Source organism: Pelobates fuscus, chromosome 1, assembly GCF_036172605.1.
Source record: "Pelobates fuscus isolate aPelFus1 chromosome 1, aPelFus1.pri, whole genome shotgun sequence".
Classification (NCBI taxonomy): Eukaryota; Metazoa; Chordata; class Amphibia; order Anura; family Pelobatidae; genus Pelobates; species Pelobates fuscus.
In genome coordinates, this window is record NC_086317.1 from 3,032,530 (window position 1) to 3,104,618 (window position 72,089).

The 72,089-nt window shown below is 45.1% G+C and overlaps 1 protein-coding gene across 1 annotated transcript; it reads right to left on the reverse strand.

Moving 5' to 3' along the window:
- Nucleotides 1–34,250: 34,250 nt before the first annotated feature.
- Nucleotides 34,251–60,553, reverse strand: POGLUT1 (protein O-glucosyltransferase 1). The gene is made up of 11 exons (XM_063445788.1): nt 60,361–60,553; nt 58,060–58,150; nt 57,550–57,693; nt 54,779–54,914; nt 50,047–50,168; nt 41,323–41,382; nt 40,045–40,144; nt 39,676–39,734; nt 39,118–39,285; nt 35,493–35,549; nt 34,251–34,689 (listed from the first exon to the last, which is right to left on the reverse strand). The coding sequence occupies exons 1-11, from the start codon at nt 60,422–60,424 to the stop codon at nt 34,533–34,535; spliced, it is 1,158 nt and encodes a 385-aa protein (XP_063301858.1). The 5' UTR covers nt 60,425–60,553; the 3' UTR covers nt 34,251–34,532.
- Between the last annotated feature and the right edge of the window lie 11,536 nt (nt 60,554–72,089).

Genomic DNA, 72,089 nt, shown 5'->3' on the forward strand with positions numbered 1-72,089 from the left:
CAAGGGAATGAAAACAGACGAATTGCCTGTGTTATAGAGCCTGGAGAGGGTTTAAATGAATTCCCTTGTTTGTGGGGTTCTTTCTACCGAACGGCGGGTCATTCGGTAGTTTCCATACGAATTTCTGGAAGTATGGAGGTCTCAGCGGTGTTTGCCTAGTCAAGTGTCCGATTTTAGTTCCAGACACTCGACGGCAAAACACCGCTGTTCGGTAGTTTAAGATGGCCGCCGCCACGTGTTTGTTTCCCGAATGGCGGCCACCCAGAGGACAAAGAATACATTACACTGATTGCCAATTACCTGTTTGCAACATTGTTGCAAACGGTAATTGGAGGCACACTTATTCCTGGGTGGTCTGGTTGTTCGGTAGTTTCCTACATACAAGGAATGGAGTGATTCTACCGAACAATCAGATGAATGCTGTACATATATATATAACCCAGGTTAACTGCATACAAAAATACATACATGACATTAAAGTATTAAAGGCAGGATTACTGTACTACGCTCCACAGTCTTAAAGGTACAGTAGTCCCAAAAGTCCCAATATGTCCATCGCTGCTTTTAAAGGGCCAGTAGCAGCAATATGAATTATTACATGCCCAAATATAGTGTTTATAGAGCAATATGTCCATGGGCCGTAGTCGCAGGGCAGGAGGCTAGCAGCCAGGCCTCTCCAGTTCACAGTGGCGAAGCTGGTTTCGCCACATACGTCCTCCGGACTTAAGGGGTTAACTACCATTTGTTTTAGATTTTTACATCCTCTATACACTATCGTCGGCTTGGGAGGTAAAATCTGTTTTAAAATGGGGTCTTCTTGTAGGATTGGCCAGTATTTTTTAACAATTTTTCTTATTTTGGCATTGTTTCCGCTGTGGTTGCATATAAAGGGAATTTTTATTTTGCTTTCATTATCTGCATAATTTTTCTTTTTTATATTTCCTTTTGATTTGATAAGTTCCTGTCTTCTAATTTTTCTAACTTCTTCCATACATGTCATTAATTCAATTTCACTATAACCTTTCTCTATAAATTGCTTTTTGATTTTTTCTGCTTGTAGTATGTAGTCTTCCTCTTTTGTGCAGTTTCTTCTAATTCTTAGAAATTTACTTTTTGGGGCGTTGGACAACCACGGGGTGTAGTGGCAGCTCTTTTTTTCGATGTAGCTATTAGCGTCTACGTCTTTTTAAAATAATTCCTTGTATGTATAGTTAAATCTGAGATGAAAATCTCCAGATCTAAAAAATTAATCTGGCTCTTGCTGTATGTAGATGTTAAAACAATCCCCCACTCATTATTGTTTAAAACCTTTAAAACATCATTTAATTGTATTTCTCCTTCTGTCCATATGAAAAAAATATCATCAATGTATCGGCGATAGGACACCAAGTTCGCAACTTGGGTATTTTGTGTGACAACCTTCTCTTCCCAATACGCCATGAACAAGTTGGCGTAGCTTGGAGCGAACTTGGTGCCCATCGCCGTACCTGTGATTTGTAAAAAAAAAAATGAATCCTTAAACCAGAAATAATTATTGGTTAAAATTAAAGAGATGCCTTCTAAAATAAAATCTGTCTGTCTATCCTTAAAATCTGCTTTTTTAAAAAAATATTGTACTGCCTCTATTCCCAACTGGTGGGGTATGATACTGTATAAGGAGCTCACATCGCTTGTGACTAAAAAATAGTTGTCGTTCCATTGGGTGTCATTTAAAATTTGCAACATATGTATAGTGTCCTTGAGATATGATGGATTTTTTATAACTATCGGTTGTAATAATTTATCTATATATTCTGAGACTCTTGAGGATACGGAATCTATACCCGAAATGATCGGTCTTCCTGGGGGATTCTTTATGTTTTTGTGGACTTTTGGTAGATAATAAAAAACTGGGGTTTTCGGATATGGAATAGATAAATATTTATTTTCGTCTTCTGTTAAAATTCCTAGCGTGACGCCTTTTTCAATATATCTTTCAAATTTCTCTTGTATGTCTATACTCGGATTTGTATTTATCTTTTTGTATGTCTTTTCATCTAATAAAATCCTTTCTGCTTCTTGTACGTAGTCGTCGGTTTTCAATACTACAACCCCCCCCTTTAATAATTATTTTTTTTTATCTTTTTTCATATTGTTTATAGCTTTGAATTCTGTCGAAGATAGATTTTTTTTGAAATTTATTCAATTTTGTAATCTTTTGTCCTTCCCTTATTAGCATTTTTTCATTTCATCTGAGATCATGAACCTTGGGAAAAAATTGAGATTTTTGTTTTAATTCTGTTTGTACGAATTCTGATTCTTTTTCTACAATACTATTTGGTTGTTTATTAAAAAAGAACTTTTTAAGGCTTAAATGTCTAATAAATTTATTAACGTCTATAAAAAATTAAAATCGTTAAAATCTGATGTGGGGGCAAATTTTAAACCTTTATTTATAATATTTATCTGTTCATTTTTTTAGTGGAGATCCTGTTAAATTAAAAATTCCATCCATATTTAGTTCCTCCCCCTTTTTTCTCTGCTCCGTAGTTCTTCCTCTTCTTCCTCCTCTATTTCTCCTTCCGATAGTCTTGATCTTTTCCCTGGTGATTCGCCTGTCTGTTGAAACCGTTTCCGATGGTGTTGGATTGGGTCCTGCCGAAAAAATGTGTCCTGGTCTTGGGTTTCCAGGATTTGGAATCAATTTGTTAGTGGAATTTTGTTAGGATTAGTGGGGTAGGAGTATTTCTTTCCTGTTTTTAAAGCCTGTTTGTACTCTATTTGTTGGTAGTTTCTCCTTGGGTTTCTTACCAATTCACTATATGTTCTATGGTCATGCTGGTTGTTCCTTGTTGGTCTCTCCGTCCTAGGGTCTCTAGGTCTCTCTTCTCTAAAATCCCTATTTCTGTTATTGGTTATTTGTCTATTAAAATCTTTATTCCTAAAATTATGTCGTGGTTCATAAAAGTTCTGTCTCTGTCTTTCTTTGTCGTGGTTAGTATGTTTAAAGGGTAGTTTCTGGGTTCTGTTATCTTTATGATTATTTCTTACGTTCCCTGTTTTATAGTCATTTATGTCTCTTATATATTTCTTTTTCTTGATCTCTATGACATCTTTTTCTACTTTTTCAACTTTTTTGGGTTATTTCTTTAACTGTTGCGTTAAAGGACCACTCTAGTGCCAGGAAAACATACTTGTTTTCCTGGCACTAGAGTACCCTGAGGGTGCCCCCACCCTCAGGGACCCCCTCCCGCCGGGCTCTGGAGAGAGGAAGGGGTTAAACTTACCTCTTTTTCCAGCGCTGGGCGGGGAGCTTTCCTCCTCCTCTCCATCTTGATCGCGACGTCATCGGCTGAATGCGCATGCGCGGCAGGAGCCGCGCTCGCATTCAGCCGGTCGCATAGGAAAGCATTTACAATGCTTTCCTATGGACGCTTGCGTGCTCTCACTGTGATTTTCACAGTGAGAAGCACGCAAGCGCCTCTAGCGGCTGTCAATGAGACAGCCACTAGAGGATTTGGAGGCTGGATTAACCCTCATTATAAACATAGCAGTTTCTCTGAAACTGCTATGTTTATAAAAAAAAGGGTTAATCCTAGAGGTACCTGGCACCCAGACCACTTCATTAAGCTGAAGTCGTCTGGGTGCCTAGAGTGGTCCTTTAAAGATTTCTGGACTCGTGGTATTACTTAACTTATCTTTCCATTTTTTAATATCATTATCAATGTTTTGCAGATGTTCTTCTCGTCTAGATACTATGTATCCCATAGCACTAAACGAGAATCCATCCAACATTTTGTTCCATCCTTCCATAAAATAGGGGTCTTCACTATCAAAGGCTGGATCTTTATAAAATCTTAACCCTCTAGGGGTTATTTTTTCCCTTACATATTCCCATTTTGCCTTCATTTCCTTAATTAGTGATCTTTCTAAGTTTCTGCTACACATAGTATTATCTTCATATGTTTCTTTTAATGGAGTACTTTCATTGTTGCTAAAGACTGAGTCTATATTGGCGGTCAAATAGTTTCTATTTTCTATTAAAGCCATAGGTAGTCACTCTAGTGCAATACCAGGGGATAAGGGGTGATCTAATACAAAGAAACACTCCTAACAATATGCAAAACAAATATAGGTGGTATGCACAGATAGTGATACAAGTGGATTGCTCTAAAACACCCGTGTAGGATCCCCTATACCAACACTGTAAAATACATACAGAACAAGCACAATGGATGGAGCAATATGTGTCCTCTCTTCTCAACTTGGAATTCTGTGGAGACAGAGGGGTACACACAATAGTGCAGATGGCTATAGACAGATGTAACTAGGTAATAGATGGAAACACTCACAAACTTAGAGCCAATTGGACCTGGCTCTGGTATCAAGGCCTCAGGATCTTTTAGGGGTGATCCAAATCCCTCTGTGGGTGTTCTGGATGTCCAAGGGTACTTTCGTATTCCACCATAAGCAGCAAGGGATTCAATTTGATTAAGAGTAAAATATAATTTATTGGTACATTACAAATAAAATATATATAAGAAAGATAAGTATAAAATAATAGCCAAAACGCGTTTCGCCTCTATGGCTTCCTCAGTTGGCTGTGTGTTAGTCTCTAAGTCCTTCTGTGTCTTTAAACGCTGGTTTCGCAGCCTTTTTTAGCATGGAACGCACCTTGCGTTCCATCTTCCGATCGTTGGTTACTTCCGGGTTCTGAACATGTGGTCAATCACGTGGGGCAGTCCTTTCGTGTGTGGAACGCATCTTGCGTTCCATTACCTGATCCGTGTTCACTTCCTGGTTCCGGTCATGTGTATCGTCACGTGGGCAGTGTTTTGTGAGCGTAATATCTATTTCACATTGCAGGACACTCTTTTGGTGGATATTTCCTCTCGGGCTAATTCTTAAATGAAAAGCTTACTAACATATTTTTGTGGTAATCACTGCCTACTATTTGCAAGTATAGATATCAATATAACTGGGTACACAATAAAGCAAATATGTTGCTAACAGACTGTTAAAGGTGACATAACTCATATCCTTAAAAGAATGACAATTAGAATGGCCAAGTACTTAAAATGACAGTGTATAATCCTAGACATAACCCAATATCTTCAAATAAATAATTTGGTATGGAATTTTTTTGGCTCAAAAGGCTGTATTATACAGAGCTTCAAATTAAACAAAGGAAAGAGAAGAAGAAGAAAGTTGTGTTAATTGACCATATAAAGCAGAGTTTTAACATAAAGATATATACACATCTCAACCTTGTTTCTTCATGGTTTTATAAAGTGGCAGTGTGCAATTACTCTTAATGGAGACTTAACCAATAAGTACCTTAATAATTGTGTACTTAAAGTGACAGTGCTTCTATGATATTATAAAAGATAATATTGTGACTTGGTTGACATATTAATCTCTTAATAGTTGAAGACAGATTCTAATATGCATTTATTAAGAGATTAATATGTCAAACACGTTTTGGCTATTATTTTATACTTATCTTTCTTATATATATTTTATTTGTAATGTACCAATAAATTATATTTTACTCTTAATCAAATTGAATCCCTTGCTGCTTATGGTGGAATACGAAAGTACCCTTGGACATCCAGAACACCCACAGAGGGATTTGGATCACCCCTAAAAGATCCTGAGGCCTTGATACCAGAGCCAGGTCCAATTGGCTCTAAGTTTGTGAGTGTTTCCATCTATTACCTAGTTACATCTGTCTATAGCCATCTGCACTATTGTGTGTACCCCTCTGTCTCCACAGAATTCCAAGTTGAGAAGAGAGGACACATATTGCTCCATCCATTGTGCTTGTTTTGTATGTATTTTACAGTGTTGGTATAGGGGATCCTACACGGGTGTTTTAGAGCAATCCACTTATATCACTATCTGTGCATACCACCTATATTTGTTAAGTTCGTGAGTTATGACTGTGCCGAACGATGCTGCGTTCGTATGAAGATAAACGAAGGGACGGAAGTTTAGAGGTCTCAGCGGTGTTCGTGTAAAACCGGTGACTGAAAACAGTTCCATGTGGTCGACGACAAAACTCCCCTGGGCGTTCGGCAGTTTAAGATGGCCGCCGCCATGTGTTTATTTATACGAACGACAACCACCCAGCCGCTTGTCAATTAAGCTGCGGTTAACCACAGCTTCTGGGAGGCTAACAAGCGGCACACTTCACATGCAGGGTGGTCGGTCGTTCAGCATTTTGTTCAGTGATTGAGGGGTGAAAAAAGTTAACAAGGCTGAATGGGCCACACATGACTGTTCTGGGGAATCTTATAGTTCGTACAGTAGTTCGGCATACGAAAGATATAGTGAATTACTTTGTGGTTTAGTTAGATGAGATGAACAGACACATTGTAACAACACGGCAGACAGAGGGTACTTGTAACAGTGGGTTTTTAATGATTTTTTGAAGGAGTGGAGACTGGGTGAGCATCTAACGGAGGAGGGAAGAGAGTTCCACAGGAACGGTGCAGCCCTGGAGAAGTCTTGAAGGCGAGCATCAGAGGTGGGAGTATGGACAGAAGATAGACGTAAGTCTTCAAAAGAGCGCAAGGGCCTAGACGGGACATACTTGTGTATTAGTGAGGATAGATAGGTGGGAGCAGCATTATGTAGAGATTTGAAAGCGAGAACCAGAATTTTAAATTGAGCGCTATATCTTACAAGAAGCCAATGTAGGGACTGACAGAAGAGTGAGGCGTGGGAGGTGCAGGCGGACAGGAAGATGAGCTTCGCTGCCGCATTCATTATGGACTGTAACGGCACATAAGACCACTGAGATGCAGATTACAGTAGTCAAGGCGAGAAAGGACAATGGAATGGACCAGCACCTTAGTCGCATCTGGCGTTAAATATGGTCAGATGCGCGCAATATTTTTGAGATGGAAACGACAGGATTTGGTGATAGACCGAACATGAGGCTTGAAGGAAAGATCGGAGTCAAAGAGCACACCTAGCCTGCGTGGTGGAGCTGATGGTAGCACCGAGACAGACACAGGAGTAGCAACGCTTGAGGGAGGAAAGACTAGAATTTCAGTTTTGGTCAAGTTGAGTTTAAGGAAGTGGGCAGCCATCCACTTAGAAATAGCAGAGAGGCAGTCAGAGACACTAGTCAAGAGGGACAGGGATAGATCAGGAGAGGACAGGTAGATTTGAGTGTAATCCGCATAGAAATGATATTGGAAACCAAGGGAGCATGTATAGATAGAGAACAGTAGGGGACAAAGGACTGAACCTTAGGGGACACTAACAGAGAGGAGTTGGGGAAGAAGCAGAACCAGAGAAAGAAACAATGTAAGAGCACTGGGAGAGGTAGGAGGAGCACCAAGAGAGAGCAATATCTTGTAGACCAATATTGCGGAGGATGAGAAGAAGCTGTTGATGATCAACAGTGTCAAAAGCCAAAGACAGGTCAAGGAGAATTAGGATAGAATAGTTGTGGCGAAACCGACCTCACCACGTGTCCTTGGAGGGGGCTGCTTGCCCGCCTCTTGCCTTCTGACTATGGTCCGGGAAGATGTGGCCCTTTAATTACAAGATTTGGGCATAATGGATTTTTGGTGTGCTGCTGCTGGCCCTTTAACTCCCAAAGAAAGGGTTTGTACTTTGAAATTGGCACTTCAAATGCCGTTGAAGTGCCGAAGTAGTCGAAGTGGGCGCCATTCGACAAACGGAACACGTGGCGGCGGCCATCTTGGTTCATTCCATGCGGTCAGCGGTATGTGTAGCCAAATTCGTGGAACTGAAATCGACTACACAGTTCCGCGAACACCGCTGAGCCTTACCTTCTCCCACGGTGATTTTGCAGCCGCAGAGACTAAGACCCGTACGAAGATTCGAACGCTCGTTCGAATGGCACTTAGTCATTTTTTCAGCCTGAAATAGACCGACCGCACAGCCCAAATCTATGGAACTGTTTTGGGCATGAAAATTTGCTTGCGGTCGGTCCTAAAGGACTTCCATATAACTTTTTAACCCCTGAACTGATTGCCCTGATTTTTGAGTATGTGTTTATTTCTCGCATGCTGATTATGAAAATTTATGTTTTATGTTTGTGGCATGTATATTTTAGAAGTTATAAATATTGTGTAAAAACTGTATTCCTCTGCCGGTGATAATGAGATTACCCATTGTGTTCAGTAATCATATCACAGGCAGAGGGGAGGATTTTGTGTTGGAGTGTCTGTGTGTATTGTACGGATTGATTGGTTGTTCTGTAATACTCTGTGGGCTGTACTGTGGTTGTGGATTGGGAATAAAAGAGGCTGTATGTGCCAGGACAGTCAGATTCTGCTTAACCCTCAAACCGAAGTGTCGTCTCGTTATTGGGGGAATTGGATTGTATGCTGACTGCCAGGAGTGTAACCCTTTTGTATGGTTTTCCTGTTCGTCTGTTTCCAGGATTCGTAGAGTTTGCAGTTCGGGAGATTGGTGCTTACAGTAGCTGTCGGTGCATCTGGAAAGGGGAATATCGCCTAAACGGTTTTTAACCTCTAGTGAGCAAAACGGTCCTTTACAATTGGTGGCAAGCGACGGGATCATTCCCACAGCCCAGAAGGACAGCTACAAGGTAACACCATTCCCTAGATTTACAAATTGAGGGCAACGTTAGTACCCGTACAGCGACCCTATCTACAAAAGGAACCAACTTCAGCAGAGCAAGCATGGCGTCTGACTACACTCAGGAGGAGTTTGACAGAGAGGTTAATGAGGTGCTGTCTGTCTATGGACCCCACCCCCCGGAGAGAGCCATGCAGCTCGCCAGGAAACTAGTAGGAGAGTACCTGCAATTCCTAGCAGATTTGGCCAAAAAGGAGTTACAGGGAGCTGAAGGTGTCGTCCTTCCTCCCCAGCGGCAGTGTGTGTCCCAGGGAGCTGAAGGTGCCGTCCTTCCTCCCCAGCGGCAGTGTGTATCCCAGGGAGCTGAAGGTGTCGTCCTTCCTCCCCAGCGGCAGTGTGTATCCCAGGGAGCTGAAGGTGCCGTCCTTCCTCCCAGCGGCAGTCTGTATCCCAAGGAGCAGAAGGTGCTGTCCTTCCTCCCAGCGGCAGTGTGTACCCCAGGGAGCAGAAGGTGCCGTCCTTCCTCCCCAGCGGCAGTGTGTATCCCAGGGAGCTGAAGGTGCCGTCCTTCCTCCCAGCGGCAGTGTGTACCCCAGGGAGAAGAAGGTGCCGTCCTTCCTCCCCAGCGGCAGTGTGAGTCCCAGGGAGCTGAAGGTGCCGTCCTTCCTCCCCAGCGGCAGTGTGTACCCCAGGGAGCAGAAGGTGCCGTTCTTTCCTCCCCAGCGGCAGTTTGTATCCCAGGGAGCTGAAGGTGCCGTCCTTCCTCCCCAGCGGCAGTGTGTACCCTAGGGAGCAGAAAGTGCCGTCCTTCCTCCCCAGTGGCAGTGTGAGTCCCAGGGAGCCGAAGGTGTCGTCCTTCCTCCCCAGCGGCAGTGTGTATCCCAGGGAGCCGAAGGTGCCGTCCTTCCTCCCCAGCGGCAGAGTGTCCTGCAGGGAGCAGAGACCGTCGGTCTTGCACCCCAGCCACGGGACAAAATATTGAAAGGGGAGACAGTCGGTCCCCCCCTCCACCAGCAGAGAGAGTGTCAGGGAGAGGAACCTGCTACCCCCTCTCCCCAGCGGCAGAAAGTGTTCCAGGGAGAGGAGTCGGTGACCACCTCACCCCAGCGGCAGCTTATTTCCCAAAGGGGAGACCCTAGTCTCCCAGATGGGGCAGGTGAGGCAGTCAGTCTCGCCCCCCAGCAGCAGGACAATATATTGAAAGGGGAGACCGCCTGTCGTGCCCTCCAGCAGCAGTACTGGGTCCAGAGAGAGGAGCCTACTAACTCCTCTTCACAGCTGGACTCCAACCAGTCTACTCCAGCTGAAACGCTGGCATCAGGGCAGAGTACCGCTGGTCTCTGCCCCCTCAGCAACCCACAGATCCGAAGTACCCGTAACCCACAAAGCCGTGATGGAACCCCTGGACAAAGACTGGCTGCACGTTTACCCAGGTGCAGTAACTCTTTATTGTGGGTGGGCTGTACTGCTGATTGTGTTCTGTGGGTGGGTTGCTGGACTAACCAGGGCACTGACCGACAGGAGGTCAGATACCCTGTTAGTCTGGGGGGTAAAGGGGAGAAGTGTGGTGAAAGCGACCTCGCCACGTGTCCTTGGAGGGGGCTGCTTGCCCGCCTCTTGCCTTCTGACTATGGCCCGGGAAGATGTGGCCCTTTAATTACAAGATTTGGGCATAATGGATTTTTGGTGTGATGCTGCTGGCCCTTTAACTCCCAAAGAAAGGGTTTGTACTTTTAAATTGGCACTTCGAATGCCGTCGAAGTGCCGAAGTAGTCGAAGTGGCCGCCATTCGACAAACGAACACGTGGCGGCGGCCATCTTGGTTCATTCCATGTGGTCTGCGGTATGTGTAGCCAAATTCATGGAACTGAAATCGGCTACACAGTTCCGCGAACACCGCTGAGCCTTACCTTCTCCCACGTTGATTTTGCAGCCGCAGAGACTAAGACCCATTCGAAGATTCGAACGCTCGTTCGAATGGCACTTAGTCATTTTTTCAGCCTGAAATAGACCGACCGCACAGCCCAAATCTATGGAACTGTTTTGGGCATGAAAATTTGCTTGCGGTCGGTCCTAAAGGACTTCCATATAACTTTTTAACCCCTGAACCGATTGCCCTGATTTTTGAATAAGTGTTTATTTCTCGCATGCTGATTATGAAAATGTATGTTTTATGTTTGTGGCATGTATATTTTAGAAGTTATAAATATTGTGTAAAAACTGTATTCCTCTGCCGGTGATAATGAGATTAGCCATTGTGTTCAGTAATCACATCACAGGCAGAGGGGAGGATTTTGTGTGGGAGGGTCTGTGTGTATTGTACGGATTGATTGGTTGTTCTGTAATACCCTGTGGGCTGTACTGTGGTTGTGGATTGGGAATAAAAGAGGCTGTATGTGCCAGGACAGTCAGATTCTGCTTAACCCTCAAACCAAAGTGTCGTCTCGTTATTGGGGGAATTGGATTGTATGCTGACTGCCAGGAGTGTAACCCTTTCGTATGGTTTTCCTGTTCGGCTGTTTCCAGGATTCGTAGAGTTTGCAGTTCGGGAGATTGGTGCTTACAGTAGCTGCCTGTGCATCTGGAAAGGGGAATATCGCCTAAACGGTTTTTAACCTCTGGTGAGCAAAACGGTCCATTACAGTAGTGACCACAAGATTTTGCAGGGATTAGATCATTGGATACTTTGGTCAGTGCAGTTTCCACAGAGTGCTTAGCACGGAAACCAGACTGAAGCGGATCTAGCAGAGAGTTAGACTTGAGGAAGTCTGTCAGTCTTGCATACACAACTCTTTCAAAGATCTTGGATACAAAAGGCAGTAGCGAGATAGGACAGTAATTGGATGGGGAGTTTGAGAATTTAATGAGAGGTGGAGAAAGAGAAGAAGGCAAAGTACGGATGAGATGCGAGGGAATTGGATCTAGGGAGCAGGTGGTGGGGCGGGAGGACTGGAGCAGAGCAGAAACCTCTTCCACTGTAGCGGGTGCAAATGAACATAGAACAGCAGAGTGAGTGATGTTAGGGGAAGTATTGTAAGAGGAAGAAGAAAGATGAGAGATCTCTTCCCTGATTGTAAATATCTTGTCAGTGAAGTGAGTTGCAAAGTCTGAGGCGGTCAAGTTAGAAGGTGGAGGAGGAACAATAGGGCGAAGAAAATAGTTAAATTTTAAATGTGTGAAATAGTCGTTTGGGTTCGCGGGAGAGTGTGGTTATGAGGGTATTGAAGTAATTAACTTTTGCAGAGGAAAGATCCAAGCTGTATGAGCGCAGCATAAATTTATAGTGGAGAAAGTCAGATGCACAGCGAGACTTTCTCCAACAGCGTTCAGCAGTTCTGGAGCATTTTTGGAGGTATCGAGTGAGCTTGGTGTGCCAGGGTTGTTGTTGGGGGCGCCTGCTGAATTTAAATGTACAAGGTGTCATGATGTCTAGTTGAGAGGAGAGGGTGGAATTTTAGAGGGAGGTTGCAGAACTAGGTCAGGTGAGGTTTGAGACAGGTAAAAGAAGAGTTTGGAGATTAGTGGAGAAATGCTCTAGGGTCCTGACATTGGAGGTTTCTGTGAGATTGATGTTTAGACGGTGGTGGGGAGGGTGGTAGATGATGGCAATTCTTAAAAGAGTGGGTTTAAATAGGCAGATAGTGTCAACTTCAAAGGAAGAAAAGGATAGGGCAGGTGGAGTTATGATTGGTTGAAAGGTACATTGAGTCTGGTAACTGGCCTGGTACTGGCCTGGTAACATTGGGAAATTTCTAGGCACCCTAGTCCTCCATCCTGCCTAGACCTCACCAAGACTTTCATGTTAACCCTTGCTTTCTTGCCTCCCCATACAAACTTAAAAAAAGATGAATGTAGTAATAGTAACGACAGCCAATTTTCTGGGAAATAGAAACATAGAATGTGACAGCAGATAAGAACCATTCGGCCCATCTAGTCTGCCCAATTTTCTAAATACTTTCATTAGTCCCTGGCCTTATCTTATAGTTAGGATAGCCTTATGCCTATCCCACGCATGCTTAAACTCCTTTACTGTGTTAACCTCTACCACTTCAGCTGGAAGGCTATCCCATGCATCCACTACCCTCTCAGTAAAGTAATACTTCCTGATATTATTTTTAAACCTTTGTCCCTCTAATTTAAGACTATGTCCTCTTGTTGTGGTAGTTTTTCTTCTTTTAAATATAGTCTCCTCCTTTACTGTGTTGATTCCCTTTATGTATTTAAATGTTTCTATCATATCCCCCCCTGTCTCGTCTTTCCTCCAAGCTATACATGTTTGTGGCGAAAGCGGCCTCGCCACTGGTTTTTGGAGGGGACTGATTGCCAGCCTCGTGCCTTGGGACTATGACCCCTGGGAGATTGGGCACTTTAACCCCTTAAGGACACATGACGTGTGACATGTCATGATTCCCTTTTATTCCAGAAGTTTGGTCCTTAAGGGGTTAAAAACAGTCTTGGGGCTTATGGACTTCTATTGGACTCTGTAGGGCCCTTGCTAAACTTTAACCCCATGGCGATTTTATTCTGTTCGTGGGATCTAAGCGCTGTTCGAATATATTGAGCGCTCAGATCCAAGCTATCTGGGGATATGTGGGTGTTCTGTTCAGTATGATAGGAATTATGTATTTTTGTGTATTTTTGCTGTTGTTGTGAATAGAGATATTTTCTGTATGCTGGAGATAATTGGCTTACCACAACCAAGCCATGCTTGCAGTTAGTCAAAAAGGGACTTCCAACTAACTTTTGAACAACTGGACCAATTTGTATGATTTTGACATATGTTTGTATTTGGAGTATGCTGATTCTGAAAATGTAAATGTATGTGAATGTGATGTATACTTTAAAAGTTATGAATATTGTGTAAAATTTTGTATTTCCTGCCTGTGATAATTACGTTAGCCCATTGTGTTCAGTAATTACATCACAGGTAGAGGGGAGGATTCTGTGTGTAATTGCTGGGAGTGTCTGAGTGTATTGTATGTATTGATTGGCTGTTCTGCAAAACCCTGTGGGCGGTACTATGTGTGTAAAATGTGCATAAAAGCTGAGTGTTGGATTAAAGCTTCAGTTCTACTTCACCCTCAATTTAGAGTGCCGTCTCTTATTGGGGGAATCTGCTACAAGGGATTGCTATGCTAGTCATACTCTCTTGCTATATCACTACTAAGCTCTTGTAAGAGCTTGTTCCAGTCTTGCTCTCTGAAGGAGTCTACGGTGGTTATGGTGTCGGCTGGAGTGTTTGGAGCCCTCAGGAAGCGCTAGGAGCATCCTTCAACGGAGGTACCCAGTCGGGGAGCCAGGTGATCCGTTACAATGTTAAGGTCCTTTAACCTTTCCTGGTAAGTTTTATCCTGCAATCCATGAACCAGTTTAGTAGCCCTTCTCTGAACTCTTTCTAAAGTATCAATATCCTTCTGGAGATACGGTCTACAGTACTGCGTACAATACTCCAAGTGAGGTCTCACCAGTGTTCTGTACGATGGCATGAGCACTTCCCTCTTTCTACTGCTAATACCTCTACCTATACAACCAAGCATTCTGCTAGCAACCAAGCATTTCCTGCTGCTCTATTACATTATCTGCCTACCTTTAAGTCATCTGAAATAATCACCCCCTAAATCCCTTTCCTCAGATGTTGAGGTTAGGACTCTATCAAATATTTTGTATTCTGTAATTGGGTTTTTATGTCCAAGATGCATTATCTTGCAATTATCCACATTGAATGTCAGTTGCCACAACTCTGACCATTTTTCTAGTTTACCTAAATAATTTGCCATTTGGCTTATCCCTCCTGGAACATCAACCCTGTTACATATCTTAGTATCATCATCAAAAAGACAAACCTTACCATCAAGACCTTCTGCAATATCACTAATAAAAATATTAAAGAGAATGGTTCCAAGTACAGATCCCTGAGGTACCCAACCGGTAACTAGACCTTGCTTCGAATATACTCTATTGACTACTAGACATGTGCAATTCGTTTCGGTCCAAATATGAATTCGGACGAATTTCGGGCAATTCGGACATTCGGGTACTTCCGAATGTCCAAATTGCCAAGGTCCCGAAGTTCCAAAATGACGGAATTTCCGAAGTGTCGAAGTGCCGAAAGTTGCCGAAGTTCCGAAGCACAGTATTGCCTAAGTACTAATATACTTACCCAGTGAAAGAAGAATAATGTTACATTGTATACAATTTTAAATAAAAAGTATACAAACATAGCCAGGATTCAGCTGTAAGCATTTGCAACACTTACAACAATCAAGTAACATACATTCATATAAAATGTAAGTTACTTGGCCAGTCAATGTAATGACAGGAATTAATAAGTAGATAACTCACCTAATTCCCACGGTATTAGGGAGCTATCTACTAAAAGGCTGAAAGACCTAAATTGGTCTTTCAGCCAAAATTACTAATACTAAGTAAAGATTACTTAGTATTAGTAAATTATGCCCCTACTTGCTATACCGCGAGTAGGGGCATGTGTATTAAACAGTGAGCAGCCTGTGGCTGCTCACTGTTAAAAAATAAATTAAAAAAATTGCCCCCCCCTCCGAGCGGCGGGTGAGGCCCTAATGTAAAATAATGGGGGGGACCTATTATCCTCCCCCCTGAGCGGTGGGTGGGGGCCCTACAGTAAAATAAGGGGGGGACCTAATGTCTTCACGATATTTCACGAAAACTTAAGCGTGATCATCGCACTATTAAGAGATTTGTGGCTGATTCAGAGCACAGACGGGTTCGTGCAGATAAAGGCACATTGAGGAAGATTTCTGCCAGATCCATGCATCGGATCAAGAGAGCAGCTGCTAAAATACCATTACATAGCAGCAAACAGATATTTGAAGCTGCTGGTGCCTCTGGAGTCCCACGGACATCAAGGTGTAGAGTTTTCCAACTGTGCATAAACCTTCTATTCAGCCACCACTAACCAATGCTCACAAGCAGAAACAGCTGCATTGGGCAGAAAAATACATGGTCCAGATAGATGGATTAGTGGATGGTTGGTGGACAGTCACCCTGTTCCAACAAGGCTGCAATGTCAGCAAGGTGGTGGTGGAGTCATGTTTTGGGCCGCAATCATGGGAAGAGAGCTGGTCGGTGTAAAGATGACCTCTGCAATGTATGAGTTTCTGATTGACCACTTTCTTCCCTGGTACAGAACGAAGAACTATGCTTTCCGTAATAAAATCATCTTCATGCATGACAATGCACCATCTCATGCTGCAAAGAATACCTCTGCATCAATGGCTGCTATGGGGATAAAAGGAGAGAAAGTCATGGTGTGGCTTCCGTCCTCTTCTGACCTCAATCCTATTAAGAACCTTTGGAGCATCCTCAAGCAAAATATCTATCCTTACATGCTCCCTGTAGTTATGTTATGTTTGCTATGTTTCTTGTTATTATTTACTATTGTGCACGGATATTGTCAGTTTCCCATTACTAATTCAGCTCTGGTAAGCATTTAATATTCACTACGTATATTGCATTACCATCATATATCGCATATGTCTTATTCTATCACTCATGGACTTGGTACTGTTCTGAGGCAGTCATCACGTTCACATTTGTTACCATGTGTTATGGCCAATCAGTATTCTTGCTCCCATGATAGGTATATTACTTATTTGGCAGACGACCACCTATTCGCTAAACCTTTTTGTAACACGCCACACTCCTATGTTCAGTATATGTATCGTCATGTTCCCTGGGACAAACCCTAGTGTACCAGGCTTTACCATACCATCATATGTAAGGTTATTTACTCATCGCTGCTATATTCTACTCAAGCATGTTCATCTTCCTAACCGACCCTTGCTATTCAGGCATAGTATCACCAAACCTACAGCAACTCCACTCTAACTGTTCTATATTACATCAGCCAACGCTGGCACGCAATTCCTCCACCAGGCCGTACACAGGCCCACGCCCGGGGATCCTTAATTCCCCACACATACACCCCACTTCCCATGGTGGCATGACCATAATTAAATATTCTAAGTCCTACCGGGATAGCTCAAAACTGCCCTCATAGCTTGATATTCCATACCCCCCTATATGTATTTTAGCCACAGAAGTCACAGGACCAATTAGTGGTCACTCATGATTCTGCCTATCCCCCATTATTGTTGCCGTATTGGTTAAACACTCCCCAGTGTCTCTGGTAGTGGCCTAGGATCCTCACCCTATTCACTTATAGGGATATTTGATTTATGTCCTATGAATCTTGTACCCACCATCGTAGGGTCAGGATTCTAACAACTATGTCCTCAGGTTACCAATTCATAGACCAGCCTCAAGAACAACCACCCTGATTATACAGGCGTATTTCGTTCACAGTAAGTCAAGCCCAATTCCAGTTCCAACTTGCCTCCAACCATCATTTCCCTTTAGGTTCTCCAATATATCATTCCTCTGGCAAGGAAACCACATTCTACCCCAAGATAGGTATGTTTACCCACCTCGCTACTATCCATCACCCGTCCCATTCACGGATCCAGTATGTCAATTGGCAGCCTGGTTCCCAGCTATGCCAGTAACTAGCCTCATCATTATCAATTCCGTGAGGCCAACACCCATCTTCATCCGCATATGGAGGTATACGCCCCTCGGCCCAACACATAGCTAACGCCTCACATCAACCTCTCCAGGTTACGAGTTAGGGCCTCACCCAGCATGGCCTCTTATATTGACTCTTTTTACAGTCCCCGAGAGGCCATCGTTCTTGCCACACCTTTCAGTGGCCCCTGCCCACAAGGCCAAATCACATGAAACAAACAGTCAAACAGTTGATATCCACTCTACTTGCCTCCATACATAACCTCAACGATGGACTACAGGGATTGGAATCTCCACAGGCACTGACGCACATCCCAGCCACAGGACTCCCAAATCCCTCTCATGGTTATGTTATCCTTTCAAATCCCGCCCCTAGCACATCGGTTTACATTATTACTCCCTCGTACTTTGTGTCCGTGACCATACGCAAAGACATCTGGAAAGGTTAATTTTAGTCTCATTACTGATTGCCTCCCACGATGTCTTAGAGTACAAGTCTTACTACTACGATGATCTGTACGTCGTTCTATACACCAGAATCCCAGACTCAATCAGAAACTCACTATCCCAGAATTCATCCTAGCCTTCAGACTTTCGTGACTGAAGTGGCTCCACTTCTCCTCGCCATAGAGAAGGTTTGCATCGACAACTTGGATTCTACCTCTAAGCACACCCTTTCCGTCACTCAGTCGACTTCTACATCAAGGTTTCCACACACCAGTCCCACACAGGTCTTGTCACACTCCTTTCAGGTATTCACGAGTGTCAGAACCTTCAGTCCGCATTAATAGACCCTGCAACACAATCACGTTGCTTAAGAAGGTATTTAACAACCATATTAATTACCCACCCCTAGCCTCAACTCATTGATTTTCTCTAAGGAATTATCCCAGCACTATGCCAAAGGGGTTGACTGGAGCTTGGGTGGGCAAAACAGACATTTCCTATGCCTCCAAGCTTCTACCTATTCAGCCATCCCGAGGGCATGTTCGTGGCATTTTATGGAGGGATTGTCATGACTTTCCCCCACGTGTAACTTTTAGAGCAAAGAGTAACCCCAAGCTGTTTGTCTTATTTGCTAACACACTTGACTGCAGTCACCCGTTATCTTAGATAACTTCCTCGTGATAGAACGCCCCCTCACTCCGCTCTGGTTAGTATTCACAAGACAATGGCACTTTTCCTCACTATGGGTTCCACTTTCACAAACTGACCTTCTTAGGCATTCATCTTGACACTAATACACTAAAGAACATGTCCACCTACAAAGAAGGTACAGGGCATCCGAGTCCTGGGAACCTTTCCTTCTGAAGAACACGCGGGAGAGGATGGATCTACAGTCCTACTGGGCACATTGAAGTTCACCATAAAAATTGTTCTACACATTTATTTCCCGACCGCTGAGTCTTCTTCCCACCGACAGTTGCATTCTGGCACTAGTTGTAAGCAGACCTACACATATGGCTCCGGTTCATACCACACTGGAATGGGAGGCCAGGTTATTCCCGCCATTTCTCATTTTCCCAGTTACATGGATCAATGTGTCCGCACACACTGATTTCCCAGCCAATTTGGTTCTGAGATGCCTGGCCAGTTGAGACTCTTGGGGAAAAAAAAAAAAAACCCTTTCCATTCCTCGTCAACATTTCTTTGGAATCTACCCCATAGTGGCTGCCTACAAGGCCTGGGGAGGTATGAGTGGATAGGGGAACCTTTCAAGTGCTTCTCTGACAATAAAGCAGCTGGCTATACCCACATTCCATGGCCTAATCCTGCACTAACTCGCCTCATGGCATTTGGCAGATTTCTGGATTGAGCTGCCCTCTCTGATTATACAGCACAAGCATACAATAGAGATTTCACCTTTACAACAAGTTTACCATCGATTACCATAATACCGATATTTGTTCACTAGTCACCATTGTGACAGTCCTCTCCTTTTTGCCCACACAATTTAAAAAATCTCTCTTAACACTACAAAACGTACCTGGCTGGAATACAACACCATATCTTAAGTGCCTATCCTAGTAACAAACAGTTCACATCCTCTTACCATATGTAATACGTAGGGACATAAGGACTATCCTATGGACAATAAGGTGCCGGTCAAAATGTCAGACCTTTACAGGTTATTGTGGGGATATTTATGGGATAATAATTGTAACAGTTTGAGAATTTCCCACTATTTAAATTCTCAGATCCCTAAGAACGTTAATCGTGTTAAATGAAATTTATATCATATAATTAATATCACAAATTGTTATAAAAATATAATTTTTATTTTTAACAATTTAAATTAATAATGATGAGTAACATGCGTGACAATAATCAATGGAATTTGAGTATAACAATATGCAATACAATATGGTAATTTAAAACAACATTTCCTAATGACTAAGACGTAGTTTAAAATCTACACATTAGGTGTCAAGATTGATTTACGACCCTTTCACAGAGACAAAGAATGTGAAGTTTCAGTGCAGCATGAGATCGTAAAGAAACTTTCAGCTGGCAGTTTAGAAATAACCCTTTCAATGCTGGCTAGACCTCTTCTAGGGATTTAAGATCTACTCCTATGTAATATTAAATAAAAATAATATTTAAATAGTCATAGTCTTTAATCATTTCCTTGATTCATCCAATTAAGAGAAAATCTACATGTTTAATAAGCTGATATTTTATTAATTTGTCTAAACAGATATTTAATCTTATTTATAGCAAATCAACACAGCTGGATAATATCACGATATTCTAATATGTGATTAATCACATAAATACATTATTATTGTTTTTATCTGCAGAATAAAAAGCTTAATTATGTATTTCTTATTTAGCTAAGATTTCTAAATCGAAATCTGATCGTGAATTATTCAGTCATATATCATGCTATTAATTTTAATTAATTAATTAAATGCTAGTATATTTACCAGTTATGTAGATATTTTCTCATCAGATATTCCCAGGTAGCTAAGTGTCATGGGTCTCTTTCTCTGAGCCTGCTCTCTGCATCTCTCCGAATTTGAATCTGCATCCCCATCTGACTCTCAATCTGACTTTCAATCTCACTTCCCAAACTTTCCTTTGTCTTACTTTTTAAAGGAAAATTTTGCTCAGTACGTCAGTGGTTTATGGCCAATCAAAACACTGTAGGCGTGGTTATCTTCTAATCATAAATTTATTATTTGAACTCAAGGGGGCAGTCTTGTCCCACTAAGCATACCTATCCAGGAAAGAGTTAACTTTTCCTGGTGGCTATTTTTGATGTCATTTACGTTCTTGAGTTTTCTTCAGACTATGCGTCTCCATTTTCTGTAATAATTCCTAATATGACAGCTTGTGAACCAAGTTTCAACTTAGACTATAATGGGACGTTGTTAGGTATAGAAAGTAAAATGTAATTATTTAATCTTCTCTGTCACCTATGTCTGGGTTTAGAATTTATTCTATTCCATTAGTACCTAGACAGTCTATCCATCCCGCGTTCTCAATGTCTTATCTCTAGGTTGCTTATCTTACACATTCCATTCAGCTCGGGCAAAGCGGTCAGTTTTAGAGAAAGGATAGAAATTTTGTGTCTCTTTGTTAACTTGAAGATACAAAATGGAGTCTTGTCTGTTCATTTTGATTTCAGAACATACACTTTGTATTTCTATCATAGCACAAAATGTCTGCCGATATAAATACCCTGACATAACCCCCCTTTAGTGGATATCATAGCCAAGTAATTTAGCTAATGAGTAGGCACTATGGAAGTCACAAGACATATTGTGTAATCACATCATTTCTAACATAGGCCCTTGCATGGAATGAACATGTTCGTATGTTTTTGTACCTGTAAGTGTTTTGAACTTTACGCTTAGTACAATCAACCATAATATCATTATTATCATAATACACCCAATAACAATTTTAACATGGGTGAACCAGTCAACACGATCAATAAGGTCAGTATCTAGCTCAGAGTATTTAAATGTGTCCACAGAAATGTTATCTTTCTTTATTGACATTTGGATAGTGTGGTTGGGCTTATGGTCCAGCAAGAACTTAAGATTAGGATCTAAAGGGATATCTAGATTCAGGAAGGGATCCACCATCTCAATAGCACTTTCGAGGACGTCAGTGTACACTGGGTATAGCGTAACGTCACCGATGGTGATACGAGAGTCGTGGGGTACCTTGATCAGTGATACAGGTGCTGGTAAGGCAATTACTTTATTAGTCACCTGGTCCCTGCGAAAAACACTCATGTTTTTAAGACACGTGCTTACCAACCATTTATCTTTTAGTAAGATAGCATGCACTAACGCATTACTGTCGGTTTTTGACATAGTCACTTGACATGTTTCAGAGCCATGTTTAAGGTACTCGATTCCACACAAAGCATTGGTAGAATCGTACACAAAAGGTTTTCCATCACATTGGAAATTATTGTCTTTGAATTTCTCACAGTCATTCAAAATGGGTATTGAATACCAATCTGGTATCCACGGTTGAAAAGCCAAAACGTCTGGGGTGTGGACTTTTACATGGATATTTTCCTTCCATGTACCAACGTTGTAAATTGTTTTCATTTGAAAAATGTTTTTGGGAGTTACATATGGTATGGCCAATAAAAAGCAAATCTCCATACGTTCCGGATCAATTAAGAGAGGTATAGCGCTCCCCATCTCAAAGGCCAGGTTTAATTGCATAGGCTCAATTGTTTCTCCATCCACATTGGCAAGCATCGCATGAATAATATCCTTGGATACAAAATACAGAGGTATGCGTCCCCCTGCCAATTCGATCATTCCAGTTTGTACTTCGTCGAGAAAAGCAAGTGTGTGGAACAATATCGGGTCATGCAGAAATAAAAGTTCACGCTTAAATAAGTCATGACTTTGGTGCAACTCAGTGGATTTGGCAATTAACTCCGAATGCAAATTTGTTGTAACAACTGTGTCTTCCACAATAGTTAACACGTCTTGGAGAAGTGTTCTTTGCTGTTTTATCACCTGATGAATGTCGTTAATGTGTTGCTTTAGCGCATAGATTTCCATATCCAGCTTTTGGACAGTAATAGAGTTGGCTGCAGACATTCCGGTTGCGACAACTGCTCCGACAGTGGCACAAACTAATGCAACAATTATAGCGGTGAGGAACCTTTTGGGTCGGTTGCTCATCGAAATAGAACTGGATACAAATGGTTTCCGGGCTTGCTCCAAGATGTTTCGCACACGGTCCTGTGCTCTTTGGAGGTGCATCTGGTACCAAGTCTGTAACTCAGGAAGCTGCATCGATGAAATGTTGTACGCCTTCTCGATGGAAATCTTGGGGTCCAAGCTGACGAACACACGTCGGGTAAGGATCCTCTTCTCTGTCAAGATGAACCCTGGTGTCTCTTGAATCAGGATGCCGGAGGATGGTCCCATCTCTGCGATCGGGTCGGTCCGTAGCTCTTGGCACAGGAGCAGTACGATCCATAAACACGCCACATCCTTCTTGGACATCTTTCGACAGTCACGGATCAGGAACTCGTTTCAGACTTATCTACTAATGATTCAAGGTTTGTTAAGTATACAAACTTATAACAGTATGGCATCACTTGGCCTAGGACAACACATTATTACGATTCATCAACATATGTATTCTCTCTAATTCTATTTTTATAACTTCATCCCTCACTACATTTATTACTGACGCCTCAGCAATATGCCTATAGCAGTTAAACAAGCTAGTAACCTGCTTAAAAATGTAGTTATTGGATGGCAAGGAAATGGTTAATGACATGAACGTACATGAGATCATGGCACATCACAACATTTCACATCATACAATACCACGTGAATCAAGCATTCATCCAGGTTAGTCGTTCACCCTTCTGCATCCGAATCCACACCTATAATCCTTAATTGAGATTTAGGATGACAAGCACGCAACTGGTTAATGTGAACCCACTTTTCAATAAAATCACCATTCTTAGGAATTTTTATCTTGTACGCTACTGGGGAAATGTTGTCAATGATGACATATGGCCCTTTCCAAGAAGGTAAAAATTTATTTTCCTTGACTTGATTTTGCGCAAAATTATACAGATAGACTTGATCTGTTATTTCATATTCCTTTTTCGTGGTTTTTAAATCGTAATAGGTCTTAACCCCTGTCGCTGCTTTTTCTAGATTCTTTTGGGCAAAAGCAAACGCATGCTGTAAATGCTTGCGCAAATCTTCGATATACTGATGCGTAGTGGCAGCATTGATCAAATTATGATCTGAAGTACGATATAGTAAATGCTGTGGTAAAACCATCTTTCTTCCTGTCATCAATTCAAAAGGTGACAATTTGGTAGCAGTGCTAGGTGTAGCTCTAATCGCCATTAAAACTAGGGGCAATTTAATGTCCCAGTCTTTACCAGACTCCTTAACGTACTTTTTCAGTATAACGATAGACTGGTTATATCGCTCTACCCCCCCGCTAGACGCAGCGCGGTATGCAATATGTAGCTTTCGTTTTAACACCTAGAATATTCCACATATTAGCCATTACTTCACTGGTAAAATGACTACCTCTGTCTGACTCAATTCTTTGAGGCAGACCGAACCTGGAAAAGACATGGTTAATCAACAAAGTGGCGCACACGGTACTCGTGTTCTCTTTCCAAGGCAAACATTCTATCCACTTTGTGTACATACATGTAACGGTTAACATGTATTTGTTACCTCTTGAAGATCTTGTTACAGGACCTATAAAGTCAATTTGGATATCAGACCAGGGTAATGACACCCCCCTCTTCTGAAGTGGTGCACGATGGGTTGGACCATGGGGTTGATATTGCGGACAAATCAAGCATCCCTGACAGTATGTCTTAACATCTCTTAACATGTGTGGCCAATATGCATAATCACGCAATATCTCATATGTGATCTTATCACCACGATGCCCAGATGTAGGTGCATCATGTGCGTGTTGGAGCATTAACCCTTGGTATACAGTTGGGACTACCCATTGTTGAATACCATGTTTAGAAGTTCTGACCAGCAACCCGTCCATGATACTAAATTGGACTTTATATCTCATCAAGATTCTTAAATCTTCATTATTTTTGCAATCCTCATCTGTGATGGGATTGGCAGTAGGGTCTTCTATATGTTTATAGAATATACCAATGACAGGATCGTTCTTCTGACTGGTAATCAGGTCCTCACTAGGAGCTTCTTGACTCCATTGCACGACATTTAAGTCGGCATTATCTCTAGCCTGTCGTCTAGTTATGGCTTCAACGTGAATTGAACCCATGAGATCATCAATGTTTAGGGTTTCACCATTGATGGCTGCTTGTTTTGCCAGTGAATCGGCTAAGTCATTACCATCCTTGTCAATACCTTCTATTTTAGAATGGCCTTTGGTTTTCTTCCAATATATGGTTAAACCATGTTCCTTAACCAACTCATCTATTTTACAAAACAATTTCCCATGTTTAACAGGTTTGTTATTGCTTTTCAGCATTTGGTTACGTTTCCAGCTAGGCAGATATTCAACGAAACTATTGCGAACATAGTTGGAATCAGTTATGATAACAAATTCTTTGATACCATATTCTATTGCCATTTGAATGGTCTTATATACTGCACAGAGTTCGGCTATCTGACTGCTTTTGGGACCAATGCTGTATCCTATAGATACATTGGGATAATCACCTATCCAGGCGATTCCGATACCTGCAACTAACTTCCGTTCAGCACCAGTGACGTGGTGATATGAACAACCATCAATGTATACCCACGGTAGTGGTCGACAGTATTCCTCGTCATAAACTTTATAAGGGGATAGCAATTGCTCTTCTAGGAAGTCATCTCCGGTGTCATTATCATCCAGAGATGGAGCAGTACAATCATGTAATTCTGCTAAACCTTGGGCAACTGGGCTTCTCTTATTATGTTTATAACGGACTTCTAACGGCCATACCTGTTAGAGAGATTACCGTCTCTAATTCTTTCACTCTGCAGATACTGTAGAGGTTGGTGAGCTGTTTCTACAATTATTTTCTCACCTTGGATATAGCTACGAAAATTTTGTAGTGCCCAGACAGTCGACAATAACGCCTTCTCACACGTGTTGAATTTAACTTCAACAGGTGGCAAAGTCTTGCTAGCATATGCAATAACTTTGTTTAAATTGTCCTGCTTCTGATACAGAACAGCACTTATGCTTAAATCAGTATATTCTGTCTCCAGATAGAAGGGTTTACCCCCCTCTGGGTATGCTAAACAGGGTGCCTGAGTGAGCTTCCTCCTCAGTTCACTTACCGCTAGGTCCTGAGGCTCCCCCCAGTTCCAGGTAGTTTCCTTTTTAAGCAGGTGTAAGAGTGGTTTCGTTATTTCTGCATAGTTATCTATAAACTTACGGGAGTAATTAGTCATACCAAGGAACGATCTTAATTCCCTGATGTTTGAAGGTGTTTTAACCTTTAGTACGGTTTCAACCTTCTTCCTCTGGGGATTTAATCCTTCAGAGGTTACCTCATGTCCGAGGAAATTGACATGGGTGCGACACCATTGCGCCTTATGTAAAGACAGTTTAATCCCCGCCTCTCTTAACTGAGTGAGAACATGTCTAATCTCTATGATATGCTTATCAAAGGAAGTGCTTTTCAGCAAGACATCGTCGACACATGATAACGTTCCTCTCTCGAGTGCATCAGGCATAGCTTTATGCATGAACACAGCGAATTCATGACCAGAGTTTATGTAACCGAAAGGCATGCGGGTCCAGGTATACTGCTGCTTTCCAAATGTGAAGGCCAATTTGTATTGGTCTTCATTATGGACTGGTACAGTCCAATATCCCTGCGCACAGTCAATGGCAGTGAATATTTTGGATCCCTGCATTTGTACCAAACATTGGTCTATGTATGGCACTGGCCAACCAGACATATAGACGCGTTTATTTAGCTGTCGTAAGTCAGCGCATAGACGCCATTGTCCATTAGGTTTCAGAATCCCCAAGATCGGATTATTATACGAACTGTGCACTGGACGTATAATTCCCCTTTCCTTTAGATTCTGAATGATGTCTTGTAGACCATCGTATGACGCTAATGGGAGTCTATATTGTTTGATAAATACAGGTGGTAAATTTGGATCAGTTTGTATTCTGGCTACGTGGAGGTTAGTTAACCCACAGTCGTAGGAATCTTTGGCAAAAATATCTTGGAATTCCAAAAGGATTTCCTTTAGCTGCTGTCGCTCAGCATCGTTGGAGCAACCGTCAGCTAAAGATATTTGCTCTTCTAGCCTTTCCTGAAATCCTGGAAAGATTTCGGGCTGGCCTATCTCATAAGCTTCTTCAAGCCTAGAAGTTAGGTCAGTTCGGTGTTGACTTACCTTTTCTCTTTGGTCGTGATACTCTTGTGATTCCTGCTCATTGAGCGGATGATCGAAGGTGATTGATGCTTCTTCGATTTTACACGAGCCGTCTTCGACATTGAAGGGATATACAGATAGGATAGTGAATAATCCTTCTGGGGAGGAATGGAATATTTGATCGACAATTTCGTCCTCAGTTAAGTATTCTTCAGGGATGAGGCCTATAATTTGGTTTTGGAAACCAAATGTATAGTACTCAGCATCCAATGCTAGACCTAATAATGTTCCTTTTGGTAAAGTAACACTATTGGGTGTAACATTGTTAACCATTATACAGGTGGGATTCTTACCAATACTTACCATTGGTGTATGCGTTACCACCATCCCTAATTGTTGTATCCTGTTGGATAAACAGATTAGGGCATCAGAGTTTTCTAATCTCTGACGCTCCTTGACCTGTAGGGGTAAAAGAAAGTTACTTGTCCCTTGTGGAATGGTTATGTCATCGGGTACTTGGATACTTACCGCATATGGGAGTATTTGTCCTGATTTCAGTGCATTTTCCTCATGTAGGTATCCACAAGGATTACCTTTTAACCTTGTCCACAAGTTGGAATTTATTAGGTCAAGGTGTATGGCAAAGCGATGTATGACATCATTGCCGATATAAACCTGATAGCGAGGTTCGTCTATCACTAGGAATAAATGTTTAACTGTCTTATTTCCGATGGAAATAGATAGTAAACATTTTGCTACCACATTATGACTCTCTGATTCGCCATCCAGGTTCTGGATCCACCTGTCATGTGGGGAAGCGTACCTGATCATTTTAGGATTAGCGATCTGCTTTAACAGACTTCTGCTAATATAGCTGTTCTCAGTCTGTAAGACAAGCTTTGCATTCCTATTTCTTCCTAAGTAATTTATCTGAATAGGAAAGAATAAGTTGTCATTAACCTTTTCAATTCTGGCAAGGAATTGAGCATGACCTGCCAGATCTACAGATTCAACATAGTCCCTGTGGAGAGAAATGGTTAAAACATCACCTTCCAGAGAGACATTCTGGATCCTCTCTGGAGCAATTTTTACGGAATGCTCATCTACAGGTGCGATTGCATCATTCACCTGCAGGATAGTCACGTCAGGTGACTGACTATTCCTAAAATGTACCTCTATCGAGTCAGGTCTTTCTTCTATTACATGGCAGTTACGATCAGATTGTACATGTGATTTCTCATAGGTTAAAGGAACCTTAGCTTGTGACCATACAATTCCATTCACACAGTCAATAATTGTGTTAAGTCTTCTGAGTATGTCTATACCCAGAATCAGTCGGTTATAGGGGAGATCTACCACTATCACCGGGTGTCTAAAGGTTTTGTTACCTATTTTAAACTTTAACCAGGTATTGCCAATAAGATGAAGTGCATTTCCTCCAACGCTCAACAGAGCATTGGGGAAATCTCTTAGCTTCGGCTTATCCGTTGCTAAGTCCATTACCTGCTGGAAGTAGGTATTGGATAAGATAGTGGCTTGTGAACCAGTATCTATTAACCCTTTGAAAGGCTGGGGTAGCGAATCCTGTATTTCTACAGACATGTAGTACCTTCCTTCATGTTCTTCTAATTCACATAAGAATTTAGAGTGTGTCAACATATTACTTGTTTTCCATACATTACCGGTCACAGCAGTAGTTTCTACCTGTACTGAGGAATGCTCAGTCTTACCCACAGGCCCATCCTTTTTAGGATTATCTTGAACTGTCAAGCGGGAACTAGTGGTCGGCATCTCATCAGTTAACCCTTTCAGGTCTGGATCCTGGAAACTAGTGGTTGCTGGGGCTATTTTAGCCTTTGGCTGAAATGAAAAAACAGAGGAACACGTTGCGCCTCCTTCACCCGGAAGTGAAGTGACGGAATAGGCAATAGGTTTCCTAACACAACTATTGTTTATTTGACTGTTAGTACCTGGAAAGGAAACAGGGTTAGGCATTACATCTATTGACAACCTATCCTGTTTAGTCAGTAGTCAGTTTAGACTGTAGCTATATTTGCTGCGGCACTTGTTGTTGCTGTTGCAATTGCACAGGTGTCTCTGTAATTTGAGCTGTCCCTAAAAAAGGATTGATAGCAAAGGCTTGGTTAATCTTTGTTATTTGCTCCATTAATTTGCCCATCTGGTCTGTCAATTGACCAACCTGATGACGCAAATTATTTCCCCCATTGCCGTTTTGTCTTTGCCCATTAGAATTTGGCTGGGATGGCTGAGACTGTTGGGAGTTATTGGAAGCAGATTGGTTGTTTCTGTTTCCATATCTCCTATTTCCCTGAGGATTCCTTCTCCATTGGGAATTGCCTTGGTTTTTTTTAACCCAGGGGCGTTTATTCCCATTGGAATTGGATTTTTCAGAGTTATTGTCAGAGGAGTTTGCAGAATTGCTTCTGGCGTTTTCCTGTTTCTGAGGCTTTGGTGTTTTCAAAACCTCAGAATAGGTCCTCTTTTTCTGTTGGGTTTCTAAACCTAACTGAATTGTAGTCTCTGACACCATTTTATCACCAGGTTTCTTAACCTTTGGCTGATTTTCGTCATGTGCATGGTGTATGGTATACAATTTCATGCACTGACTGACTAGCCATTCTAACGGTAACTTACAGTCATAATCTCTTGCGAGATTCATTTGTATACTTACCGGCATGGCATGAAAATACAGATCTTTGAAGTCTGTGCTTTCATACCTGGGTTTTCTTTGGGCCACGGAGTATGCATTCTTAAGAATTACTAAGAATTCTCTGGGGCTTTGATCTGGACGGCACTTTAAGTTATAAAGCGCCTTCTTTGCAGAAGCAACGGTTTTATACTTACCATATTCCATGATTATTTCATATTTCATCTTGGACCAGGACATTAACTGCATAGCTTGAAGACTTTCAAGATGAACACGGCACATTGAATCAAAGGTCCATGTAATGAACCATTTCTTATGAATGTCATCATACATGCCCAATGAATTCATTGCTCTATCATAATTTTCCAGATGTTCAGATATGTTTCCTGAACCTCTAGAAAATTGTGGGACAGTCTCTCTAAGGAACTTAACAACCTTTGGCGATTCATAAACAGGCGTCGTTGATTTACGATTTCTGTTTGTTTCCCTGCGATGTGGTAAACGTCTATGCGATCTGTCTGCTGAAGAGGAATTAGATCCGTACAACAGTGCAGATGGCATATCAGTCACATGGCCTTCAGAGTGGACAGTGCAATCACTTTCACTCCCATCACTCTGAGCTTCTTGTTCACTGTCACAATTCTGATCAGCATCAGAATCCTGCCAGTGTACAGAACCATGTCTGTTTTCATTCCTATCACCTTGAACTGGACTCTCCCTCTCAAGTTTGGCCAAGACAGCTTTTTCAAACTGTTCTGCCCAAGATTGCCAAGGTTGTTTGGCAATGCCAGGAGATGGAGAATTCTGTTTCACAGGTGATATTCCTGAATTACTCACCTCATTCCTTACAGTTTTATGAAAACCTGGTCTGGTGTGGGAAAATCATGACAAGGAGGGGATTTATAGATAGTCTTTTCTTTCATTTTTGTGCAACTTTTTGGCACAGAATGATGGCTATCAAACTCACTGCCTGATTCCTGGCTCTCCTTTTCATACTCATCCAATTGTGTTTTAAGCTGATTTATTTCCTGTGCACATTTATCCATCAAGGCTTTCATTTCTTTTTCATGATCAGCCTGACGAGGGTTATGCTCAGCAAGTAAATCTTGGTATTTCCCATCTTGAATGCCAAATTGTTCACTGTACGTGTCCAGTTTGGTATTCAATACCTTGTTTTCATCTAACGCCTTAAGAAGTGCTGTCATAAAGAAAGGCCAAGAGTGTATTATGTACCCCATCTTTTTCTCTATGTTCTTTTGTTCAGCAATTACTTTAAGTTGTTTCAGTATGTGTTCATCAGTTATCATCGTGCATTTAGCATCCCATTCAATACTTTTTAACCAAACATCATAGCTTAAATCATTTTTCATATGTTTATGAATATTGATTAGAGCATTTTTTCTTAGGTCTTCAATTATTTCACAATTATCTGTTACAGATTTATCACTGTCCATTTTTTATACAATGATTTAATCTCAATACAAAACTCTTTTCTATATTAAGATTAATATTGTATGAATTACACAAATATTATTGTATATGGAATATAATTTCAACTTAAACGATCTCAGCGACAGTGCCTCCAATTTGTGGGGATATTTATGGGATAATAATTGTAAACAGAGAGAATTGCCCACGATTTCAATTCTCAGATCCCTAAGAACGTTAATCGTGTTAAATGAAATTTATATCATATAATTAATATCACAAATTGTTATAAAAATATAATTTTTATTTTTAACAATTTAAATTAATAATGATGAGTAACATGCGTGACAATAATCAATGGAATTTGAGTATAACAATATGCAATACAATATGGTAATTTAAAACAACATTTCCTAATGACTAAGACATAGTTTAAAATCTACACATTAGGTGTCAAGATTGATTTACGACCCTTTCACAGAGACAAAGAATGTGAAGTTTCAGCATGCATGCAGCATGAGATCGTAAAGAAACTTTCAGCTGGCAGTTTAGAAATAACCCTTTCAATGCTGGCTAGACCTCTTCTAGGGATTTAAGATCTACTCCTATGTAATATTAAATAAAAATAATATTTAAATAGTCATAGTCTTTAATCATTTCCTTGATTCATCCAATTAAGAGAAAATCTACATGTTTAATAAGCTGATATTTTATTAATTTGTCTAAACAGATATTTAATCTTATTTATAGCAAATCAACACAGCTGGATAATATCACGATATTCTAATATGTGATTAATCACATAAATACATTATTATTGTTTTTATCTGCAGAATAAAAAGCTTAATTATGTATTTCTTATTTAGCTAAGATTTCTAAATCGAAATCTGATCGTGAATTATTCAGTCATATATCATGCTATTAATTTTAATTAATTAATTAAATGCTAGTATATTTACCAGTTATGTAGATATTTTCTCATCAGATATTCCCAGGTAGCTAAGTGTCATGGGTCTCTTTCTCTGAGCCTGCTCTCTGCATCTCTCCGAATTTGAATCTGCATCCCCATCTGACTCTCAATCTGACTTTCAATCTCACTTCCCAAACTTTCCTTTGTCTTACTTTTTAAAGGAAAATTTTGCTCAGTACGTCAGTGGTTTATGGCCAATCAAAACACTGTAGGCGTGGTTATCTTCTAATCATAAATTTATTATTTGAACTCAAGGGGGCAGTCTTGTCCCACTAAGCATACCTATCCAGGAAAGAGTTAACTTTTCCTGGTGGCTATTTTTGATGTCATTTACGTTCTTGAGTTTTCTTCAGACTATGCGTCTCCATTTTCTGTAATAATTCCTAATATGACAGCTTGTGAACCAAGTTTCAACTTAGACTATAATGGGACGTTGTTAGGTATAGAAAGTAAAATGTAATTATTTAATCTTCTCTGTCACCTATGTCTGGGTTTAGAATTTATTCTATTCCATTAGTACCTAGACAGTCTATCCATCCCGCGTTCTCAATGTCTTATCTCTAGGTTGCTTATCTTACACATTCCATTCAGCTCGGGCAAAGCGGTCAGTTTTAGAGAAAGGATAGAAATTTTGTGTCTCTTTGTTAACTTGAAGATACAAAATGGAGTCTTGTCTGTTCATTTTGATTTCAGAACATACACTTTGTATTTCTATCATAGCACAAAATGTCTGCCGATATAAATACCCTGACATTATCACTCACTGGACCAAATCTCAATATGCCCCTATTTAACTGCAGGTCAAACCACTCACTACAGCTAAATTTATAATGTACCTCAGAACCCTCTTAACTCAACCCCATTGCCTTTTTGGGACATTCCTCCAGAATCAGGGCAGCATCAGCTGCTTCCAGACAAATGTCCCTGCTCACACCATAAACATTAGGACGCTGGAAATACACAGTATATTACTAGATACATACCACAACCAGAGCTAGAGCTGAGTAGGACAAGCCTTTATGAATCGTGCAACGTAAAGATGTGTAATAAGGTATCTTATTCAACTTTTTACCCTCTTTTATTACAGGCCTACCCGATACGTCGGTTTCGGCACACCACAACCGACTTGCTCATATATCTAACTTATCATGTATATGGCTTTTGTCCCCGACTACAAATTGGAAAGCGTAGCCTGAAGTTGTGGGAGAGGTTACCCGGCTATTTAAACTCAGGCCCCCTACACCACAGGGCTGATGCTGCCTGGTTCATCCCTCCCACCTCTCCCCTTATACATATTACTATTACAGGTGGGCCCTCTTTTATAACAGGCCTACCCGATACGTCGGTTTCAGCACACCACAACCGACTTGCTTATATATCTAACTTATCATGTATACGGCTTTGTCCCCGACTACAAACAAATTATATACACACACACACACACACGTTTTATAACTGCCCCCCTTCTTTTGTCCCTGGCCCCCTATGTATGAATCCTGGAGACGCCACTGAACTAGACATACAGGCAGCTCAAGTGTAAAGTTCCACACCTTGCAGCCTTGATTGATCAAGAGTAATTCATGTCATAAACCATCTGACCTCTATCACATTCCTATATAATTTACATTAACCCTTTCTGCCATATGTTCTCTAAGCGGCCAATTCATGTATGCACTACACAAGCTACATTAAATAGCAATATTTGGATTATAGCAACGATGGATTATGTACCCTTGCCGTGACAAGGACCAGCTGGCTGCGGTTTCTGGTGGAAGACCAGCTGGCTGTGGTTTCTGGTGGTGATGTGTATTTCACTATGTGGGTTTGTAAGCAGCCCTTGGTCCATGTCATCAGGACCCCCTTCAAGGTGAAGACATCCTTTTCAGGTTCAAATCATTTTGGTGTGCCAAGGCAATACCAGGGACTAGTGGGATTGGGTTATTTTGTTAGTTTAGTGTTTTTTGATGACCTCTTGATTGGCACTGGCTTTTTTTTTTGCCTGTGTTTTGCCTCAGGTTAGTAAGCTGCGAGAGGTGGCGTATATGCTCACATTTAACGGTGGAGTAACTTTTATTGCCCTCAGGTTTAGAGTGTTTGGATGTTCTGTTTATTTATATGGATTTTATTTTGGTGAATAATCTTTTATTGGTTTTCAACAAATAAAGTAAAAGAAACAGAATGAGACTTGCAGGTCCCCAGTGTGATGAGCATTTCGGTCATGCTGGAGCCAATAAGAGATTCGGTAGAGCGTTAAATAGGACGCACAGGTCCATTAGTGAATCATCACAAACATAACAAGTCTAGCAATAACATTGACAAACTTTGTGCCCGTTTCACCTCCGCATAATGGACGGTTCTTCTCCCCACTCCATCTCTAATTCCCTTCCTGTACCAGTATCTTCTTGAGACTGGGTCACAGATTAAACGCCTTTAAAAAGGTGAGATTATTCACAGTGTTAAGAAGATTGAGACGCCTACCAACTCATGCTGGGTAGAGCAGAATTTAATTACCATATGGATCTTATGGTAGTGTCTATGTGTATCACAGAATTCACAGTAAAATGTATTTGTTGGTATTATTTCGCTTTTGTAAGTGTTCTGGGAATGCAATGATTTGGAGACTATCGACTTGGAACTATCCTGCTCATAGTTTTGGAATTCCATTGATTGCATTTGTGCCCCCCAAATTCATTAGTAATAAAGCAGTCTTATCAAAAGCTTCATATAAAAAGTTTACTTTTAATTATTTTAGTGTAAAAAATACATTTTGTCCAATGTAGAGGGGAGTACAGTACTGGAGACAATAGTATGAGTCTGATTGCATTGGAAACCAACGGTTAGTGCTGGAAAAGTCCACCCAAACGCGGCACATGAGTAATAGAATCCTTGCACATTGGACGGGCACCGCCGCGGGAAATAAGAGGTCCGGTTAGTGTTACAGGCAGAATCCATTCTACTAGAATATACTGCAGGTAGTCCGGGGGGATATTAAATGCCGAGGTCATAATTCACTGTGACTGGGCCTTGGGGTCAGCTCCCTGTAATCCTTCCTGCGCCGCACTCTGTATTGCAGCAGGTTGGCATACTCTGTGAGCAGGGAACGCCAATAACCAGAAACATCCTCCATGCGCAGATGCTCAGTGATAAAGACGCGTCCTCTGAGAGGGAAGAATAGATTAATAGAATCCAATAATATTCACAGAGTAGAAACAGGAAATGACAGTTGCTCAAAGAATGTAAATCAATGGGAAGCAGTGTCTGTGCCTGGTGATACCACTGGGCATGGATGGTAAAGGGAGAACCAGGACAGGGCATGGGGGCATGCCAGGACAGAGGGTGAGTGGGAGAAACCAGGACAAAAGGTGAGTAGGGGGGGAGAAACCAGGACAGAGGGTGAGTGGGAAACCAAGACAGAGGGTGAGTGGGGGGGGGGGAGAAACTAGGACAGAGGGTGAGTGGGGGGCGGGAAATCAGGACAGAAGGTGAGTGGGGGGTATGCCAGGAGAGAGGTTTAGGGGGGTGGGAATACAAGGACAGAGGGTGAGTGGGGGGTGGGGGGAGGGATACCAAGACAGAGGTTGAGTGGGGGGTGGGGGGAGGGATACCAAGACAGAGGTTGAGTGGGGGGTGGGATACCAAGACAGAGGTTGAGTGGGGGGGGGGGAGGGATACCAGGACAGAGGGTGAGTGGGGGGGGGGGGGATAACAGGACAGAGGGTGAGTGGGGGGGGGGGATACCAGGACAGAGGGTGAGTGGGGGAGGGATACCAGGACAGAGGGTGAGTGGGGTGCGAGAAACCAGGACAGAGGGTGAGTGACATGTCTGGACAAAGGATGGGCGGGGAGTGTGCATGCCAGCGGGTTATGGGGGGGCATGTTAGGACAGCGTGTGATGGTGGCAGAGATGGAGTTAATGGGGAGGAGGAAATATGACCAGGTGTGGGTAGAGAAGTTGACACACCTTTCAGCAATTTTCTTGGCTTCATCATCATTCTCAGACACAAAGTGCAGAAGTTCCCTTAAGAAAAAGAGCAAACGTGATTGGAGTATTGAAAAGAAAAATAAAAAAAATAAAAATAAAAAGAGGGAAAAGCAGCATGAAAAGACAAAGTATATTTGACAAAAAGAGGGGAAGAAGCATTCGTAAAATGAGATGATTAGTAACCAAATCAAGAAACAATGGGAAGAAAGTAGTTAAACATGGTGGGTACAGAGTAGACATAAAACTGGAGAGAACAAAAGAATGATCTGGAGATACAGTGGCGAGATCTGCAGGGGCGGCCAGAGGCCGAGCAGCCGGCGAGATCTGCAGGGGTGGCCAGAGGCCGAGCAGCCGGCGAGATCTGCAGGGGCGGCCAGAGGCCGAGCAGCCGGCGAGATCTGCAGAGGTGGCCAGAGGCCGGGGAGATCTGCAGAGGTGGCCAGAGGCCGGCGAGATCTGCAGGGGCAGCCAGAAGCCGAGCAGCCGGCGAGATCTGCAGTTGAGGCCAGAGGCCGGGCAGCCGGCGAGATTTTCAGGAGCGACCAGAGGCCGGCGAGATCTGCAGGGGCGGCCAGAGGCCGGGCAGCCGGCGAGGTCTGCAGGGGCGGCCAGAGGCCGGGCAGCCGGCGAGATCTGCAGGGGCGGCCAGAGGCCGGGCAGCCGGCGAGATCTGCAGGGGTGGCCAGAGGCCGGCGAGATCTGCAGGGGCGGCCAGAAGCCGGCAAGATCTGCAGGGGCGGCCAGAAGCCGAGCAGCCGGCGAGATCTGCAGAGGTGGCCAGAGGCCGAGCAGCCGGCGAGATCTGCAGAGGTGGCCAGAGGCCGGCGAGATCTGCAGGGGCGGCCAGAAGCCGAGCAGCCGGCGAGATCTGCAGTTGCGGCCAGAGGCCGGGCAGCCGGCGAGATTTTCAGGAGCGACCAGAGGCCGGCGAGATCTGCAGGGGCGGCCAGAGGCCGGGCAGCCGGCGAGGTCTGCAGGGGCGGCCAGAGGCCGGGCAGCCGGCGAGATCTGCAGGGGCGGCCAGAGGCCGGGCAGCCGGCGAGATCTGCAGGGGTGGCCAGAGGCCGGCGAGATCGCAGGGGCGGCCAGAAGCCGGCGAGATCTGCAGGGGCGGCCAGAAGCCGAGCAGCCGGCGAGACCTGCAGTTGCGGCCAGAGGCCGGGCAGCCGGCGAGATCTGCAGGAGCGGCCAGAGGCCGGGCAGCCGGCGAGATCTGCAGGGGTGGCCAGAGGCCGGCGAGATCTGCAGGGGTGGCCAGAGGCCGGGCAGCCGGCGAGATCTGCAGGGGTGGCCAGAGGCCGGGCAGCCGGCGAGATCTGCAGGGGCGGCCAGAAGCCGAGCAGCCGGCGAGATCTGCAGTTGCGGCCAGAAGCCGGGCAGCCGGCGAGATCTGCAGTTGCGGCCAGAGGCTGGGCAGCTGGCGAGATCTGCAGTTGCGGCCAGAGGCCGGCGAGATCTGCAGTTGCGGCCAGAGGCCGGCGAGATCTGCAGTTGCGGCCAGAGGCCGGCGAGATCTGCAGTTGCGGCCAGTGGCCGGGCAGCCGGCGAGATCTGCAGTTGCGGGCAGAGGCCGGGCAGCCGGCGAGATCTGCAGGGGCGGCCAGAGGCCGGGCAGCTGGCGAGATCTGCAGGGGCGGCCAGAGGCCGGGCAGCCGGCGAGATCTGCAGGGGTGGCCAGAGGCCGGCGAGATCTGCAGGGGCGGCCAGAAGCCGAGCAGCCGGCGAGATCTGCAGGGGCGGCCAGAAGCCGGCGAGATCTGCAGGGGCGGTCAGAGGTCGAGCAGCCGGCGAGATCTGCAGGGGCGGCCAGAGGCCGGGCAGCCGGCGAGATCTGCAGAGTCGGCCACCGAGATCTGCAGGGGCGGCTTGCCATCGAGATCTGCAGGGGCGACCAGAGGCCGGGCAGCAGACGAGATCTGCAGGGGTGGCCAGAGGCCGGGCAGCCGGCGAGATCTGCAGGGGCGGCCAGAGGTCGAGCAGCCGGCGAGATCTGCAGGGGCGGCCAGAGGCCGGGCAGCCGGCGAGATCTGCAGAGTCGGCCACCGAGATCTGCAGGGGCGGCTTGCCATCGAGATCTGCAGGGGTGGCCAGAGGCCGGGCAGCCGGCGAGATCTGCAGGGGTGGCCAGAGGCCGGGCAGCCGGCGAGATCTGCAGGGGTGGCCAGAGGCCGGGCAGCCGGCGAGATCTGCAGGGGCGGCCAGAAGCCGAGCAGCCGGCGAGATCTGCAGTTGCGGCCAGAAGCCGGGCAGCCGGCGAGATCTGCAGTTGCGGCCAGAAGCCGGGCAGCCGGCGAGATCTGCAGTTGCGGCCAGAGGATGGGCAGCTGGCGAGATCTGCAGTTGCGGCCAGAGGCCGGCGAGATCTGCAGTTGCGGCCAGAGGCCGGCGAGATCTGCAGTTGCGGCCAGTGGCCGGGCAGCCGGCGAGATCTGCAGTTGCGGGCAGAGGCCGGGCAGCCGGCGAGATCTGCAGGGGCGGCCAGAGGCCGGGCAGCCGGCGAGATCTGCAGGGGCGGCCAGAGGCCGGGCAGCTGGCGAGATCTGCAGGGGCGGCCAGAGGCCGGGCAGCCGGCGAGATCTGCAGGGGTGGCCAGAGGCCGGCGAGATCTGCAGGGGCGGCCAGAAGCCGAGCAGCCGGCGAGATCTGCAGGGGCGACCAGAAGCCGGCGAGATCTGCAGGGGCGGCCAGAGGTCGAGCAGCCGGCGAGATCTGCAGGGGCGGCCAGAGGCCGGGCAGCCGGCGAGATCTGCAGGGGTGGCCAGAGGCCGGCGAGATCTGCAGGGGCGGCCAGAAGCCGAGCAGCCGGCGAGATCTGCAGTTGCGGCCAGAGGCCGGGCAGCCGGCGAGATCTGCAGTTGCGGCCAGAGGCCAGGCAGCCGGCGAGATCTGCAGTTGCGGCCAGAGGCCGGGCAGCCGGCGAGATCGGCAGGGGCGGCCAGAGGCCGAGCAGCCGGCGAGATCTGCAGGGGCGGCCAGAGGCCGAGCAGCCGGCGAGATCTGCAGGGGCGGCCAGAGGCCGAGCAGCCGGCGAGATCTGCAGGGCGGCCAGAGGCCGACGAGATCTGCAGGGGCGGCCAGAGGCCGAGCAGCCGGCGAGATCTGCAGGGCGGCCAGAGGCCGACGAGATCTGCAGGGGCGGCCAGAGGTCGAGCAGCCGGCGAGATCTGCAGGGGCGGCCAGAGGCCGACGAGATCTGCAGGGGCGGCCAGAGGCCGACGAGATCTGCAGGGGCGGCCAGAGGCCGACGAGATCTGCAGGGGCGGCCAGAGGCCGACGAGATCTGCAGGGGCGGCCAGAGGCCGAGCAGCCGGCGAGATCTGCAGGGGCGGCCAGAGGCCGGCGAGATCTGCAGGGGCGGCCAGAAGCCGAGCAGCTTGCAAGATCTGCAGGGGCAGCCAGCGAGATCTGCAGGGGTGGCCAGAGGCCGGGCAGCTGGCGAGATCTGCAGAGTCGGCCACCGAGATCTGCAGGGGCGGCTTGCCATCGAGATCTGCAGGGGCGACCAGAGGCCGGGCAGCAGACGAGATCTGCAGGGGCGGCTGGAGGCCAATCAAACGAACAATGGGAAGAGTTGAAAGACTTGAAATTGTCCTGTAGGCATTACCTTACATCACTCAGGTCCTGGCTGATTGGAATATAGTGCACCCATGGCTCCAGGCGATGGTAGAAGAATTCCTGCCATTCTTTGCCCACGTGGAAGACCAGAGACCCACAAAGGAAGAGATGCTTCAAGCGGAAACTGGCTGCCACACCACGGAAATTAAACAAATACCTGAAATAGAGAGCACAAGCAAGGGGTTGAGAATGAGGACATTATGAGAGTGGGGGACGGAGGGGGGTCCGAAAGATGTAGGGTGAGTTGTAGAAATAATAAGAGCTAGGAGGTGGTTTTGGGGAAAAGTGCCTAGAATCAGATAGATTTGAGTGGAAAGGAGTGAGGTTGGGGAGAATTTAAATAGTGGGATGCAATGCGAAAAACAAGAAGTTAAGTGACAATGAGTCAGTGATATACGACAGCTGATTAAAGATCATGATAAAGGCTGAGGAATTAGAGGCAGATGTTGTATCAGGACATATTGTGTAATTAGGGAAGAGATAATGGGTAGAGTGGGGATAATGAAAAATCAGATGTTAATTGGCAAGCGATTATATTTGGACGTACTTAAACTCACAGTGATCCACCAGTGGGACCTCTTTAGCTGGAGGCCTTCCGAGGGTATCCTGTTGGTAACCCAATCAAAATGTTAGCACAAAGCGAGTAGGGAAGCTATGTACATGGGAATAACTTCATGCATTGGGAAATGGGAGGGAGCTTCACACGTGAATAATGTGGGAGAGGAGAGGGGTAGAGGTGAAAGCTAAACTATAATGAGGACTTGAGGTTGTCCTGTTGGCGTTTCCAATCCTTGTGATCTCACAGGGAAAGGGGAAGTTCAATGCACAGCTCAATCTTTACCCAAAAGCCCGCTCTAAGAGTGCTTCCCACTCACCATTTCTGAGATGTTGAATATTGCCAAATACATGTCCTCACCTTCTCCGATCTCCATGCTTGATTCTTTGTATACTCTGCATCCACCAGCTCAGGGCTCTCTCTGGACAGGAGTATCAGCGGGTCTCGCTCGGGACTGGTCCTGTAATGAAACAAAGGCCATGTGGTCCGCAAGATACCTTCTCTGAGTACAGAATATAATAAAATGCAGATAATTTGGGGGGATAAGATGGAGTTGAGAGGCAGAGCAGCCATGTGAAGGAGATTAGGAGCAGGAGATGTTGGAAAAATAACAGTGAGCAGAGAGGCAGAATGGGCCTCAGTGAATGGAGAGAATGTGGCAGATACAGTGGAAGCGGTTGCTTGACAGCATGGAGGTGGCTGGTAGAGTGGGAGTGGTTCTTGGATAGCGAGGAAGTGGCTGGCAGAGTGGGAGTGGTTCTTTGATAGTGAGGAGGTGGCTGGCAGAGTGGGAGTGGTTCTTTGATAGCATGGAGGTGGCTGGTAGAGTGGGAGTGGTTCTTTGATAGCGAGGAGGTGGCTGGCAGAGTGGGAGTGGTTCTTTGATAGCGAGGAGGTGGCTGGCAGAGTGGGAGTGGTTCTTTGATAGCATGGAGGTGGCTGGCAGAGTGGGAGTGGTTCTTTGATAGCATGGAGGTGGCTGGTAGAGTGGGAGTGGTTCTCTGATAGCGAGGAGGTGGCTGGCAGAGTGGGAGTGGTTCTTTGATAGCGAGGAGGTGGCTGGCAGAGTGGGAGTGGTTCTTTGATAGCATGGAGGTGGCTGGTAGAGTGGGAGTGGTTCTTTGATAGCGAGGAGGTGGCTGGCATAGTGGGAGTGGTTCTTTGATAGCGAGGAGGTGGCTGGCAGAGTGGGAGTGGTTCTTTGATAGCGAGGAGGTGGCTGGCATAGTGGGAGTGGTTCTTGGATAGCGAAGAGGTGGCTGGCAGAGTGGGAGTGGTTCTTGGATTGCGAGGAGGTCGCTGGCAGAGTGGGAGTGGTTATTGGATAGCGAGGAGCAGGCTGGCAGATTGGGAGTGGTTATTGGATAGCGAGGAGCAGGCAGGCAGAGTGGGAGTGGTTCTTTGATAGCGAGGAGGTGGCTGGCAGAGTGGGAGTGGTTCTTGGATAGCGAGGAGCAGGCTGGCAGAGTGGGAGTGGTTATTGGATAGCGAGGAGCAGGCTGGCTGTGTGGGAGTGGTTGAGCAAGAAAAGCCGAGATCGCTTTAAAGGCTTTCAAAGGATTATGTGAATATATTAATCATTTCAAAAACTCACTGTCTAATTTAACAACAAAGCACCAAATCTCCCCATTATCTGACCTGGATCCTCTGAAATAACCTTTTGGAATTTTCTTATCCCAGGGCCAAAGGTTCGCTGTCCTAAACAGACAGAGACATAGTGTCATCCAATACAGAGACAGATACCGTGTCACCCAATACAGAGCCAGATACAGTGTCACCCAATACAGAGACAGATACAGTGTCACCCAATACAGAGACAGATAGTGTCACCCAATACAGAGACAGATACAGTGTCACCCAATACAGAGACAGATACAGTGTCACCCAATACAGAGCCAGATACAGTGCCACCCAATACAGAGACCGATACAGTGTCACCCAATACAGAGACAGATAGTGTCACCCAATACAGAGACAGATACAGTGTCACCCAATACAGAGACAGATACAGTGTCACCCAATACAGAGACAGATAGTGTCACCCAATACAGAGCCAGATACAGTGCCACCCAATACAGAGCCAGATACAGTGTCACCCAATACAGAGACAGATACAGTGTCACCCAATACAGAGACAGATAGTGTCACCCAATACAGAGACAGATAGTGTCACCCAATACAGAGACAGATAGTGTCACCCAATACAGAGCCAGATACAGTGTCACTTTTTAATTTCAGCTCTAACACACAAAGAATGAAATGTTGCCATGTTTTTATTGAACACACCATGTAAACATTCACAGTGCAGGTGGAAAAAGTATGTGAACCCCCTAGACTAATGACATCTCCAAGAGCTAATTGGAGTGAGATGTCAGCCAACTGGAGTCCAATCAATGAGATGAGATTGGAGGTGTTGGTTACAGCTGCCTTGCCCTATAAAAAACACACACCAGTTCTGGGTTTGCTTTTCACAAGAAGCATTGCCTGATGTGAATGATGCCTCGCACAAAAGAGCTCTCAGAAGACCTACGATTAAGAATTGTTGATAAAGCTGGAAAGGGTTATAAAAGTATCTCCAAAAGCCTTGCTGTTCATCAGTCCACGTAAGACAAATTGTCTATAAATGGAGAAAGTTCAGCACTGCTGCTACTCTCCCTAGGAGTGGCCGTCCTGTAAAGATGACTGCAAGAGCACAGCGCAGACTGCTCAATGAGGTGAAGAAGAATCCTAGAGTGTCAGCTAAAGACTTACAAAAGTCACTGGCAAATGCTAACATCTCTGTTAGCGAATCTACAATACGTAAAACACTAAACAAAAATGGATTTCATGGGAGGATACCACAGAGGAAGCCACTGCTGTCCAAACAACACATTGCTGCACGTTTACAGTTTGCACAAGAGCACCTGAATGCTCCACAGCAGTAATGGCAAAATATTCTGTGGACAGATGAAACCAAAGTTGAGTTGTTTGGAAGAAACACACAACACTATGTCTGGCGAAAAAGAGGAACAGCACACCAACATCAAAACCTCATCCCAACTGTGAAGTATGGTGGTGGGGGCATCATGGTTTGGGGCTGCTTTGCTGCGTCAGGGCCTGGACAGATTGCCATCATCGAAGGAAAAATTAATTCCCAAGTTTATCAAGACAGGAGAACTTAAGGCCATCTGTCTACCAGCTGAAGCTCAACAGAAGATGGGTGTTGCAACAGGACAATGACCCAAATCATAGAAGTAAATCAACAACAGAATGGCTTAAACAGAAGAAAATACGCCTTCTGAAGTGGCCCAGTTAGAGTCCTGACCTCAACCCGATTGTGATGCTGTGGCATGACCTCAAGAAAGCGATTCACACCAGACATCCCAAGAATATTGCTGAACTGAAACCGTTCTGTAAAGAGGAATGGTCAAGAATTACTCCTGACCGTTGTGCACGTCTGATCTGCAACTTCAGGAAACATTTGGTTGAAGTTATTGCTGCCAAAGGAGGTTCAACCAGTTATTAAATCCAAGGGTTCACATACTTTTTCCACCTGCACTGTGAATGTTTACATGGTGTGTTCAATAAAAACATGGCAACATTTCATTCTTTGTGTGTTATTAATTTAAGGCATAAGATGAATTTTTAAACCACTTCACTTCTTTATTTTTTAGCACTTTATTTGGGGTGTTTGAGTTTTGATGGTTATTTTTGAGTAACTAATTTCTTTTATTTTAGCTAGGAAGGGCTTGGACCTGTTCTAATATTTCTTAATAAGATCAAGGACTAGCAATAGTTAGCTTTGGCTAATTGAGACATTAAAGCTATAGGGCAGGGGTAGGCAACCTACGGCACTAGTGCCATGCACGGCACTCAAGGTGTTTTTGCACGGCACTCAAGGCTGCTAGAGCCAAACAGGCTCTGGCCTATCAGGAGTCCCAGTGAAACTTCAGATACCTGCTAATACAAAAAGGTGGTGAAAGACAATCCTCAATGTATGTATTGCAGCACATAGAGGAAGTGATCTCAGATCACTTCCTCCCAGCACTTGTGAATGGGAATCCACACTGTAGTAAAGCAGCCTGCAGTTGCTGTTGCAGCTCCTGTCCTTGACCTGTACCTGGCCAGCCTGGTCCCCACTGGAACCCAGGGAAGCCACACACACTGTTAAATATACACAAAATGCACAATAACCCTCCCCTCATACAAATAATACGAACAGCCAACAAAGATACACACAATCCGCAGAAACCTAACCTGCTAACAATCCACATACATGCACACAACCCCACATGCAGTCTCTCACCTGCAATACCCCAAACAGCCACACACTACCAAAGACACAACGTGACATATCCATCCACACACACAATTCCACAAACAGCCCCCATACACAGCCCACATTCATATGTATCATACACGATACCACAAACTACTCCTGAACATACACATTATAATAGCTCATATACGCACAAAAATTCTGCGATACAAAGCAATTACCGTATAAATAACACAAGCAGAATACGGCAGCATACACACCTCAATTTAAAAAAAATAGGACCGGCACGCTACGGGACATCACAATCCTATATCGGCACAGTGCTGCTAAAAGGTTGCCTACCCCTGATATAGGGCATAGCTGGCTCACACAACTTTTGAGCCAGAGAGACTTGTTTCTTTTATAGCTGCATATTGGCATGTATATTTTGCTATTCTTTGAGCTAGGTTCCTTTATGGGATTGTAGGCTTCTATTACTATTTTCTTATATAAGGTAGACATCCCTTCAGTCTTTATAATACCAGGGAACTCCTAATATAGATGTTACTACCTTTATTGTAGTTGCTACTTATGAGCAAGCAACCTTGCTTTATCCCATATCATTATGGTTTCCCTTCCTAGTAAGACATCACATTTTTTCCACTATTTTTGTGGGATTATGGCTGTGTGAGTTTTTTATTGTTTTGTTGACGTCTAGGATGTATTAATAATAAAATGATGGTTTTTATCAGCATTGGTTCACTCTGAGATATCCTACTTGTGTACCCTGGACATTCTGTCCTAGGGTTCCGTTTCTCCTTTTTGTCAGTCCATATACATAGGGTTATCCCCTACTATTGAATATTCTCAGGACACACTACACTGTTCCTGTTTCCCAGGACTTCTTTGTTTTTTCTTGTTATTAGTTTAAGCAGACTGTGATTGTCTATTGTTGTGACTTAGATGATGATCAGATCACATTTTATGACCAATTTGTGCAGAAATCCATATCATTCCAAAGGGTTCACATACTTTTTCTTGCAACTGTACTTGCCCCTGTGGCTACCAATATCTTGGAAATTAGAAGTATGTATTGGAGAGCATATCAATAATATTAAAAAGAAATTATTAAACCATAATGTCTCCAAGCACACTCTGGAATTCCATGGAGGAAACCCAGAAGGATTACAGTCCGTAGGGATCCAGTGGAGGGGGGATGTAGGGATAACTTAATGAATAGGGAAGAAATTAGGTGGATGTTTAATCTTGAAACTTTAACTCCAAAGGGATTTAATGTAGATTTTGAGATTTCCCATTTTTTATAATCTGATATAAGTTTGAAGATTTTAACTGTGAAAGGATTTTATTGAGAATATAATAAAGTTTTTATACAAGTTATTTATCAAACATTTTTTGGAAAATATTGATAATTAGTTTCAAAAGTGGATTATAAATGTGTATTTCTCTCTCTCTCTCTGGTTTCTCCTTTATATCATATTTTTATATATGTGTGTATATTGTTATTTATATGCTCTTTATATTTATATGTACAATGTGGAGCAATTTGGGACTAAGTGATGTGTGCCAAAATACTTTTTACAGCCACTGTGTGGACTAATGCTCGATCGTATCTACCTATGACTTGGAGGTGGAGACTATAGTTGGGTCAGCTGATCGGACCCAGCCAGACTATCAAGAGCGCCAGAAACACATCATAATCAAGTGACGCGGCCCCGACCTTTAACTTGGAAATGACGTACCCGGAACATTGTGATGAGTTCAGGCGCCCAGGTGGGCTGGTTAAAGCACGCCTTTATGGATTTAAATAGCGGACATAGCGGTAATGAACAGTATCGAGCACTTGGAGAAAGACATTTGTGACAGTAGTAGAAAATATCCCCGTCAAGCATTCCCTTCTTCCCATAAAAGAAATTCACCCAATATTCCACGAGTAGAAATATCCCTGGAATCGCCGAATAATCCACACATGAGCCAAAGCTTAATGCTGGAACAAGACTGATTTACTGGCACACAGAACTCACAATTTATGCAACACAAAACTCCTCCTCTGGGCCAGGCTAGACAATTGAGTTTCTACAATACACAAAGCTCAATTATCTGCTGGCCAGAAACATTACAATTTATAACAATTTCATAAACATACTTTCTATAAGACATACAATTATACTTTTTTTTTTTTTTTTTTTTTAATTCTTTATTTTTGTGGTGCAGAAGTTTCATACAGTGGACTGGGAGGTACCCCAAAGGCAGTCCTCCAGAGCAATATAACACGTTTGATTGTAGAGGTACAGGATTGAGCATGCACATTTTTATAAATTTTTTAGCGATGCGATTTCCAACAACTGACTAACCACAGAAAATAAACTGACATAGATTAAGATGACAACGCTTATCTGTCTGTTCATGGGATCAGTAAGCAAGATGCTGTGTCTAGCGTAATGGGAACTATTTCAGTAACCTATTGTGGCTGAATTTGTGCTATTAGTCGCTTAGTGGGATCGTGAATCAATGTGACACATAGCTGTTGTGACAGGCTAGGCAAGTTATGGGGCGAGGAGATCAGTCACAATATCTTTTCACTCACGCCCTGTCAAAACTGAGTTATTAAGCATAGATTAACTTCTGCTATAGCTATCGAGTTAACTTGGTACAGTGCTATTAATGCTATTTTTCGTAATTAAGCAGGAAGGGTAATTTGTACAGGCTAGCCCAAAGGAAGATCATGGTTTGTGAGATAATGGCCGCAAGGGTCACACCGCATCTCCATGTATAGTATTATGGTTGAAAGCTAAAAATCGATGGTGGCGGGGGGGGGGGGGGGGGGGGGGCTTAAGGCTCTGGCCTGAGGCCAGTTGAGGCCGCAGTAAGTTAGGCCTATGGGTGGGCTCAAGGGGGTTTAAGTTGTAAAATTACTGCGTGGCAGTAGCCGTGAGGCGGGATGGATAAAAGGGAATATAAAACACAGTTTTGTTTGAAAAAGGAGAAACACCAATAAAAATTAAACAGTAATTGCAATGGTCTCTAGACCAAGTCAGAGGTTGGTCAGCTTGGGTGAGTCCCGTTTTTTTGTGGTCTAGCGGTGCCGGCCTTTCACTGCCCGCTGTTAGCTGCTGCCGCCGGTTTGGCCCCCATTGGGGTGAACGGCTTGGTCTTTGATACGTCCCATTGGTGTGTCGCCGATGTCGTCGGCTGGTCGCTGGGTCTTTGGGGGTTGTCCCCTGATAAGCAGAGTTTGGCGAGGAGTGTGGGGGCTTCGGAGATGTCTGTGGCCGTAAGAGTCTCTTCCCCCCTTCGTACATGTAGCGAGCGCGGGTTTCTCCAGCGGTAATCCACGCCATTGGTGTGGAGCAGGGCCGTGAGGGGTTTCATTGACTTGCGCCAACGCAGGGTATCTCCTGACAAGTCCGCATAGAAGGATAAAGCCATGTTCTCAAAGTTAAGGGTGGTTGTTCCCTTCAAGGCCGTCTGGACTATTGCTTTGTCGGCTCCGCTGCGAAAGCGCACAATCAGATCCCGAGGTGCAGCGTCTGGCGCCCCTTTAGGCTTCGGCACCCGGAAGGCGTTGTCTGTGTGTACGGTCCTCGCGGTCTTGGGCTCTAGTAAATGTGCTAGCAGCCTCCTGAGTAGATGCGGGAGCTCTGCCTCGGGCACCTCCTCCGGTATTCCCCGGATTTTTAGGTTAGAGCGGCGCCGTGAGTCTTCTAGCTGGGCAAAACGCATGTCAGTGGCAGCTTGTTTTATTGTGAGTGCCTCGATGTCCCTTTGTAGTTGCGCTATAGTTTGGGTATGCTGTACTGACGCTGCTTCCACTGTGTCGATTCTGCTCACCAGGCCTGTGATGTCGGCGCGTAGCAGGGCTACATCCGCCTGCAGGGTTCTCTGGAGGGCGCTGAGCATGTCCTGTATCATTGCAGCCGTCGCTGGTTCAGAGGTCCCTTTCGTGGGTTGAGGTGGGTGTTGTAGTGCCGACATATGGCAAGCTTCCTCTTCGTCTATAGACAGTTCCTCTGAGTTATCCGAGAAATCATCCAGGACCGCGGCCATCTTGGGCCTACCCGCTGTCAGGATCGGGACAGGGATCCAACACGCAGAGTACAAACAGTAGCCAGATACGTATACCGGACCTAGAATGGCCGGACTAACGTAAGTAGTACAGTATAGAATGGTCAAAGACAAGCCGAGGTCGAGGGTAACAGAAGACAGGTAAGCGAGAGACAAGCCGAATCAAGGGTAACAGAGATAAGCAGAGTAAGGTAAACAAGCCGGGTCAAAACCAAAAGGGATAATAGAATACACAAGCACTGAGTGACTAGAACAAGCTAGAACCACGACAGGGCAATGAGCTAATGAAAGAAGCTCTGTTAAATACCCTGTTCAGAGCAGTAACCACGCCTCCAAGGCGTCCTGATTGGTCCTGCAGCCATTGACTGACAGGTTGTTCCGGGGGAGTGTCCTGATGACTACTTCCTGCCTAGATGCTGTAAAAGGCAGTCACTCCCTCGCGGCCGGCCTAGCATGACCGGATAGACCGCGGGGAAGGGAGCCATCAGGCCGTCTGGATGGAGGAACAGCTAAGTCTCTACCTCTTTCGGAGGTAGAGACCACAGGTACCCTGACACCCGCGCCATGCGCTTGGCGGAGGAGATCGCCGATATTCATGCCCGGCCTGGGTCTGTCTGGTTTCATTTTTTTGGTTTTTCTGCCCATGGTTGCCAGGGTCCGTGGGGCTTTGGTAGGGAGGCGTGAGGGTGGCTTTTTCTCCCCGTTTAGGCTGTGTTAGCCCGGAGCACAACGATCGTGCGTCCGCTCTGATCAGTGGCTTGGCTCCGCCACAATTATACTTTTAACATCCCTGGATAGCTGAGGATACTGGTAGTCACATATCCAAATCTCACGAATTTCCGTTTGGTAGTTTCCGTGTCGCATCGTGTGGAAGTTTGACCGGCTTGCCATGTGGAGGTATCCGGGTTACAGTTCCATAGAATCAGTAGCAAGAGCCGGTCTCCGTTCGCATCTAACTACACGAAAACTACCGTTCGTATGGTTCAGCTGGTTACCTGTGAATGTTCCCCTCATCCGGTAGATACCATCTACCGAACGCCAGTTTGATTCGTGGAGGGGAACGTATTCATCCAGGACTTCCATGGGGGACCGGGCGTTCGCATGTTTCCCGTACCGAAAACCGTTCCATGCAATTCATGCGTAAGCCCCGCTACCGCATTCGTGAGTTTTAAGATGGCCACCATCCTTTGTTCTCGCCACGTGTTCGTATGTCGAATGGCGGCCACCCAGTAGCAATTAAGTTGCGGTTTACTCTGTGTTCTAATTGCTACTTGCTACCCAGGGTGTGTGATCCCCGTTCGGTACACGAATACATTCATTCTTGACATTTGGAACCAAACAATATAGACCTTAAAATAGCAGGGAGAGAATTAAACTGAAGCATATAGGCAATTGCATAAAAGTCCTTCACAACATTTATTGCTGAAACGCGTTCGTGCTGTTAGATCGTTGAGTTTTTATTTATTTTTAATTCAATAAAGTTTTCTGGTTACTTTTCTGTTACCCTTTTTTTTTTTTTTTTTTTTACAAATCAAGTGTTGGAAATACAGTATCTGGTATCTTGTGGGAATCCTGCCTGATCTCAACATTTATCATACAAGGCACTAAAAGTCTGAGCCTACTATTAAGTGGCTCAGCAATATGTGAGTGGGGCCAATTTGTAAACTTGTTTTTATCACATTTATACAGATTTATATTTTAGGTTTTATATCAAGTTTATGGTAAAAATTGCATGTGTGTTTACTTACAATGTGAGTTTTTTCCCTGCAATTTTATATGGTTATTATTATAAGGTAAAATATTTTATAAACATGTATATTTGTTTACATATACTTATCAGTCTGCTCTCACTACTATTCATATATTCTAGTCATTGTATTTTGTGTGTGGTTGGGTGACCTACACAAGGTGATAGCAGCCCCCACTTTTAAACCTTTAATTTCACTTTTTGTATTTGTTACATTACCACCGTCCCCCAACCCCATACAGAGCAGTGTGCGCCCCAATAAATGGTTGTAGTGGCCATATGGAGTACTACTTACAAACTCAGTTGTTCTCTCATAAGGTCCCAGCGCCCCAGCCCAGTGGGGTAAATTGGCCATACAGCAGGCCCTCCTTCCCAAAATGTCCACGCAGGGTACAAAATATCCTGATAATCGGAAGTCTGTAATTGGAAAAAGACTTGGGTCAGGAAACCGGAACTTTGCATCTCAGAAACATGATTTTAATTCCTGAACTTCCACCACTTGAATAGCTGTGTAAACCCGTGTGGGTATTGTTAAGACACCTTTTGTCTCTATAAGTAAATCGCCGTTTAGTTCACCTTCCCCTCTCACCGTATTAAGTCTGTTCGTATAATTTATAATCCACGAACCATAACCAGGAGAAGCGGTAATCTCCCGAACGGGATCCGTGAATGTACTCTGGTTCCCGAACCGAACTCCACGAACTGCCGCTAACAACCGAATCACGATATCCACCAAGCGGCATAAGTTTCCCATAAACAGTCTCTAAGCGTGAATAAGAAATCCCCCCAATAACGAGACAGAAGCTCCGTATTGAGGGTCAAACAGGATCTGGCTTTACTGTGGGCTACCCGCCCGTATTTATGCAGGTCTCCCACTTGGTGGACACTCCCCTAGGGGACCAAATGGGAGACTGAAATTATAGATGTACAGCAGGACATTCCAGACATACAGGCATAGACTTTTCCCACAATGCAATGGGGTTTCCTACTTCCTGCCCTGGAGATAATTGGGAAGAAATGCAATTATCTCCAGGACAAAGACCCATCGCCATTTTAAATATAAACCCAGAAAATACATAAAAATACATAACTTTATGATAACTGTATATTTCACATCCATATCACATATCCCCAGATAGCCGGGATCTGAGGGCACATTATTGACGAATAGCGCTCAGATCCCATTCGTATAGTTCAATCGCCACGGAGTCAAAGTTCTTATAGTCTTTCGGCAGGCGATTGACTCCATGGGAAGGCTATCTGGGTTAAATACTTTCGGTCAACGGTAAAACTCCCGAACAGCTGGTATTCGTATGGTTTTGTCGAGACAGCCGAATGACCCATGGTTTCAGCGGTGTTCGGCAGAAAAGGTGTCCGTTTTTAGTTCCATGGAATCAGAGCCGAACACCGCTGGGCTTTGGTTAAAGATGGCCGCTGCCTCGTGGTCGACATGCGAACGGCGGCCACCCTGAAGTCGGCTTAATTGAGAAGTGTCTGCGGTTAACCACAACGTTCTAATTGGGATCAAAAGGTTAACCAGCAGCACACTTCTCTTCTGGGTGGCCATCCGTTCGGCAGTTTTATTCGTGAAAACAGTCATTCGGATGGTTAGGATACTGAACACAGTCATTTAGACGGATGGCACAAAATAGACGAATCCACAAAAGAAATAGACAGATGGATGGTTCTGTCACAGGTATTATACAGTTTTGGTGTATAGATCATGTCCCTGCAGTCTCGCTGCTCAATTCGCTGCCATTTAGGAGTTAAATCACTTTGTTTACACAGCCTGTGGTGGAACCACCGTACTGCAGCAGAGTACCTCCGCCAAGTTACATCCTGCAGTGCATCAGCCAGAGTCGCAGTGTACCGTGATATAGCGCTAATGTGTATAGCTATACAGCCGCTCACCCAAACACTAGCCAAGACTTAGTGAAGGGTGAAGTAGAACTATCTTTATTAAACCACAGCACACATGTACACAGGGGGTTATAAAAAAACAAAACAATACAAGTCACTCCCCAGCGTCCTGATGTCTAGGACAGAATTAGGTTAGGACTCCATAAAGGAATTACCTGTCTGACACCAAGACTCATTGCACAATAAACAAATTCCATTCCTTTCTGTGTTACCTTTTATACAATAACTCAATTCCCAGACACACAGGCGCTGATGCAATTATCCCCTGAACATAAGAAAAACCTCCACTGTGTGTTACACTGTGTACAATAAGTAAAATAACTTAAGGGACTCTTTAGGCAACTAAATAACTGTAGCTTTTACAACTTTTAATGATGTGGGTTTGGGGGTCTCACTGCTCAATTCTCTGCCATTTGTTTTCATTTAGAATCAGATCTTACAGCACAGTTTGTTTACTTTAGAAGTGCTTATCTCCTACTTGGCTAGTTGAACTTTTATCACACACACACAGACTGCTGCAGGCTCTAGCAAGCTATAAACAGTGCAGGAGATTAGAAATTCTACATTAAACAGACTGTGCAATAAAGTGTAGACATATCTGCAGGAAGTGTTTAAGGCCAAGACTCCTGTCCAAAGACTATGGTCCTAGAGACCCCTTTTTGTCTGCTGAACTAAAGAGACACTATAGTCACCTGAACAACTTTAGCTTAATGAAGCAGTTTTGGTGTATAGAACATGCCCCTGCAGCCTCACTGCTCAATCCTCTGCCATTTAGGAGTTAAATCCCTTTGTTTATGAACCCTAGTCACACCTCCCTGCATGTGACTTGCACAGCCTTCCATAAACACTTCCTGTAAAGAGAGCCCTATTTAGGCTTTCTTTATTGCAAGTTCTGTTTAATTAAGATTTTCTTATCCCCTGCTATGTTAATAGCTTGCTAGACCCTGCAAGAGCCTCCTGTATGTGATTACAGTTCAATTTACAGAGAAAGAGATACAATTGGTTGAGGTAAATTACATCTGTTTGAAAGTGAAACCAGTTTTTTTTTTCATGCAGGCTCTGTCAATCATAGCCAGGGGAGGTGTGGCTAGGGCTGCATAAACAGAAACAAAGTGATTTAACTCCTAAATGACAGTGAATTGAGCAGTGAAACCTGAGAGGCATGATCTATATACTAAAACTGCTTCATTAAGCTCAAGTTGTTTAGGTGACTACAGTTGTGACGTACCAGCTGGCACCCCGACCTTACCTCTGCCAATCGATGCTTCCTAGCTGACGCTGAGCACCATAAGCACCGCACCGGACACAATAAGCACCGTAGACCCCACGAACCGCCGCAGCTTGAGAGAGTATAGCTGTGAAACGCTTATAAGGGCTAGTGGTATAGCTGTATAGCAGGTTCCCTATAATCACGAGACCAGGCTACGTGTTGAGGGTTAAGCAGGAATGGTTTAATGGTAGCCACACTGGCCTTTTAGGACAGTCCCCATGCAAGGGGTAAGCTCACATGGACCTTGTTGGGGACAGGGACACAAACTTACAAACCATTAATAACAGAGTTACAATGCATGACACTCCCACATACAATACAATAAGCCTTTCCCTTTACTTAGGAGATAATTGAGTCAAGCACTATACTAAACTCATTTATCTCCGAACATAAAAAACACACATTTTTACAAAACCCCCAAAATACCTTAAAAACACATAAAATCCCAATAAGTTACATCCCCTGATAGCCTTGATCTGGGTGACCAACATATCCAAAAATCACCCAGATCAGTTCAGGGGTTCAGATGGCACTTCGAATGGCTTCGGGAGTTTGAAGTGCCACTTCGAAAGTTCGGATAGTTCCTCTTACCAGTCCCAACAGGCACAAATGGTGTTTTCCAATAGTAACATTGGGGCCATAGTCACAGGGTAGGAGGCTGGTAAGTATGCCCCTCGAAGGACCCGTGACAAGGTCCAGTTTGTCATAATAGTGTTCCTTTAACCCCTTAAGGACCAAGCTTCTGGAATAAAAGGGAATCATGACATGTCACACATGTCATGTGTCCTTAAGGGGTTAATGAACATTCCCCTGGGTGACAACCAGGGGGAGCGTTCAGATCCCGAAGAGGGATGCTTCCAGGCAGCCGCCGGGGAAAGGCGTAAGCCACAGAGTCCCCGCTGGCCGTCTGGAAGGCTGTGCCGACCAATGGAAGAAAGCACTCCCCTTCAAACTTGGTTTGTGCCATTCTCCTGATTGGTTGACCCGAGGGAGCGCTGATTGGTCGCTGCGAGGCGCAGGCGACTAAGCAGAGAAGGAGCGTCTTCCAAACGGGGTGTCGCACCCTTTCTTCGGATTGGTTAGTGAAACTCCTCTCCTCCCAGAGCGCTGATTGGCGCGATTTGGTTTGTGACCTTTCAGCTGATTGGTTGTTGCTTGGTTTAGGCGCGAAGTTTGAATTCACCGGCCTAATCCAAGCAACTCTCTGAAACTAATTTCGGGGATGCATCCGATAGCCCCGCTATTTGCAGGGATCATAGAGGGGACCCTGGGCTACACAGTGACTGATATCTATGATCCCTTCCTGGGGCGCAGAGCCCCTAAGTATGTACTATGTTTTAATGTGTGTAACTATTGTCCAGTTGGTATCTCCCAGAACGGGAGATGGTTATCTGCTGTAAGCCATCCCCCACCAGCTTGGGACTGAGGAATTTGTACTGAATGAATGGAGACCCCCTTTGGGGTCTGTGCATTAATGAAGCCTGTTTTCAATAAAGTTTGTCACCTCCAGAACTGTGACTCGTCCAGTTATTGGGGGGGGAAATGGGGCTCTTTGTATTTTAAAATGGTTCCTGCTCGGCTCAAGGAAGGGAATTAGCGGAGGTAACCGGTCGGGTTACCAGGTGGTTCGCTACAGCTGATAAATGATAAATAGTAGTAGAGATGAGCCCTTTGTTTTATGGAAGCAATAGCAGAGATCCTGTGCACAAGGAATCATGTGTTCGATGAAACCAGACTAAATCAAAGAAACTCGGAAATAATCTCCATTCTAATTACGGCGTCACCATGAGACCTCAGCCCTTCTAACGCTGCCACATATTTCCATGGCTCAGCTCACCTTACTAAAGGAAAAAATGGGAATGGTGGGTGTCATCCACCGGGGGACCTGTGGATAATCTCTCACATTAATCACTAACTCCATGTCCGGAAGGTGTGGCAGAAGCTGCAGCAGAAAGTGCTCCACTCCGCTGCACCTATAGAACCAAGAAACCAGAGACACCAAGTCAGAACAAATAGGCAACATTAACAATATAAAGACATCAACCGACAATACAACTGGGGTATATGGACACCACCACACAGAGCTAGACACTAACACACAGAGCTAGACACTAACACACAGAGCTAGACACTAACACACAGAGCTAGACACTAACACACAGAGCTAGAGAGGGACGCAGAGACACCACCACACAGAGCTAGACACTAACACACAGAGCTATAGAGGGACGCAGAGACACCACCACACAGAGCTAGACACTAACACACAGAGCTAGACACTAACACACAGAGCTAGACACTAACACACAGAGCTAGAGAGGGACGCAGAGACACCACCACACAGAGCTAGACACTAACACACAGAGCTAGAGAGGGATGCAGAGACACCACCACACAGAGCTAGACACTAACACACAGAGCTAGACACTAACACACAGAGCTAGACACTAACACACAGAGCTAGAGAGGGATCTGTGTCTTTATTGGCCTTATATACACATTCTTACACATTAGTACCACCCACAGGGTTTTGCAGAACAACCAATCAATACGTACAACACACTCAGACACTCCCAGCAGTAACACACAAAATCCTCCCCTCTGCCTGTGATATAATTACTAAACACAATGGGCTAACATAATTATCACAGGCAGGAAAATACACAGTTTTACACAATATTCATAACTTTAAAAGTATACTTCACATTCACATAAAATACATTTTATACAGTACATTTTCAGAATCAGCATACTCCAAATACAAACATACGTCAAAATCATACAAATTGGTCTAGTGGTTCAAAAGATAGATGGACGACTGCAATCATGGCTTGGGTGTGGTAAGCCAATTATCTCCAGCATACAGAAAATATCTCTATTCACAACAGCAGCAAAAATACACAAAAATACATAATTCCTATCATACTGAACAGAACCCCCACATTCAACCTATCCCCAGATGGCTTGGATCTAAGCGCTCAATATATCCAAACAGCGCTCAGATCCCACAAACACAGTCAAATCGCCATGGGGTTTAAGTTTAGCATGGGCTGATGAGAGGGGGCCATAGTCACGAGGAAGGAGGCTGGCAATCAGGCTTCTCCATAACCCAGGGAAGCAGGGCAATTTGTCATAAGAGAAAATAGGGACACATGCTTCTCCAGAACATAGTGGCGAGGTTGGTTTCGCCACATCCACTAACACAGAGAGCTAGACACTAACACACAGAGCTAGAGAGGGACGCAGAGACACCACCGCACAGAGCTAGAGAAAGAAAACCACCGCACAGAGCTAGAGAAAGACACCACCGCACAGAGCTAGAGAAAGACACCACCGCACAGAGCTAGAGAAAGACACCACCGCACAGAGCTAGAGAAAGACACCACCGCACAGAGCTAGAGAAAGACACCACCGCACAGAGCTAGAGAAAGACACCACCGCACAGAGCTAGAGAAAGACACCACAGCACAGAGCTAGAGAAAGACACCACCGCACAGAGCTAGAGAAAGACACCACCGCACAGAGCTAGAGAAAGACACCACCGCACAGAGCTAGAGAAAGACACCACCGCACAGAGCTAGAGAAAGACACCACCGCACAGAGCTAGAGAAAGACACCACCGCACAGAGCTAGAGAAAGACACCACCGCACAGCGCTAGAGAAGGACACCACCGCATCGAACTAGAGAAGGACACCACCGCATCGAACTAGAGAAGGACACCACCGCACCGAGCTAGAGAAGGACACCACCGCACCGAGCTAGAGAAGGACACCACCGCACCGAGCTAGAGAAGGACACCACCGCACAGAGCTAGAGAAGGACACCACCGCACAGAGCTAGAGAAAGACACCACCGCACAGAGCTAGAGAAAGACACCACCGCACAGAGCTAGAGAAAGACACCACCGCACAGAGCTAGAGAAAGACACCACCGCACAGAGCTAGAGAAGGACACACAGCCACCACCGCACAGCGCTAGAGAAGGACACCACCGCATCGAACTAGAAAAGGACACCACCGCATCGAACTAGAAAAGGACACCACCGCATCGAACTAGAGAAGGACACCACCGCATCGAGCTAGAGAAGGACGCACAGACACCACCGCACACAGCTAGAGAAGGACGCACAGACACCACCGCACACAACTAGAGAACAACACACATACACTACCGCACACAGCTAGAAAACGACACACAGACACCAAATACAATGAAAGACGTGTAGACACCATGGTACAGAATTACCAGGGATGAAAGATATCTGAATACCATGGTGATTATTCACTAAACACTTAATTATAGTGAATTCAAAACTGAATTTCATAATAAAGGCAAAATTGATTTGTAAAATTTCAGTATTTTGTTGCAATTTGGTTTTCAATTTACTGCAATTTGGTCTTTAGTGAATAAAATCCCCATTTGCTGAGGATGAAAAGCAGACACAAGGAGACAGAATGTGTAGAACATGAGGTGAACAACCAAGTGATTGAGGTCATAAGACAGGATTATCAGTGGGTAACTTACATGTGGACAACATGAGACAATGGAACTAAAAGGAGGACTCAAAAAAGAACAATCAAGGAAGGCACTATGCCACATTCACTTACCGAGCGGGGAACATGCACTCTTCCTCTCGGTACAGGCGGTGGCTAATGATTTGGTAGTGGGTTCCAAGCTTACGGCTCAAAATATTGGTCATCAAGTCCCTAGAGATCCCAGAGCTAAACGGTGCCAGGTCCTGCTGGAGCACTCTGTGAGCAACAGAATTCGGTCATTTAGATACCTCCTACACAGTGTATCACAATGTACCCGTCCCACAGAACACAATAATTAGTTTTAGGGACTTTGATATATTTGGATGTATGTACACAAGGGACAGGACTCCTCTGGCATCCTACTCAGAGACCACATCAAGTCTAATGCCCTAAATGGGGGATGATATGCCCAGTTATCCAAAAAGATGGCATCGTAACCTGGAAATAAGGCCCAGTCTGGAAAGGAAAATGTACGATTGATAATAGTGTATTACTAACGCCGGGGAACATGAAACACAGATGAGATCCGCACACTGAGGTCTCAGAAACTGATCCATAGCAAAGAAAGAATAGTCATCACACCTGTAGTAGCAGGTCTCATTGTGACTGTCACATGGGCTGTGATAGGTCAGCGCTCTCTGTATGCGATCCAAGTACTGGGTCCAGCGGGAGTCTGATGGTAAGGAGAGCACAGGTTAGAAATGGTGGAGAATGCTTAACTATAAACAGAATAAGCGCGCTCTATAAGGTGCAGTAGGTGCAATTCACAAACAAGGAGTTCCCCCACCCTTGTGGATACAAATCAGTACAAAAAAATAAAATAAAAAGTTGAACAGCGCTGGAACTTCAAATTCCATACGTAGAGGAAGAGGGCAAATTCCAAAATATGTATTTTTTTTTTTCAATTTGACAATTTTTATTAAAGTTTTTCAGGGACACAGAAACAAAAACGTGGATGTTAGGGGTAAAATGTTTCAAAATATGTATCTTAAAGAAAAAAAAAGGAACAAAATAATAGTGCCAAAGAAACACTCACACTTAGTCTATTATACAGAATAACCCCCTTCTAAGGATTTCTTTATACAAGTCAGCAGGACCTGATTCCCAAATGGATGATGGTCACCATCTCTTTCCAGCCTGTTACTATGGACCTCGGTGTCAGAACCCATGTTTATGGGTATAAATAGCGGTGTGTGTTCAGTCTTAAATAATGTGTAGGGAAAAGTACAGGAGCTCCGCTACAATATATATATACACACACACACACAGTAAAACCACTCGTTTCTATATTAGCTATTAGGTTTCATCATTAGTTTTTTGTAATTGTCCTATTTATAGTTAAATCCACCCCTCTTATAATATTGTAAAGCGCTACGGAATCTGTTGGCGCTATATAAATGCCAATTACAATAATTAATAAGTATACATAAAAAATGGGATACAGCTGTGAGCATATAGAATAAATATTAAAATAAAGAATACATAGCGTAATACAGTTTACATATAATAATAATACTGCGCTATAATATAATGCACTCACGCAAATTAGCTAAATAACGTGCTCCAAAGGTGCCTCCCCCCCGATGGACATGGGGGGCTCCAAGCCCTTACTGGATCCGGACACTATTTTTTAATGCTGTTTAATGATAACTGTTGGTCCCTGAGGAAGTCCCATACACTAAGGACGAAACGCATAGGACTTACAGCTATTTTTAATTCCCATCTTGTTTTATTTTCAAATTTAACAAATACTTTAATAAAAAAGCTGCTATAAGTGTATCTGTCACCTGGAGGCCAGTTTTTTGCCTTGGATCGGACGGATCCAGTAAGGGCTTGGAGCCCGTTGTGTCCATCGGGGAGGCACCTTTCGAGCACTTTATTTACTTGGGAAGTAATCCAAGGTAAGCTGTCCACTGTAAGACAATTATTAATTACAAATCACTTTACATTTGTAACCATCTCAGAATTACATATCCTGGGGTGGAAGTGGTTTTGTATTTAATAATAATAATAATAAGTATTGTAATGCCAACAATCCCCGTTGTCTACCCAATTATAGGACACCCCCTCCCCCCTATTTCAGCCAGACACCCCTCCCGCTCCTATTACAGCCACCCCCTCCCCCTATTACAACCACACACATCCTCCCCCTATTACAGCAACCCCCCCATTACAACCACACACCCCCTCCCCCTATTACAGCCACCCCCTCCCCCTATTACAGCCACACACAACCCCTCCCCCATTACAACCACACCCCCCTCCCATATTATAGCCACACCCCCTCCCCCTATTACAGCCCCCCCCATATTACAGCAACACACACCCTCCCCCTATTACAACCACACACAACCCCTCCCCCTATTACAGCAACCCCCCCATTACAACCACACACACCCTCCCCCTATTACAGCAACCCCCCCATTACAACCACCCCCCATTACAACCACACACCCCCTCCCCCTATTACAGCAACCCCCCCATTACAACCACACACCCCCTCCCCCTATTACAGCAACCCCCCATTACAACCACACAGCCCCTCCCCCTATTACAGCAACCCCCCCATTACAACCACACACCCCCTCCCCCTATTACAGCAACCCCCCATTACAACCACACAGCCCCTCCCCCTATTACAGCAACCCCCCCATTACAACCACACACCCCCTCCCCCTATTTCAACCCCCCTCCCCCTATTACAGCTACCTCCTCCCCCTATTACAGCCACCCACCCCCTATTACAACCACACACAGCCCCCCCCCATGTTATTATTGTGAACTCAGAGGGTCCCATGGAGATGGCACAGGAGGTTTGGGGGGGGGGGCAGGTTCTCCCACTCACTGCTGACAGAATAGAACTGATCCCCTCTCGCCACTTACCCCCCTGAACCCCATTAGTCAGAAAGCCGAGGAGCACAACCAGCAGCATGGCTCGGCTATCCATTAATCACGCCTGCCACAACCAAGATGGCAGCCAGGGCCGCTCTATACAGTTTGTGTTCGGCGATCTGCTAGTCATGGCTGATCCCACCGCTTGCCCTCTACCAAGCCTGACAGAAGCAAAGCCACGATGGAGCTCACTGGCCATCGATTAGTTATGGCTGCCCGTGTACATCGGTGACCGCCATCTCCATCTATTATCACACCCGGGCTGAACCTGCAACGTGCCACTACCAAGATGGCGGCGGCGGCGGCTGGTACGACAGTTTGGCCATCGATTAACCCGCCGGAAAGCGTCACTTCCGGACCTCCAGGGGCGCGCATGCGCTGAACCTGCAGGAAGAGCGAGAGCCGCCATCTTGGAGAATTTTTAACCCTCTCATGGCAGTCAGTCCGTGTTAACCTCCCAGCATGCATAGCGGCCGCCATATTGTCTCCATGCAGTGGTTATGGTGCCAGAAATGTATAGGAAATAAAGGAGGGGGGGCTCGCTAGTTAGTAGCCCCCCCCCCCATGGGGTCATTGTTTAGAGGGGGGGGGGGGTGGTTTCCAGCACTGAGCAGCCGCTGGCAGACATAGTGCGCGGGGGCGTTCCGGAGACTAATCTCCTCAGTGCTATTATGGCGGTCATCGAGTGAGGGGGGGCTCGGGAAGTGGCGGTCATCGAGTGAGGGGGGCTCGGGAGGTGGCGGTCATCGAGTGAGGGGGGGCTCGGGAAGTGGCGGTGTGGTGGAATCTCGGTAAAAATAAATTTAGTAGGCCGAGATTACCACGTGGCATGTGTACGTGCATATGCTGACGTATCGATCAGTTGGTTGCACGAGGCAAGATACGATCAGTAGTGTACGGAGCATGTGCAAGAATACAGGATGTAGTATTCCCCTCCTCCATTGTGCTGGACAGGCCATGCGGTCAAGCAGGAAGTTAATTCTTATTTGTATTGATTGGTCAAGAGAATGTGCGGGTGGAGCTTAATATGGGAGGAGTTATATGTCTATATAAGGAGCCTGCACTATTGTCCGGGGCTCAGAACTTGCTGTATTTTGGTGACATTAGTCCCTCTGAGTCCCGATCGGTGATCCAATAAAGAATCTCTTCCTTCCTGAAGAAACCTGTGTCCATCTCTCTGTGCTTTGCTTCCGTCAGTTTCTCCGGTATCATTTGGTGCATTGGCCGGGAAGCTCATCGTTCAACGGTAGCTGAGAGGCAGAGGCGTGAGACGGTCTATCTTTGCCCACGTTCTCTACGGCTGCACCCCTGAACTTCTGCGTGGACCTCCCTTCGTCTCGGCGCCACTGGTCTGTTGTCCAGGAGATCATCGGCCTCTACGTAAGAAGTGCTGGGGTGTCCCCGTCGATGAGTGTGAACTCAGGTTCAGGAACGAGGAGGTAAGACAACTGCTGTTTTAGACGGCAGACCCACTAGGGGTATACCGATTGTGCGGTAGGCCCATAAGGGGTTTGAATTGTGTATGGAATCTGCCCCCTCTGTCGGAGGGAAGGAGCGAAGGCGCACCGCTCAATCGAACGCTCTTTAGTAAGACCGTTTGATTTGGTTAGTCAGGCGGGGTTCTGGTGTAAATAGCCCTAGCCGGACACCGGTGTCTTGTCTAGACTAGCGTTCTAGGGTGTATATTACGTTCGCTAGGTCGGAGGGACCGGGAGACTAAGCGGCGCCTGTGTAAATTCGGTTCGCTAGCTCTCAACCTATCTTGGCTAAGTGGGAAGGCGTGTAAATTTGGAACCCACTAGATTTTTGATAGTAATCGACTAAGAGGCGTCTGTGTAAATTCGGTCCTCTAGCTCGCTATATGTGGTGCTTGGGCAGTGTGGCTAACCAAAACGGGTGTACATAGTTTTAGGTAGTCCATTCAAGGTACTGGCCAATAGTTTAGTTGGGATTGTAAATGTGTTAAAGATTGTTAGTAAAGTGTATATCTTGTTAGATAGCGCGAGCTCAGCCATCTAGCAAGAGTGTTAATAGTGTGTTGCTGTATCATAGTGCACGGTACCATAACCCTGTATATTTACTGACACTGTATATAAGTACTAATCACTGTCGTCCATTGCATGTTTAACACCATAACCACTAATAATTGTATTGTGACCTTAAATTGTGCTTTGACCTATGCTAACCGTACTGTAACCGCTATTTGTAAAAGACGATGTTACTGGGGTGTGTTATAGACGGGTAATTCATATATAGAGAATTGTAGCGTGGGTGACTGTATAGTTTCGCCAAAGGGCATAATATTGATTATCTAGTGACTGGTGTAACAGCTGTGTGTGTACGGGAATTCCCTGAGTGTTTATTGTGTTATTGTGTACGTTTCACTTGGTAACCGTACCATGTGGTGCTGTTGCCAGAGGAAACGGGTGTGACTGTTGAATAGTACGCGTGCATAGTATTCGTTGTCAACGACGTTCCATTGATAAGTATGGGCGCGTCGGAGTCAACGATTCCGGATCCCTTAGGTTGTATGGTAAAGAATTTTAAAAAGGGATTCAAAACATGTGATTTTGGGGTTAAAATGTCTCCTGTACGTTTGGTCACTCTGTGCACTAGGGAGTGGCCTACTTTGGTTGCGGCATGGCCGCCACGTGGTAGTTTGGATCCAACCCTGATACAGCGTGTACACGTGGCTGTGTCGGGTAGGCCTGAACTTTACGGGCAGTTTCCATATATTGATTGTTGGAGACAGGCCGTAAATGACTCGCCAAAATGGATTCAGATATGCCACGAGGAGCATTGTCGCCTCATGGTGGCCAGGACTTGTTTGTCCACTAGGACTGTGGTTAGGCCCATTTTGGACACGCCCCCTGAGTCCGAGATCCCTTTGCCGCCCCCTTACTTCCCTACAGGAAGAGGTAACGCGAATGCAGGAAGTTCTATACCCCTCCCCTCATTGCCCTCATCCACTTCCGCTTCCTCCTCTAGTACAGAATCCACCCCTCCTCGTATTAAACCTCCCCTTCCGGAACCAGAACCAACCCCCGTTAGATCTAAATATCCTGATTTGGCGCCACTTCAAACTTCCGGTCAAGCTTCTTCTAGCTCGGCTGGGAGTATTCTAACTTCTAATTTACTAACTTTTCCCAAAATCAAGCTCCCACATCCTCATGCCCTATTTCTCTCCGACTGGAACCCATAACTGACGCCCCTCCACGTAGCCCTATACTAACCCGACAACTGACCGGTACCCAACAACTTAGACATTATCAGATGCCTCTTCGTCTGAATCCTGGGTCAGCTTATATCGATGCCGCAGGTCAAATGGCACATGCTGACCCAGTCTTCGTATATGTCCTGTTCACGACTACCGATCTCTTGAATTGGAAGACCCACAATTCCTCGTACACTGAGAAACCACAAGCTATGACCGATCTGTTCACCTCGATAGTTCAGACACATAATCCGACATGGGCTGATTGCCAGCAGTTATTAATGACTTTGTTTAATAATGAGGAAAGGACAAGGATTAATCAAGCGGCCATTAAAGCGCTAGAGGATATGTAAATGGCGCAGATATGGTTCAACTCAGAGCCTATAGAGACGCTATAATTGCTGGCATGAAAGCCGGAGGGAAGAAAGCTATTAACATGTCGAAGACAGTTGAGGTGATTCAGAAAAGTGATGAAGCGCCCAGTGTCTTTTATGACCGATTATTGGAGGCATACCACTTGTATACCCCCTTTAATCCGGAAGACGCAGATAATTCCCGAATGGTGAACTCCGCCTTTGTCAGCCAAGCTTACGGAGATATTAAGCGCAAGCTACAAAAGTTAGAAGGGTTTGCAGGTATGTCTATCACCCAACTAATGGAGGTAGCGAATAAAGTATATATGAACAGGGAAACAGAGACAAAGAAAGAGGAAGAGCGCAAGATGCGTAGAAAGGCAGATATGCTAGCGGTAGCGATCGCAGGCGTAGATAGACGGGGCCCAGATAGAGGCGATAGTAGATGGAATAGGGAGCCTTTGAGTAGGAATCAGTGCGCGTATTGCAAGGAAGAAGGGCATTGGAGAAGCGAGTGTCCGCAAAGAGAGCAGTACGAGAGAGACTTACCCAGGGCAGGTTACGGAAACTTTAGAGGCAGAGCGAGAGGTAGAGGAGGCCCCGGAGGGAGCAATGGTAATAGAGGGAGTAATGGGAACAGAGGAAGTGTAAGGGAAGATAGGTACTACCCAGCAGCGCAAAGGTCCCGCGATAGAGAAGGTAGGGACTTTGTAGGATTGGCTGACACGGTCATGGAGGACTATTGATACCGACCGGGCTCCATCCCCCTTGTTTGAGCGGAGCCTATGGTCGATGTATCAATAGGGGGAAAAAGGAGTGCGTTCATGATCGACACTGGTGCTGAACATTCGGTGGTGACTGACCTAGTTGCTCCTCCATCTGGAAGAACTATTACTGTAATAGGAGCAACTGGAAGAAGTGCTGCAAAACCGGTTCTTAAAAGTCGACTCTGTACATTGGGAGGCCACGTAGTAAAACATCAATTCCTTTATATGCCTGAATGTCCAGTCCAATTGCTGGGACGTGATATGCTATCTAAGTTACAAGTGCAGATTACGTTCCTACCAAATGGAACAACATCCTTAAAGTTTAATGGACCTTCAGGTATTATGACATTATCCGTACCAAAGGAAGAAGAGTGGCGACTTTATACAGTGTTGACTAGCCAAAACCCTAGGAGTGATGAGTCCTTATTCAACATACCAGGAGTTTGGGCAGAGAACAACCCACCAGGACTGGCCCGCAATATTCCACCTATTAAAATCGAACTAAAACTTGGGGTTTATCCAGTGAGCCTAAGACAATATCACATCCCGCAGAAGGCTAAGAAGAACATCCAATCTTATCTGGATAAGTTCATACGGTATGGTATCCTAAAATTCTGTACTTCCCCCTGGAACACCCCATTGCTGCCTGTTCAAAAGCCCGGTACAGATGAGTATCGACCTGTGCAGGACTTGAGAGCAGTCAATGATGCGGTTGTTAGTATACATCCAGTTGTGCCCAATCCATATAACCTGCTTGCTTTAATTCCGGGCGGGGCTACTTATTTACAGTCTTAGACCTCAAAGATGCCTTCTTTTGCCTCCGAATTGCCGCAGAAAGTCAATGTATCTTCGCTTTCCAATGGGAAAACGCTGTAACGGGCTCAAAACGCCAAATGACCTGGACAAGACTGCCCCAAGGGTTTAAAAATTCACCTACCCTATTTGGTTCAGCTCTAAGTCAAGATTTATTGGATTTCGAGTCCATCCCAGGAGAGTGTGTATTGTTACAATATGTAGATGACTTGTTGATAGCAGCAGTTACAAAGGAAATATGTCAGCAAGCGACGCACGATCTACTACACATTCTCTGGAAGGCAGGATACAAGGTGTCTAGAAAGAAGGCTCAGTTGTGTTTGCCAACTGTCAAATATCTGGGATTCCATATCTCTGAAGGTCAAAAAATTATGGGGCCAGAGAGAAAAGAAGCTGTGTGCCAAATACCGATACCCAAGAATAGAAGACAAGTTCGAGAATTCTTGGGGGCTGCAGGCTTCTGTAGGATATGGATTCCCAGCTACGCGATACTGGCAAAACCTCTGTATGCAGCTATCAAAGGTACAGAGCACGACCCCTTCTTATGGACTCAAGAACAGCAAACGACATTTGAAGATGTGAAGAAGGCTTTGATGAGTGCCCCAGCATTAGGTCTACCTGATCACACACGACCATTCTACCTGTATGTACATGAGCAAAGAAGAATGGCTGTGGGAGTATTGACACAGTACTTGAGATCATGGCAAAGACCTGTCGCCTACATGTCTAAGCAACTGGATGCAGTGGCCAGCGGACTTCCACCTTGTCTAAGAGCCGTAGCTGCAGCCGCCCTGCTAGTAGCTGAAGCCAATAAACTCACTCTGGGTCAAGAACTTTATGTACGAGTCCCACATGCAGTACAGACGTTGTTGGATTACAAAGGAAATCATTGGTTTAGTAACAGCCGTATGACCAAGTATCAAGCAATGTTGTGTGAAAACCCAAGAGTGCATTTAGAGACTGTAAACACCTTAAATCCAGCTACCCTTTTGCCACAACCTACTGAAAGTCAACATGATTGTTTGGAAGTAATGGATGAAGTATTTTCAAGTAGACCAGATCTTCGTGATTTTCCCATCCAGAACCCCGATGTTCAATATTATACCGACGGCAGTAGTTATGTGAAAGAAGGGATCCGCTATGCAGGATATGCAGTAACAACAATAGACAAGGTGATAGAAGCTCGGCCACTGGCAAAAGGAACATCAGCACAAAAGGCAGAATTGATAGCACTGACACGAGCATTACAATTGGCTGAAGGTTTAAGAGTGAACATCTACACGGACTCCAAGTATGCGTTTTTAACCACTCATGCCCACGGAGCTTTGTATAAAGAAAGAGGACTATTGAATTCAGAAGGCAAAGAAATCAAGTATGCAGCTGAAATCCTACAACTATTGGAAGCAGTGTGGGAGCCGAGAGAAGTCGGTATTATACATTGTCGAGCGCATCTGAGAGGAGATGGTGATGTAACCAAAGGAAATCGGATGGCAGACAGTACAGCTAAGCGTGCCGCTGAATCGGGAAGACAGGAGTATGTGGGGCATATAGCTGCTCTTATACCAACCCCACTGTCTCAATGGACTCCAGTTTATACAGCTCAAGAACAGGAGTGGTTAAAGACTGAACCTGGAAAGTATTTGGAGAACAAATGGTATCAGTTAGAAGATGGAAGAATAGTCATTCCAGCATCACTAGCGGTAGAAATTGTCCAAAACTATCACAACGGGACACATTCTGGGAGAGACAGCACAGAAGAATCTCTCAGAAAACATTTCTACATACCAAGATTGTCCAACTTGACTCAGGCCATTGTACGAAGATGTGTAACATGTGCCAAAAATAATGCAAGGCAAGGACCAGTAAAGCCACCAGGAGTCCAGTTTATGGGGGGACTCCCCATGTCCGATTTACAAATTGACTATACAGTAATGCCTAAATCTGGTGGACATCGCTACCTGCTGGTAATTGTGTGCACCTATTCAGGCTGGGTAGAAGCATGTCCTACTCGTACAGAGAAAGCAGGAGAAGTTGTAAGATTCCTGCTACGAGAAATAATACCCCGATATGGACTACCCTGCTCTATAGGATCGGACAATGGTCCGGCTTTTGTTCATCAGTGCCTACAACAACTGACTCATATGCTTGGTATAAAGTGGAGGCTTCATACGGCATATAGACCCCAGAGTTCTGGTAAGGTAGAGAGAATGAATAGAACTATTAAGAATCAGTTGGCTAAAATGTGTCAGGAAACCCAACTTAAGTGGAACGTTCTCTTGCCCATAGCTCTATTGCGAATCCGCAGTACACCTACCAGAAGGATGGGCCTCTCTCCTTTTGAAATCATGTATGGGCGACCACCTTCCGTACTTGGTAACTTAAGGGGGGATTTGAGTCAGTTGGGAGAAGGAATTACCCGGCAGCAGGTTGTAGAGTTGGGTAAGACTATGGAGGAGGTACAGAAATGGGTACAAGATAGATTACCTGTGAATATTTATCCCCCAGTTCATAGTTACCACCCAGGAGACCAAGTGTGGATTAAAGAGTGGAATAATGTACCGTTAGGGCCCAAGTGGAGAGGTCCTTATGTTGTTCTTTTGTCTACCCCTACAGCGATAAAAGTAGCCGAAGTGACTCCGTGGATACATCACTCCAGGGTTAAACCAGCAGCAGTCGATTCTTGGCAAGTTACAGCAGATCCAGAGAATCCCTGCAAGATCCGGTTAAAGCGCACGACTCAGTCGGAGTGACGAGGAACCTTGTGGATTACAAATTTTATTGTTTCAGGGATTTGGTAAGTGAGTGAGAAGGCCATAATAAAGCCTGTCCGCTCACCGACGTATAATATATAAGCCAGGAAAAGTCTCGAAGGGACCCCTGTGAAGACGAGCAGAACTCCATTCCCTGCAGCCCTTACTCCTGGAAGCTGAGGTGCCTTCGCACGGACGAAGACTGAGGATGACGACGAAAGATGTGTTTATGATAATGTTTTTATATGTGTATTTTTATATTCAGGAAGGTAGTGGTACCGACACTCCTAGCTGTGAGGTATGCATTAAGACTACAAGAACAGGTAACCATATTTCCCAAACCCTAATTTGGCATTCACAATACAAGTGTAAAGGAGATGTATCAAGATGTAGATACCTAAATATAGAATATAGTGTGTGCCATTTAGGAGTAGGAGAACCTAAGTGCTTCAGTCCAGAGTATCAACCTCGTACAATTTGGTTGACTCTCAGGAATGGAGATCCTCAGGGGACCCTAATTAATAAGACGGTATTAGAATCCGTACATTCTTCGGGTGTTCTGCTATTTGATGCGTGTAAGGCGATATCAAGTGGTAGAAAGCCGTGGAATGTCTGTGGGGATCTTAGATGGGAGAGGACGTATGGGTCTAACGATAAATATATTTGTCCCAGTAGTAAAAATAAATATGTGAGTCCTAGATGCCCAAATAGAGATTATAACTTTTGCCCATATTGGTCTTGTGTGGGGTGGGCAACTTGGGGACAGACAGTAGACAAGGACATGATTGTGACTAAGTTGCCTACCAGCCCATATTGTAAGTCTATGGAATGCAATCCAGTCCATATACTTATAAATAACCCCGACAAGTTCTTAGATAAATATGGTAATTTATTTGGGTTTCAAATATATGGGACGGGTTTAGATCCTGGGACAGTATTGTTTATAGGGATAGAGACTGATAGGGTATCCTCCCAGACTCATCAAGTATACCATTCCTTTTATGAAGAGATGAGCATAGATAATAAGATCCCCCATAATGCTAAAAACCTGTTCATTGATTTAGCCGAAAGTATTGCCGGTAGTCTTAATGTTACCAACTGCTATGTGTGTGGATGTACTAACATGGGAGACCAATGGCCTTGGGAAGCAAAGGAGGTAATGTCCGGTTCTGAGGCAGTTGACCAATTAATATCTACACAAGCCGATTATCATATGAGTGTTAGAGGTAAATCTGAGTGGAGATTAAAGACCTCCATCATAGGTTATGTTTGCATAGCGAGGAAAGGAATGATGTATAATACTTCTGTAGGAGAATTAACTTGTCTAGGGCAAAAAGCTTATGATGATGATACGAAGAATACAACTTGGTGGTCGGCTTCAAATGTCTCAGAACCATCTAACCCGTTTGCTAGATACGCCAATTTAAAGGATGTGTGGTTTGATCTATCCATCACATCTACCTGGAGAGCCCCAGCAAATTTGTACTGGATCTGTGGTAAGAAAGCCTATTCGGAGTTGCCACAGGACTGGGAAGGGGCATGTGTGTTGGGTATGCTCAAACCATCCTTCTTCTTGTTACCTATTGAAACAGGTGAGACTTTAGGTGTTAAAGTGTATGATGTGAATCATAGGAAGAAAAGGGGACCCATAGAGATAGGCGCCTGGGAAGATAATGAATGGCCTCCCCAGCGTATTATAGATTACTATGGGCCAGCCACGTGGGCAGAGGACGGTACCTTTGGTTATAGAACCCCAATTTATATGCTCAACCGTATTATAAGATTACAGGCAGTGGTTGAGATTATTACTAACGAGACATCACAAGCGCTCAATCTTCTAGCGAAGCACAATACCAGGATGAGGACAGCAGTATACCAAAATAGATTAGCCTTGGATTACCTTTTGGCAGTAGAGGGAGGTGTATGTGGGAAGTTTAACCTGAGCAATTGCTGTCTTCAAATAGATGACGAAGGGCAAGCAATAGCTGAGCTTACTAGCCATATGGTTAAACTAGCGCATGTGCCTACTCAGGTATGGAAAGGGTATAATCCAAGTAGTTGGTTTGGTAGCTGGTATGAGTGGTTTGGAGGGCTTAAGGCAGTGGTAGGTGGAGTCCTACTGATTTTAATGTTGTGTCTACTCCTGCCGTGTCTTATACCCTTAGTAGTTAGGTCTGTGCAAAGCCTGATAGAAAATATAGCAGAGAGGAAGGCTGCTGCACAGATAATGGCAATTTATAAATATAAGGCTCTAGATCAGGGAGAACCAATGCAGGAAGATGAGTGTTGAAGATTCACATCATAAGATAAGTCTGGTCTGGTTCAAGGTAACTTGCGGTGTATGCAAACCAAGGTTAAGTGATGCCTCAAGTAATTGTGAAATATCAAGAAGCATCAAAGGGGGGAATGTGGTGGAATCTCGGTAAAAATAAATTTAGTAGGCCGAGATTACCACGTGGCATGTGTACGTGCATATGCTGACGTATCGATCAGTTGGTTGCACGAGGCAAGATACGATCAGTAGTGTACGGAGCATGTGCAAGAATACAGGATATAGTATTCCCCTCCTCCATTGTGCTGGACAAGCCATACGGTCAAGCAGGAAGTTAATTCTTATTTGTATTGATTGGTCAAGAGAATGTGCGGGTGGAGCTTAATATGGGAGGAGTTATGTGCCTATATAAGGAGCCTGCACTATTGTCCGGGGCTCAGAACTTGCTGTATTTTGGTGACATTAGTCCCTCTGAGTCCCGATCGGTGATCCAATAAAGAATCTCTTCCTTCCTGAAAAAACCTGTGTCCATCTCTCTGTGCTTTGCTTCCGTCAGTTTCTCCGGTATCAGCGGTCATAGAGTGAGGGGGGGCTCGGGAAGTGGCGGTCATAGAGTGAGGGGGGGCTCGGGAAGTGGCGGTCATCGAGTGAGGGGGGGCTCGGGAAGTGGCGGTCATAGAGTGAGGGGGGCTCGGGAAGTGGCGGTCATCGAGTGAGGGGTGGCTCGGGAAGTGGCGGTCATAGAGTGAGGGGGGGCTCGGGAAGTGGCGGTCATAGAGTGAGGGGGGGCTCGGGAAGTGGCGGTCATCGAGTGAGGGGGGCTCGGGAAGTGGCGGTCATCGAGTGAGGGGGGGCTCGGGAAGTGGCGGTCATAGAGTGAGGGGGGGCTCGGGAAGTGGCGGTCATAGAGTGAGGGGGGGCTCGGGAAGTGGCGGTCATCGAGTGAGGGGGGGCTCGGGAAGTGGCGGTCATAGAGTGAGGGGGGGCTCGGGAAGTGGCGGTCATCGAGTGAGGGGTGGCTCGGGAAGTGGCGGTCATCGAGTGAGGGGTGGCTCGGGAAGTGGCGGTCATAGAGTGAGGGGGGGCTCGGGAAGTGGCGGTCATAGAGTGAGGGGGGGCTCGGGAAGTGGCGGTCATCGAGTGAGGGGGGGCTCGGGAAGTGGCGGTCATAGAGTGAGGGGGGGCTCGGGAAGTGGCGGTCATCGAGTGAGGGGGGGCTCGGGAAGTGGCGGTCATAGAGTGAGGGGGGCTCGGGAAGTGGCGGTCATCGAGTGAGGGGGGCTCGGGAAGTGGCGGTCATAGAGTGAGGGGGGGCTCGGGAAGTGGCGGTCATAAAGTGAGGGGGGCTTGGGAAGTGGCGGTCATAGAGTGAGGGGAGGCTTGGGAATTGGCGGCCATAGAGTGAGGGGGGCTTGGGAAGTGGCGGCCATAGAGTGAGGGGGGGCTTGGGAAGTGGCGGTCATAGAGTGAGGGGGGACATGGGGGGCTTGGGAAGTGGCGGCCATTCGTCTGACATTTCTAGCCATTCATTGGTCTTTCTGACGAATGGAT

What these genes read in the sequence shown, in the direction of transcription:
- POGLUT1 (XM_063445788.1), bottom strand. Translation starts at nt 60,424, where the DNA reads ATGGATAGCCGAGCCATGCTGCTGGTTGTGCTCCTCGGCTTTCTGACT. An exon ending in ATGAGAGAACAACTGAGTTT is followed by an intron (nt 41,383 to 50,046) that starts GTAAGTAGTACT and finishes CTGTCTGTTTAG; the next exon opens with GACAGCGAACCTTTGGCCCT. An exon ending in GCCAAGAAAATTGCTGAAAG is followed by an intron (nt 34,690 to 35,492) that starts GTGTGTCAACTT and finishes CTTCCCTCTCAG; the next exon opens with AGGACGCGTCTTTATCACTG.